The 63,911-nt window shown below is 43.3% G+C and overlaps 1 pseudogene; it reads left to right on the top strand.

The window, feature by feature from the left end:
• The first annotated feature begins 3,823 nt into the window (after nt 1–3,823).
• On the top strand, nt 3,824–54,046 carry LOC132388444 (lysozyme g-like; annotated as a pseudogene).
• The last annotated feature ends 9,865 nt before the right edge of the window (nt 54,047–63,911 follow it).

The raw sequence follows: 63,911 nt of genomic DNA, 5'->3' as shown, positions 1-63,911 counted from the left end.
CAGCACATTCAGAGTCACAGAGTTAATTAGTAACAAGTGCATTCGTCCCGACATCATTCTGCATGCTATTCCTGTCACGGTCCGGTCCGTTGACTCCTCATTTCATTTACTTTCTTTTTCCCCGTATTCCACCGGACTCTTTGATTAAGGCACCTGATACTCATCCGATCCGGCAGCATAAAACTCCGACTTACATCTACTTGGCGTCGGATCGTCACCTCAGCCAGGGCAGCAATGCACGTTCCGGGCCGCTGAAAATACTGAACTTCGGGAATCCTGTCATTTTCGTATCCAGCTGAGAATCGCTGGCCGTTTGCCGCTATTCCGGGCCAAGGTACGAGTTAGCAGTTGTTGGTTAGTTTTATAGTCTCTTGTCCAGCTGGGGATTTTTGCAGGCCGTTTGCTGCTAGTCCGATTCAAGATACGAATTGTCTGTCGTTGTTTTGTTTTGTCGTCTCGTGTTCAGCTGAGGATTCCAGGCCGTTTGCCGCTACTCCGAACCAGGATATATATCATCTGTCGTTGTTTTGTTTTTGTCGTCTCGTGTTCAGCTGAGGATTGCAGGCCGTTTGCCGCTACTCCGAGCCAGGATATATATCATCTGTCGTTGTTTAGTTTTGTCTGTGTCAAGTTCAAGTCCCGGCTCTGTGTCCAAGTTTGAGTCCTGGCTCTGTGACCGAGTCCGAGTAGAAGCTCCGTGTGAATGGCCCGTGTCTGGGATCAGGTCCAGGCTCTGTGTCCAAGTCCGAGACCAGGGCCCGTGTCTGAGTCCAAGTTCAGGCTCTGTGTCTGAGTCCAAGTTCAGGCTCCGTATCCGTGTCCAAGTCCAAGCTCCATGACGAAGATCGGGGTCCAGATAACTTTCGTTTATTGTCCAAATTCGCGTCCACGTAAGCATTCAATCCTCGCTCTGCGGTCTTCCATGCAACCATTAATAAACACGTCTGATATAATGCGATCTCCTTGCGCGTGCCCTGCACTTGGGTCCGCTTCCAGCTGTTCATTGCAACGAATAGTTGCTAAAGCACTTAGAGGCAATTGCGCAGCAACTGATCAGTAAACTTCTGTAGTTCGGCAGCATAACTTCTGAAATGTGGAATGAAAATAAACAAAATAAACATTTTTATTAATTTAAATAAATTACAGTGTAATAAAGTTCACAAATTGATCGAAAGAAGACGCACCGAGGCAGTGCGTTTCATGTTCTTTCAATATTTATATGAATACATTTCCCTCAGCAATTTTAAATTGCCCCCTTTACCGTGTACGCTGCTGTCTTATGTTTGCCGATTCTGTCACATATATTTCAATGGGCAGTAGACCACGCATTGATTTGAGTAATGTCCCACTCATAAATCATATGATATTCACTTCGATTTCCTAATGACAGATTCCGACTGATCTGTGATAGGACGGTTGTTAAATTACTTCAGTTTTAAAATTGCCACTGGTTTGCTCTGTCCAATTGGGAGCAAGAATGTGAGGGAAGCTCGTTTCACATTTAGAGTAAACCAAAGTTTCACTTTGCAACGCGCAGCCGATTGATGAACTCCGAAGAATTTGACGTTGCAGCAACGTCACGGCAACGTCACAGTGCAGCCGGGAAATTTCCGCTCGTCATGGACATGGTGGGTGGAAGAGCTTGTTCCTGTGTTGCAAGCATCGTGTCCTACATTACATTATACCCATCAGTGCATAAGAACGAGATGAATGGAGGAGATTGGACGGCAGACAATTAATAGACAGATATTGCAATGTGTTCACATCACCTGGACAAGATAGCTTCATGCAACACTAGAGCACAGGAACATGCCTTCCGATTCACTACTTCTGCTTTGAACACGATACCGAATGAGACTGAACGGATTACTGTACATGACCCATCTCCCTTCATTCAATGAATACTTGTGCTTTGAATGAATCTCCAGGTTATAACACAACAGCCGTCAAACCATTACCATCAGTCACCTTGTTGAAGAAAGCATTTGAGAATGCAAGAGAAACCACTGATGGATAAAAAAATGTGGAGGTTCACTTAAAGACATCCCCGGAAGAGAGCAGGAAGGCTGGAGAATTAGCCAAACTAGAATCAAGATGGGTGGTGAAATGGAATACAGATATAGAGGTAGGGATGACAGAGAAATCAGCAAACGGTACACAAATATACTGAGTAATGACAGAGCAACTGGACCCGGAGTTAACAAAGGTAATGTTAGGAGATAATTCTGAAGACGGTGGGAAATATAAGGGATACAGGCCCGGAATTGGATTATACTTGATAGTGGTAAATTCGAGGTGCGGAATTCTGAAAGAAAACAAATGATGGGTTAACAACATGACATTTTTGGACATCAAGGATCCGATAGAACTATGGAACAGTTGAAGAAACTGTGTTGGTGGCCAGAACTGTGAGCAGATATACATTATTGTAAGAATTGTTTGGTTTGTATCCAGTGAGAGCCCAGATAATTCGGGTAGAAAAGCAGTTTTAAGACACCTCCTGTAGAAGGACCATGTGTTAACTTGCATGTTAATTCTGTTGGATCTTGACCTCGATCCTCTGGAGGACTGAAATATATTTTCGAGATAGTAGATGTGTTCACCAAGTGGATAGCGGCTTTCCCAACCAGATAATGAAAACCGCTGACGTTACAGCCAGGATTTTGTTGGACAGAGTTTCTACCCGCTGTGTATTGCAATGCTCTCTAGGATCAGTCATGATCGCTACACCCACATGTGAAACTCTCTGGGTTAATAACACATGTTGGTATCCCTTACTGACCACAATAGAATGCAATTGCTGAACGGATGAAAAGAAAACACACACATTAAAGACAATGTTATCTGAAATGAAATGGTTAGAGTCCCTGTTTGGGCTAGATTTATCACAGACCGAGTATGATGGCATCGGAAAGGACAAATGCAAGAAGCAATTAATTGACTGTACTAAGGAGGCCCATTATGATGCCGCCCATAACATGTGACGGAAGAAACAACAGAACAAAGCTTGTTTCGAGGTGCGAACAGAACTGCGGGAATCGGAATTAGGACAGAAGGTTATGATCTCATTATATCAGCCCAGCCCGCTGACATCTTCACGATCTGTAGGGACGTACGACGTTGCTGACATAGTAAGTCCACCAGTATATTGAATCCAGACCGTTCCGAACACGTTGGGTTGGAAACATATTTAACCCATTCAAACCCCTTGGAGGTCGTCATTGTAGTCGAGTAGCTAATTTCCAGAAAGCTTGTTGTCAATTGGACCAGGATGAGATGATACTCTTAGATTTATGTTTCAGGTAATTGACGTTGATGTGGATACAAGGCGTTAAAGTTAGCTATAGTAGGACCATTCATAACGTCAGAATGTTTGGTATCAAGGGATATTTGGCTGGTGGATTCAGAACTGACGCCTCCTTAAGGCAATGGATAGTTGTGGATGGAGCGTTTTCTCCCTGGATGTCACTGGTCAGTGGAGTACTGCGGAGATCTGTTCTGAGACCCAAGGCTTTCTGTGTTTTTATGAATGATTTGGATAAGGAAGTGGAAGGGTGACTTATGGTATTTGCCGTGATGAGAAGGCTGGCGCAATTATGGAGAGTAGAGACGGTTGCCATCGATTTCCAACAGGTCAGTGACAGTCCGCAGAGCAGCGCTGAGAGGTTATAGGTGGAGTTAAACACGAAAAGGTACGAAATGATTCACTTTCGAAGGATAAATTGGAAGGCAAAGGTGATACTTTCTCGAGTCAATCGAGGGCCGCGCATTAGTTCGAGCTCCACAATGGAAACAGAGTGGCGAGATTTTCTCCAATAAGGAGATGGCCGCTCATCGCTACGAGTGCCACAAAAGGTAGGGAGTGCTGCACTGCAAGAGCAGAATGAGGTGTGATTGAAAGGTGAGCTTGAACAGATCCACTGTTCTGCACGTAATATAGTGCCGCTGAAAAGGCCATTTCCCTGAAAGTAAACCTGGAGAGAGAAAAAAATACAATATCGGGGCAAATAGTAGAACAGCCTGGGAACCTGCGGAAAGTTCACAGAATGTAATTATTACAGTTTTTCAAACAGAGAATGGATGGAAAAATAGTGGAGAGTGGTGGCAGATTTGACAATATATTTAACTTTCTCACGAATATGGGGTTGTCAAGGCTTTCACTGGTAGAGGTCAGGTTCCTCCCAAACGGCCCGTGTGTGCGTTGGAAAACACTGCTCTTCAACCTGTCCACAGTCCTCGCTAATTTCACGAAGACACGTTCCCTTATTGACCGCAGGGCTTTGGAATATCGCTGTGGATCTTTAAAAGCTTTGGGAGGAACATAAGTGCAGTCTTATTGTATTACATGTCAGCTGTCATTGTCAATTCCATCACTCAAACCGCCCGGAATGACTTGAATGAAAGAAAGAAAAGAATGAACGAATGTTCCCCTTCGATAATGTGTAATTTAAAAGCAAGGAAAAAATAAAAATATCCAATTTAAATAGTTGAAGCCAGGTATGATGGAAAATAACATGGAAAATTCACATCATATTTTGTTTTAAAACAAATGGATAGCGATATCCTTTGAGGAATCAATTTCATGACACGGTGACAGAGTGCGTATAAATAGTATAAGGTAAGTATTTGTGCAGTTGGTTGTTATTAATGTCTCTAACGTTATAGCCAAGCTAATTACCTCAGGGAACTGTTCTCACCTCAATAAATGTCTGCTAAACCGATCACCAGTCCATTTGAGCAGCTGAAACGTTCCATACAACCGAACGCCGCTTCTGACGGAATATGGGATATCCGGCGATTTACTACATCGCGGCCATTTTCTATCCCACACTTGTAGCGGTTGGTATCCCCGGTAAGATGCTGGAACTGGTTACTTTATGTACGGTACCGAAATCTTGCTGTTACTCTGCTAAGGTATCCGCACTATTACTAAGCACAGATGCTACCTTCGGCTGCAACGTGTTTCCGGAAAGGAGGATTTAAGAGGATTGTTACATCTTCATTTTCCGCACTTTGATCGAAGTTATTAATTTTCTTTTGTCAAACACGTTGTTTCCAATATTCACAATGTTTCATAATTTCACCTCGCTAGGCTTTCTGAAGTGATGCTGGTCTCTGCTTTTCTAGGTCCGAGCCTCTATCAGTGTAGGCAATTTGACCTTAAAACACCGTGGCAGCTTATTTAAATGACCGTCCATTTTATTTTCGACAATTAGGTTTGTTCTTCTGTACGTAAGTGAGAACTCGTGCTTTACATCTCATTGATTCCTCTTTGACACCGCTACAAATAATCCTGTCAGATCTTTCACCTCTAATAATGGAAATGGTGTTGTTTACTGTGGCGATGGACTGTTTTCCCGTAAGTGAGCCGTGGAACTCGGATGCCTCGCTTTAAGCTGTGGGAAGGTGACGAACCCACTGACAGTCACATCCGTCATTGTCCTCCAGCCGGGGTGCTGAGACCGAGAGCTCACACACTATATTCACCATTTTAACTTCCAAAGAAATCATATCCTGCGTAGCATTGGGATAAAAATGGGGGCATTCGGGGAACTGCTGCGGACGATATTTCTATTTTGTTTGCAAATTTCTTGAAGTTAACTTAATAGCGATTGTGATCCAGTCTCAGGGAAAATGCGGAAACTCCAAATGCATCACCCGTTACCTGGTTGCAATGGCAACAGCAGATCTGATGGTGGTGATTGTTGTAGCTTCAGTGGAACAGACATACAATATCTTCATTTAATCTATTTATATTTCTATTTTTTCAATTTCTGTTAGTTAATTTAACGGCGATTGTGATCCTATCTCGGGGAAAGTGCGGACTCTCCAAATGCATCACCCGTTACCTGGTTGGAATGGCAACAGCGGATCTGATGGTGGTTATCGTTTTTGCTTTAGTGGAACAGACCAACAGTATCTACATTTATTCCAAATCCCTGCTCATCACTCCTGTATGCGCTCTGATATTTGTAATTAGGGTGATAACGAGGGACTGTTCTGTTTGGTTTACGGTCAGTTTTACCTTCGATCGTTTTATCGCAATATGTTGTCAAAAGCTGCGGGAGAGATATTGCACTGAGAGAACCGCAACAGTGCTTATCGTGACGGTGGTTATAGTGAGCTTCGGGCGATGTTGCCCGTTATACTTTTCCATTGAACCTTACGTCATCATTGACAACACGCCGTGGCGGTGCACCACTACATATGAATACGTTACTTCACCCCTCTGGAGAGGATACGAATTACTGGAGAGTATTTTTACACCATTGCTACCAATCGGCTTAATCCTGGCGTTCAACGGGTTAACTGTAAGACATATCGTTGTGGCAAATAGAGTTCGCAGAAAGCTTCGGAACAGCAGCGACAATCAGAAAGATGCCGAGGTGAAAAAACGCAGAAAATCTATGATATTGTTATTTTCTATATCAGGTAATTTCATATTACTTTGGATGCCCTATGTAGCTTGTTCCCTGAAATGGCAAGTACAAAATTATTTTTACGAGGACAAATACTTGAGTTCCCCGATATACATCCTACAACAATTTGGGAACATGTTGCAAATTCTCAGCATGTGCACCAATACGTGTATCTATACACTGACACAAAGGAAATTCAGAGATGAGCTGAGGAATGGAATGAAGTATGTGTTTACATTAAATGGCCATCTGTGTAGATAACGCCCGTGTCTAATGGCAATTCAGCGGAGTTTTTCAAATAAAGCCGTTTTACAAGGAACAGATTTGGCAAGTATGTACTAAATTCAAACAACCATCCGCCTGGTCATCCGGGAATTACAGAATTGGTGGAAGATTGCTGACTTCATACTGTTCTGGTAGGTAGCGATACAAATGTTCACTGCTGCTGGCGTGCTTGTTACTTTGGTTCAAGTATAGTCCAAACTATCACAGGCACTCGACTGTCACAAGGGCAGGAATGGCTGCAGGACTTCCCGTGCTTTAGATGTTCAAAAATGGACAGGGTCGTGTAAAAGAGTGTAAATGGGAGTGCGATGGCAAATCAGGGATAGTATCGCAGATGCTGAAAGGGAGGAAAACGTATAGCATTCGTTTGTTAATAGACTGTGAGACAAACACTGAGACATAGAGTGCCATTTGGAGTGTTATATACAGCCTCCACCAGATTATCAATAAAAACGCAACAGCGAGGAACCGATCGGGAAGCGGGACCTGGCCATGTGCCCTGTTATTGGCACGGGCAACTTTACCTCCACGGGAGGTAAATAATGATGTGTGGCATAATTTCTCAGTTATGTCCAGGAAGGATTCATGTCACTATCAAGGCACACTAGCGGACAGTTCATACTGGATCTAATATTAGAAAATGAAACGGACCAGGCGACAGATCACTCCGCGGGTCAGCTTTTCAGAACGAAAGGGCAAAACTCCCCGACATTAGTGAGAACTAGTGAGCATGCAATACATTTAATTGGGGATTTGAGAATTATGATGCTACCCGGCACGAACTTGGGAAGGTAAATTAGGAAAAGATGTAAATTGGGAAATGCGCAACAGGTATCTGGATATTGTTGAGGGAACACTGACATGGGTTTCAGTATAGGCTTGTCTCTTTGACGTACGGAAAGGAAGGTAGGTAAAGTAACCGTGGGAAACAACAAAATTGGGATTATTGAAAGGAAAAAAGAAAGATATTTAAGAATTAGGAAGAAGGGATCTGATAGGGTTATGGCGAGTCACAATGCACACAAAGAAGAATTTACAAATGGACTTAGAAAAATTAGAAGATGTCTTCAAAAGGCCTTGGCGAGTTGTCCTGTGAAGAACAGGAGGAGAGTGTAGAGTGTGTGGGCAGATCAGAGAAAAGCTTGGGTCCGGAGTCCAAGGGGGCAGTGAAGCTCCTTACTGAATACATTGATGAGTGTGAACACAGCGAAAAAAGGCAGATACGCCAGATCATGTCGACGTTGAGAAGGAGGATGCGCTGGAAACCTGGAAATCATTATGGTAGATGAGATCCATATACCGGAAGGGATAAAGTCCAGGTAACTTTGAAACGCGAGCGATGATATTGCTGAGCTTTTGGACAGGATATTTGTGTCTTCTCTGCCCACTGAAGTAGAAGCAGAACTAGGTGACTAGGGGTGGAAAATGTTATCCATTTGTTGACTAAAGGTAATAGGGATAGTTCTTGGAATTTTAGACCAAGGAGTCTTATATCTGTGGTGGGTAAACTACGGGAGAAGATTATTGAAGGAGGAATTTATCAGTATTTGAAGAAACGTAGTCTGACTACGAAGAGACAACATGGCTTCTTGTCCTTTATGAGACAGATTGAGTTATTTGAAAAAGTGAAAATGAAACGAACAGATGAATCACAACAGTCAAAGGGTGTATTAATTTTGGTCAGGCGTTTTATCAGTTGAGTTCCTTAAAGCAGACTCATTCAGAAAGTCAGGAGGCTTGGAATCCGGGGAAACCTGGCTGCTTTGATTCAGAATTCGTTTACTCACAGAAGGCGGATGATGTAGTAGATAGAGTGAATTCCGGCTGGAAGGCAGCGGGCAGCAGTGTTCCGCAAGGAGTGTTGAAATTCCCGTACACTTTACAAATATGTTTGCAGTCTCCGTTACAGTGCTCCAAGAAATAGGGTTGATGGAAATAACAGATTTAATCTGACCACCCAACAGCAGCAGAGCAATTAATAGAATTAGATCTGACGACATAAGCAAATCGCTGAGCTATTGACTGCACCGTCACGTTAACTAAACTGACCTGCAATTTACGTATTACAGAGCAGATGCAATAATGACTTTAAAGCAATATTTTCCAATGGAGCCCTACAACTTAAAACCAGCATTTCAAAAAGTGTTCAGCTGCAGCTTCTGGTGCTTAGTAAAAGTACCGGCCAATTCGAAATTTCCAATTTAAGCACAAATTAATTTACCCGAATGCCAGTTTACCACTGAATCGTGGTTTTATCTTATTGGGTGTAGATTCGCTCATATTGCGATCCATCTAACCCTGAATCCACATGGCCGGTGTGGAATCGGTGTCTTCCTCTGAAATCAATAATAAATCAAACATAGAAAACTACACAAACTAAATTTCAGCGACGCCAAAGCAAATATACGGGCTCACGCTTGTCTTCCTTCAAAAGCATCGCAGGCAATTGGAGAATGCAGAATAAATTTCCTGAGCCTACATCTTCTAAAGCCACAACCATCCATTTTACTCAGTCGCCATGCTTCAGTGTGATCAAGGGCAGAAGGATAGTACAGTATCAACGACTTTCTAGATTGGTCAGTGCAGTGAGTCACTAAAGTTCTAACCCAGACATACAGTCAGACAGCCAGAGGAAACTACTGCACAGAAACAGGATCTCCAGCCCGTTAGGCCCGTGAAGAATTATGTAAACTGCCTACTCCCATCGATCAGCACCCGGACCATGGCAATGCATCTCTCTCGCTTCCATGTACTTATCCAATCATCTCTTAAACTTTGACATCGGAATCTCAATTACCCTTTGAGTTGACACCACTGTCTACACTCTGAGGACCCTCTGGGTGAAGAAATTTCTCCTCATGTTTCCCTTAAACATTTCAGATTTCACCCTTCACCCATGATTTCTTGTTGTATTCTCGCCCACCATCAGCGGAGAAAGCTTACTTGCATTTACACTCGCTATACGACTCATAATTTTGTATGTCTCCATCAAATCTTCCCGCATGGAAAAAATTGCTGACATATGTAATCTTTCGTTTTAATTCAAAACATCCAATTCCCGCAATAGCCGTGTAATATATTTATTTTTTATGTATTGTTCCAAACTTAGCTACATCTGTCCTGCAGGTACTTAAGCCACACCGCAACAATTTTCCAAATTAGGCTTCAATAAAGTCTTAAGCAACATCAGGATAACATCCCACCTCCTGTACTCAGTACTTTGGTCCATGAAGGCCAAAGTGCGGAAAACTATTTTTACTACCCTCTCTAACGGTGCCGCAACGGTCATTGAATTTCCGACGTGCCTTCTCAGATTCTTTATCCGATAGTACTCCTCGGTGCCCTATTTGTCATTGAGTCAGACCAACCTTGGCTGGTCCGGCCAAATTGCAGCATTTAAATATTTGCCTGTTTTAAATCCGATCTGCCAGTTCGGCAATTTGCTGATCAAGTTCACACAATTGTTATCCAGATCACTGATATAGATAACAAACAACAACGGACACGGCAACGATCCCTAGGGCACTACACTTGTCACAAATCCTCAGTCAGAGAGACAACCATCTATTATCACACTTTGGCTTCCCCAACATATCCAATGGCGAATCCAATTTACTACCACATCTGAAAGCCAAGCGACTGAACCTTGTCGAGCATTATCCCACAGGGGAACCCTACTAATTCCTGGCTGAAGACCCTGTAGACGGGATCCACGGCCTTGCCTTCAACACCACTCTGTAAGAATAGTTAGACTTGACTTACTACCTAGTGGCTCATACTGACTATCGCTAATGTTCTTGTTTGTTCAAGTACTTCACTTCCGACACCATGACCAGTGTAGTCTGAACACCGAGGACAAATCCTTATCCATATACATGACGAGTCCCTTCCAAGCAGAACTATCGATTTCATCCAGCGGTCGGCACTGACATTTATGGCCGATTGTTCTTAAATTCTCTTGCAATACTATCAAGCGCATTGAGAGTAGTCTGGAAAATGAAGGTGTCGTAACTTTAAATGATTAATCGATTAGACCTAAAGAGTAAGTGCACTGGATAGAGCACAGAACGTAGAATATTGCAGCTCTGTACAGCCGTTCGTCTCACGAGCTTCTGAAAGCCTTTCAACTAATTTCGGTTCAACCTAACACATCACTTCTTTATCTGAATAAGAATCGGAACCATATTTGATACCATAGGCCGACGTGGTGAAATTTGTTCACATCATGGTAGCACTACGATGAAATGCAGGAGAACGGAATATAGAGGAAAACAAAACAGAGTTGCAGGTGGCAGAGGGGAATTAACTGTTTCTGAATCGCTGAGCGTGAGCTTTCAGGCGTCTGTATCTCCTTCCCGATGCTAACACTGTGTAGAGGGCGTGCCCTGCTGAGGGGCAAATTTAGACATGGACGCCTCTGTTACAAGAATCATCCCATATAATAATGATCAGTGAGGTACAGATTAACTGTATTTACCGATGAGTTACATTGATTATTTCAACTAACACGCACGTAGATTCACACGTTATCTACCTGTGTGCACCCTGCCAGAACCCCTGACATTCCATGAACAGTCAATAAAGAAATAAATAAGTAAAACCCGGGGAAGGAGTCTACGCTGGTCAATCGTTCCTCGTGATCCCGATTTTAACTTTCCCGTGCGGTCCTGCTGACCAGCGTTTGTTGGTCTCTGGCTGCCGGAGAGTTATCGCCCCTGATTATTTGGAGATCCTGAGTTTTATACCGTTCCTCATCAAATGAAATATTGGATCTCCAACCACTTGGCTCAAGGTCACCTGACCTAGCTGGGTCACCTTCTTACTTGTCATTGTACAGGGCTACAATCACCATTGTTTCATAGCTCTGCCCACGCCTAGAGTATTTCTATCTTTTCATCCTGACAGGTCCAAACCCGTTAAATGAAGCAACCCAGTCAGAGTCTATCAAGACTATAGATTCCTTGTTTGGTAGGCCTGGCATTTTACATAAGAAGTAGCTACTCCCCTGAAAATGGTCTCAGGATTATTGCTCTGATTAGTTTGTCCCAGAGTCAAGATCAGTTCAGAGTCACAACCCTTCAAATAACAAATGGCGACCTGTTTGAGAATGGTCTCACGTTTAGCAGATCATTGCCTGAAGCTTCCTGTGTCCACATTCAGTTGCTCTGATTCGATTATTCCAGAGCAAGAATCAGTTCATTGTCCACAAAATCGGCGGAAACAGGTGTTTACAGAAATACGGAGTGATGTTGGGTTTGGAAGGGTTTTTACAGATGGCAAGGGGTATCAGGCCACTTCTCCACCAATGTGGAAATGTTGTTTACTTGTAGTATCAAATGGATTTTTTGTTTGTAACAGATTGAAACGTGTATGCTATCGGAGTGTTTTGCTGATTATGTCCGTGCAACATTATGCTAAGTGAGCCTGAGGACCTGACTGCACACAGTAGTCCCTACACTGTATTTCATCTGCCATTTTATTGCCTGCTCTCCAAACCTGTCTAAGCCCTTCTGCAGACACACTAGTTTTCTCTAAGCTGCCTGTTCGGCACCAACTTTCTGATCAACTGCAAAGCCGGTCAGCAACCCATCAATTCTGTCATCCATATCGTTGATTTTAACAAAAACAGAAGCGATCTCATTACCGACCCCAGTGAATCGCCAGTCGTTATCGGTAGCAAACAGAATAGGCTCGCTTTGTTCTAACTCCTTGCCTCCTTCCAGTAAACCAATCTGCGATCAATGCACCTTTCCAGTAATAACATGAACTGTGATCTTGTTAGGCAGTCTCATGTGCAGCACGTCTTTAAAATCCATCTGAATATCCAAGAGAACAACATCCACTGCCTCTCCTTTGGATTTGTCAGGCAATATACACGCTGATGAAAATCATGCTGATTTCGGCCTAATTTAGCATGCGCCAAGTACCCCGAAAAATTATCCTAAATGGAATCCAACCACTGAGGGTAGACGAACAGACCTATAATTTCTTTTCTTCTGCCCCTCTCTGCCTTATTAAAGAATGGTGTGAGATTTGCAACTTCCTATTTCCCCAGAAACATTTCAAAATCGAGACACTCTTGAAAGATCATTACTCATTCTTTAAGAGAAACATAAGGGGGAAATTCTTCACCCAGAGCCGGTGAGAATGTAGAATGGGCTGCCAGAGCATGTGGCAGAATCGATTTCAACATTTCAGAGAAGTTTGTAAGGGCAGATGGATGAATGGAAATGAATGGCAATGGTCCTGGCGGAGGATGCTGGAACCAGGCAGATTAATGGCTTGGCACAGACTAGACTGGCCGAACGGCATTTTCTTGAGTTATAATGTTCCATGACTCTAATGCCTTCACAAAAACTTCAATTACCTCTTTTGAACCCTGGGGTGTACATCAGCCTTCCGGGAGTCTTATCTACCTAACCAAACTCTCATTAGTAATGGCATCTATAGTCATTTGTGTCCATGATACTCTTGAATTATGGTTCTGGTTTAGAAAAAAAAACATTATAAGTCAGAGTAAAAGTGTAGGGGAGGAAGAATAACAAGGATGTACTTCATCGGTGAAACTGGGAGATGGTGGGTGTTAATTAATAAAAAAAAACCTGAGGATACATTTTTCTTAACGAAACCAGAATTCAGCAATGCATGTCTTCATGTGTAAAACTCATACGAAATACTCTCCAATAAACTTAAATAAGCACACAATCCAGAAAAATGAGGAAGTGGTCACGATGGAAGTTCAAGTGAATTACTCATGTCTCTGCATAGAATACTATCCCAGCGATTTGATCAGACACGTTCCTAGCAAACTGAGAAATTAGTGTGGTTCGCGATGGTTGTATCTCAATTTAAACCAGCACAAGCTAAGAAACAACGAAAATATAATAATAATTATCATAGGTCGACAAGCCCTCTATAGACACTCGATCACCCCATCCTCATCAAAGGGAAAAAATAATTAATTAGTAGAACTATATTCTAAAGATAGAAACATGAACTTTAAATAGGATAAGTGCAGAGCAAAATTATGGAAGTTAGAATAGAAATGGTAGAATATGAAACAGATCAGCAAGATACAATACAACTGTGGGATGAGTATGAAAGATAAGATCAAAAGACGTTGGAGCAGTGTTAGGTTACGGAGTCTGCTCCGCCAGTTCGTCATGGCTGATCCAATTCTTTTCTCAGCCCTAATCTCCGCTTTCTCCCTGTATCCCTTCGTGTCAGGAATCTATCAAACTCTGTTTCAAAGTCTTGACCTTCACGCTGCCTGTGGCAACGAATTCCACAGCTTCACCACACTCTGACTAATTTCATCAACGTTCCAATTGGACGGCGCTGTGTTCAGAAACTTTCTCCTCTGCTCCTAGACTCTCCCACTATAGGACGCATCTCCTCCACACCCAGCCATCGGGGACATTAGTCAGGGTTAAATTATATCACCTATCAAATTATGACCTCAGGATTGGAAAGCAAGGATCAGACATGGCTGTAAATTTACTAAGTAGCCGGGGACAGACTGAACAATGGAATTGGGAGAAATAGAAACGTCTGCAGAAGGTCTGCAGTAGTTTTAAAGGAAACCCCAAGCCATTGTAGATGTATGTGAAGAAAACGATGACTAGAGTGAGTGTAGGACCGGTCGGGATAGAAGATGAAACAAGCCTCTGAAGTCCAGGGAAGAAGGGCAGGTCCTGAATGAAGACTCTAGTTCAGTATTCACCAATGGGAGAGACATTTGTCAGGACAGCCTTAAACGGCCGGATGTGGGACAACATATAGAGGTTAAAAGAGAGGATGTGCTGGAACTTTTGAAAAGAAATCATTAGAACAGGTAAGTCCACGAATGTTTGGGAGAAACCCTGGGTGACTGCGGGAAACTGAGTACTACTTCAGTGACGGGCAAATTATCGGAGAATATTCTTAGAAAAAGGATTTACGAGAACCTGGAGAAACATTACCTGGTTTGAGAGAATCAGTATAGCTTTGTGAGGGGCAGATCATGTCTCAAGAGCCTGGTTCAATTCAGTGAGGGTGTGACGGTTATACTGACGGTTATCCATGGTAGGAGCTTTCGGAAGGCTTGGCATCCTAGGAAAGTCGTCTTGTGGATTCACAACTGACGCGCAAAAAGGAAGAGGGTAGTTGTGGATGGAGCGTTTTCTCCCTGGATATAGGTGAAGATTCTGCAGAGATCTGCGCTGAGACTGCCGGATTTCTGTGCTTTAAAAATGATGTGAATAAGGAAGTGGAAGGGTAAGTGAGTGAATTTGCAATGATGCGGAATTTGGTTGAAACATGGATAGTGTGGAAGGTTATCAAAGATTACACCAGTACAATGACTGGACGACGGAGAGCTGCTCTGAAAAGTTACAGATGGAGATCGACCATTACGATCGACGTTACGGAGTGATTCACTTTGGAGGGATGAATTTGAAGTCAGAGGTGATACTTCTTCGTGTCAAACGAGAGCCGTACATTAGTAACAGATCTACAATGGAATCAGAGCGGTGACACTTTCTACAATAAGCCGAGGCACGGTCGTCGGTACGAGTATCACAATAGGCACGGAGCGGTGCACTGCAGGAGCAGGAAGAAGTGTGATTGACAGGTGAGCTTTAACACTTCCGCTGTTCTAAACAGACTCATAGTGACGCTCGAAAGGCAATATAAATAACAGTAAATCAGGAGAAAAAAATTACAACTTTGTGGCAAATAGTACAACAACCTGGGAACCTGCGGATAGTTCACAGATTTCACTTGGTACGTCTGTTCAAACAGCGAATGGATGGAGAAAGAGCGGTAGAAATGTGACAGGTTTGAGAATAACCTTAAAGTTAAACAGACGGCATCTCCCGTCACGGGTATGGGGTGGTCAAGTCTTTCACTGGCAGGGGTCAGGTTCGTGTCAAACAGCACATATTGTTCTTCAAACTGTCAACAGCCCTCCCTAATTTTCCGAATACACGCTCCGTTTTTTTTTCTCGCAAGTCCCTGGAATATCGCTGTGGATCTTTTAATGTCTTTGGAGGAACGTAAGTGCAGTGTGTTTTATCGTAATGTATGTCAGCTGTCACTGTGATTTCCATCATTCCAAACGCCCGGAATGGCTGGAAGGCACGAAAGAAGTGATGAACGATTGTTCCGCTTTAATAAAAGAGTGTTCTCTATTCCCCAGCCAGGACAAACTCCTTCCTTCAATTTCAGAAGCGAATGTGCTCAGTCAAATCTTACAAAATAAATCGACTACATGATGAATGCCTACTTTAAAAGCAACACAGATATAAAAATGTCCTATTTCAATATCTGAAGCCAGGTATCATGAAAAATAACATGAAAATACGCACATTATAAATTGTTCTAAAGTAAATAGATTTCAGTATCCCTTGAGGAGCAAAATTCACGATACTGCGAGAGAGTGAGTATAAATAGTTTAACGTAAGTGTTTGTGTAGTTGGTTGTTTACTAATACCCCTGACGTGATAGCCACGCTGATTACCTCAGTGGAATTGTTCTCACCTCAACAAAATTCTGCGAAACCGATCCCCAGACCATCTGAGCAGCTGAAACTTTCCATACAACTGAACGCTGCTTCTGACGGAATATGGGATATCCGGCGATTTACTAAATCCCGGCTACTTTCTATCCCACACTTGGTGTCCCTGGTAAAATGCCAGAGCTGGTTACTTTATGTATGGTGTCGTCGTTACTACGCTGCGGTATCCGCACTGTTACTAAGCACAAATGCTACCGTCGGCTGAAACGTGTTTCCGGAATTGAGTATTCCAGCATCTGATTGTTTTATTTTCATTTTCGTACTTTGATCGAAGTGATTTTTTGTTTGTCAATTACGTTCGTGCCGTTATTGAAATTGTTTCATAATTTCACCTGGCTAGGCTTTCTGAACTGACGCTGGTCTCTGCTTTTCTAGGTCCGAGTTTCTCTCAGTGTAGACTCTTCGACCGTATAACAACGTGGCAGATTATTTAAATGATGGTCCGGTCTGTTTTCGACACGTAGTTCTATACTTACATGAGTCAGGATAAAATGTGTTTTGTATCTTTTGATTCCACTTTTCACCGCTGCAAACAATCCCGTCAGTATTACACCTTTAATAATTGAAATGGTCTTTACGTGAGTCGTGGAACAGATTATTTTCTCTGAACTGTGGGAAGGTCGCCAATGCACTGACATTCACATGCGTCATTGTCGTGCAGCCGGAGTGCAGCGATGGAGACCGCACACTTTGGACTCCCACTATCCTCTTCCAAACAGAGCATATCCATGGAGGTTTTCAGAGAGTTGCTGCTGACAATATTTCTATTTGCTTCCCAATTTCTTGAGGTTAATTTACCTGCAATTGTGATCCTATCTCGGGGAAAATGCGGACTCTCCAAATGCATCACCCGTTACCTGGTTGGAATGGCCTCAGCGGATCTGATGGTGGTTATCGTTGTTGCTTTAGTGGAACAGACCAACAATATCTACATGTATTCAAGATCCCTGCTTATCACTCCTGTATGCGCTCTAACACCTGTATTTGGGAGGGTAGCGACGGACTGTTCTGTTTGTTTCACGGTCAGTTTTACTTTCGATCGCTTCATCGCAATATGTTGTTGAAAGCTGCGGGAACGATACTGCACTGAGAGAACAGCAACGGCAGTTATCGTGACCCTGGTTATAGTGAGCTGCGGGAGATGTGTCCCGTTATACTTTGCCATTGAACCTTACGTCATCATTGACGACACGCCGTGGCGGCGCACCGCCATATCTGAATACGCTACTTCACCGATGTGGAGAGGAAACGCAATACTGGACAGTATTTTAGCATCATTGCTACCAATTGGCTTAATCCTGGTGTTTAATGTTTAATGTAAGGTTTATCTCTGTGGCAAATAGAGTCCGCAGAAGGCTTTGGCACAGCAGCGACAATCAGAAAGATGCCGAGGTGGAAAACCTCAGAAAATCGATGATTTTGTTGTTTTCTATATCAGCAAATTTTATATTATTTTGGATGCCTTATGTAGTTCATTCCCTGAAATAGCAAGTGCAAAACTATTTTTACAAGGACATATATTTGCGTTCTCCGGTATACATCCTACAACAATGTGCGAACATGTTGCAAGTTATCAGTACCAATACTAGCATCTATGCACTGACAAAGAGGAAATTCAGGGAAGAGCTGAGGAAAAGAATGACGTATGTGTTTCCATTAAATGGTCATCTGTGTAGATAACGCCCGCGTCTAATGATAATACCGCTGAGGTTTCAAATAAAGCTGTATTACAATGAACAGGATCGGCAAATACGTCTTGAATTCAAACAGTCATATGCCTGGTCGTCCGGAAAATGCAGAATTGGCGGACGATTCTTGACTTCATACAGTTCAGGTCGCTAACAATACAAACGTTTAGTGCTGCTGGCGTGATTGTTACTTTGGTTGAAGTTTGTTCCAAACTAACACAAACACCCGACTGTCACAAGAGCAGGGATGGCTTCAGGACTTTCTGTGTTTAAGGGTCGGGCAAAAGGTAGAGGGAGTGCGATGGCAAACCAGGGATAGTATCGCAGATGCAGAAAGGGAGGACAACGTGGAGCGTTCGTTTATTAATGGAATGCGAGACGAACACCGAAGCATGAAGGGCGCGAACTCACTATGTGGAGTATTCTGTCAAGCCGTCCACCAGTTTAACAAAATAAAAAATGCAACAGGAACAGTGGGAACCGATCGGGAAGCGGAACCTGGACATGTGCCATGCTAGTAGAACGGAGAACTAAAACTTCCCTTATATTCATTGCATCTCCTCATGGTAAGAGGTTTAGGTATGGCATAATTGCTCAGTTGTGTCCAAGAATGATTCATATCAGTATCAGAAGGCAGGCGGGCTAGCGAACAGTCCGTACTGTATCTAATATTAGAAAAGGAAACCTGTCAAGTGACAGATCTCTCCACTGGTCAGCAGTTCAGAACGATGGGGTAGAAATCGCCGAGATTTTCCTTGCACAGGGATAGGAGCAGGGTGCATGGAAGTGGGGGTCTGCAATGTATGTTGATACCTGGCAGCAACCTAGGAACGTAAATACGGAAATGACGTACTCAGGGAAAGGGGAAAGAGATATGTGGAGATTGTTTAGGGAGCACTGACATGGGGCTCAGTAAGGGCTTGCCTCATTGACGCAGGGAAAGGATGACAGTGTAAAGTAACCCTGGCTGACAAGAATATTGGAACAGCTCGCCAAGAGGAAGAAAAAAACGATATTTGAGGTTTAGGACGAAAGGATCGGGTAGCGTTATAGCGAGTCAAGGTGCAGACAGGAAATAATTTAACAATGGAATTAGAAGAGGTAGAATGGGACTTGAGAATGTCTTGACGAGTTGCACTAAGGTAAGTGATGAACAAGAGGACGACGAGGGAGAGTGTGGGAAAGGAGTAGTGAAAGGAGTAAAAAGGAGTAAATAGTGGAGGAGTAAAGGCGGCAGTGAAGCTCCTCACTGAAAATATTGATGAATGTGAACACAGCTTCAGAAGGCAGATATGCACGGAAACGCCGACGCTAAGATAGAAGATGCGCTGGAAACTTGGAAAAATTATGATAGAAGATTTCCCGTTGCCGTAAGGGATATAGTCCAGGTGAATTGGGAAAGTGAGCGAAGACATTGCTGAGCTTTTGGGCAGTGTATTTGCGTCTTCGCGGGCCACGGAAGTAGAACTGGAAGAGTGGAGGTTGGCAAATGTCATTCCTTTGTTCAAGACAGATAATAGGGATACTCCTTGGAATTATAGACCAGTGGGTCGTATGTCTGTAGAGTGTAAACTATTGGAGAAGATTATCAGAGAGGACATTCATGAGTATTTGGAGAAACGTAGTCTGGCTACCGACAGTCATCACGGCGTGTTCTCCTTTATAACCAGATTGAAATATTTGAACAAGTGGAAATAAAAGAAACAGATGAATCTGAACAGTCTACTTGTGTGCATTAATTTTGGTCAGGCGTTTGATCAGTTCCCCATAGTAGATTAATTCAGAAATTTAGGAGACATGGGATCTACGGAAATCAAGCTGCGTTGACTTAGGATTGGCTTACTATCAGAAGGCAGATGATAAGAAAATATTTTAGGCAGCACTTGCATAGGGTTCTGGAGAAGTGAAGGAAACATGTTATACTAGATGATATGGGTCATCTAGTCTAAAGAAAACAATAAGCTAACAAGGTTTAGAAAGCTAAGATCGGACACGGCTGTAGAGTTACAAGGCTGCCAGGGACGAACTGAAGAATGGAATTAGGAGAACTTGAAACCTCTGCAGAAGGCCTAAATTAGGATTAAGGAAAACCCCACGACATTCTAGTGAGAGTAGGACCGGTCAGGGATAGAGATGAAACATACGGCTTTTTTTTTTTTTTGGTGCAGGTGCGACAGGTTCTTAAGGAGGACATTACTTCAAATTTCACCAGTAGATGAGATCCTGATGTTAGTGGAGACAGTTTCAAATGGGCGTATGTGCAACAACAGGACGAGGCTAAAAAAAGATGTGGATGTACAAGTTCTTTTGAACATACAGATAAGTAAGTCCTTATGGGAGGTTGCGAGAAACAGGTTACTGTGGGAAGTGGATGAGGATATTGCTGCGCCCTTGGTAATTACCTCTGAGTTATTACTGCCGAACATGTAGTATCAGGGGACCTACTTCAGTGTTGGGCAAATTATTGGAGAACATTTTTAGAAACCGAATTTGCGAGGTTTGTGAGAACCGGATTTGAGTGAGTCAGAATGGCTTTGGGAGAGGCAGGTCATAGCTCACTGCCTGGTTCAATTCTGTGAGGATGTGACAATGCACAATGTTAAAGGTAGAAAAGTTGATCTGGTATAAATAGATCTTAATAAGGCATTTGATACGGTTAACCACGGTAAGACCGTTCATAGCGTCAGAAGGCTTGTAATCCAGGGAGAGCTGATTGGTGGCTTCAGGACTGACGCCCACAGGAGGCAGACTGTAGTTGCGGATGGAGCGTTTTCTCCCTGGATGTCGGTGACCGGTGGAGTCCTGCAGAGATCAGTTTGAGACCGCTGGCTTTCAGTGTTTTTATGAATGATTTGGATGAGGAGGCAGAAGCGTGGTTTATTGTATTTGCAATGATGTGGAGGTTGGTGCTATAATGAATAGTATAGAACGTTGTCACGGATTACAACAGGACAGTGACAAGACACAGAGCACTGAGAAGTTACAGTGGAGTTCAACCCGAAAGGTACGAAGTGATTCTCTTTGACAGAATGGATTTGAAGGCAGAGGCATTACTTGATCGAGTCAACTGGGAGCCGCACATGAGTACGAGTTCAACAATGGAAACAGAGTGATGAGACTCTCTCCAATAAGGCGAGGGACGCGCATCAATACTAGACCACAATAGGCACGGAGTGGTACACTGCAAGAGCAGAAGGCAGTGTGATTGACAGGTGAGTTTGACCACATCCGCTGCTCTGCACATACTTAGAGTGATAACTGTCTTATGGAAACAGGTTGAGTGAACTCGGCCTTTACTCCTTGGAGCGACAGAAAATGAGATGTGACCAGATAGAGGTGTATAAGATGATGAGATGCATTGATCGTGCGGATAGTCGCTTTTCCCCAGGGCTGAAATGTCTGCCACAAGAGTGCATAGGTTTAACGTGCTTGGAACTAGGTACAATGGAGATGTCAGGGGTTATTTTTTACAGAGAGCGGTGAGTGCGTGGAATGGGCTGCCGGCAACAATGGTAGAAGCTGATACCATAGGGTATTTTAAATCTTTTGGAAAGGTACATGGGAGCTTAGAAAAATAGACGGCTATGCGTAACCCTAGTAATTTCTAAAGTACGGACATATTCGGCACAATCTTGTGGGCCGAAGGGACTGTATTGTGCTGTAGGCTTTCTATGTTTCCATGTTTCTATGAAAGACAATATACCTGAAAGCAATTCAGGGGAAAAAAAGACAACTTCGTGGCAAATATTAGAACAGCCTGAAAAACTGAGGCATGCTCACAGATTTTGCTCGTTACTTTTGTTCAAACAGAGAATGGATGCGAAATGGTGGTGGAATTGTGGCAGGTTTGAGAATGTCTTTAAAGTTAGGTAGACTGCATGGCACGTCACGGGTGTGGAGTGGTCAAGACATTGACCGGCAGAGGCCAGGTCCCTGCCAAACGCACCATGTGTGCGCTGGAAAACATTGTTCTTCAAGCTGTTCACAGTCTTCGCTAATTTCCCGAGGGCACGTTCCCTTTTTGACCACAGGTCTCTGGAATATCGCTGTAGATCTTTGAGATTGGTGGGAGGAATATATTGCAGTCTATTTTATTGTAACACATGATAGCTGTCACTGTGATTTGCATCACTCAAACCGGCCGAGATGATTGGAACGAAGGGAAAAAAAAGAATGAACGAATGTTCCCCTTTAATAAAGAAGTGTTCTCCATTCCCTCGCCAGGACAAACTCCTCCCCTCAATTTCAGAAGCGAATGTTCTCCGTCAAAAGTTACAAAATAAATCGACTTCAAGATGAAAGCCCACTTTAAAAGCAACAGAGATATAAAAATTATCCTATTTAAATAGCTGAAGCCAGGTTTCACGGAAAATAACATGGAAAATTCACATCATATTTTGTTTAAAAGTACATGGATTGTAATATCCCTTGAGGAGTCAAACTAATCACACGGTACCAGAGCGAGTATAAATAGTTTACCGTAAGAGTTTGTGCAGTTGGTTGTCACTAATTCCCCTGACGTGATAGCCACGCTGATTACCTCAGTGGAATTACTCTCTCCTCAATAAAAATCTGCGAAACCGATCCCCAGTCCATCTGAGCAGCTGAAACGTTCCGTACAACTGAAATCTGCTTCTGACGGAATATGGGATATCCGGCGATTTATTACATCGCGGCCGTTTACTATCCCACACTGGTAGCGGTTGGTGTCCCCGGTAAGATGCCGGATCTGGTTACTTTATGTATGGTGATGTCGATTTGCTGTTTCTCTGATGCGGTATCCGCACTGTTACTAAGCACAGATGCCACCATCGTCTGAAACGAGTTTCTGGAATGGAGGATTCAGGCATCTGATGGTTTTACTTCCATTTTCTATACTTCGATCGTAGTATATTCTTCTTTTGTCAATTAAGTTAGTGCCGGTGTTGTCGCTGTTTCATAATTTCACTTCGCTAGGCTTTCTGAAGTGATGCTGGTCTCTGCTTTTCTAGGGCCGAGTCTCTATCAGTGCAGACACCTCGACCTTATAACAACGTGGCGGCATATTTCCGACACTGAGATCTGTTCTGCTGTATGTCAGTAAATGGGAGCTCGTGCTTTGTATCTCCTTGATGCCACTTTGTCACCGCTACAAATAATCCCGTCAGATCTTTCACCTCTAATAAAGCAAATGCTGTTGTTTACTGTGGCTACCGATTGTTTTACCGTACGTGAGTCGTGGATCTCCGTTGCCTCGCTTTAAACTGTCGGAAGGTGACGAACTCGCTGACACTCACATCCGTCATTCTCCTCCAGCCGGAGCGCAGCGACCGAGACCGCACACACTGGATTCCCGCTTTCCACTTCCAAACCAACCACACACTGCAAAGCATCTGAAGAATGGGAGCATTCGGAGAACTGCTGCTGACCATATTTCTATTTTATTCCTAATTTCTTGCAGTTAATTTAACGGCAATTGTGATCCTATCTCGGGGAAAATGCGGACTCTCCAAATGCATCAGCCATTACCTGGTTGGAATGGCGACAGCGGATCTGATGGTGGTTATCATTGTTGCTTTGGTGGAACAGACCAACAATATCTACATTTATTCCAGATCCCTGCTCATTACTCCTGTCTGCGCTCTGACACTTGTACTTAGGGTCTTAACAACAGACTGTTCTGTTTGGTTCACGGTCAGTTTTACCTTCGATCGCTTCATCGCAATATGTTGCCGAAAGCTGCGGGAACGATATTGCACCGAGAGAACAGCTACGGCGGTTATCCTGACCGTGGTTATAGTGAGCTGCGGGAGAAGTGTCCCGTTATACTTTGCCCTTCAACCTTACGTTATACTTGACAACACGCCGTGGCGGTGCACCGGCTCATATGAATACGTTACTTTACCCGTGTGGAGGGGATACGAATTACTGGACAGTATTTTAACACCATTGCTTCCAATCGGCTTAATTCTAGTGTTTAACGTGTTAACGGTAAGACATATTGTTGTGGTAAACAAAGTCCGCAGAAGGCTTCGGCACAGCAGCGACAATCAGAAAGATGCCGAGGTGGAAAAACGCAGAAAATCGATGATTTTGTTGTTTCCTATATCAGCTAATTTCATATTATTTTGGATGCCCTATGTAGCCCACTCTCTGAAATGGCAGGCGCAAAACTATTTTTACCTGGACAGATATTTAAATTCCCCGGTATACATCCTACAACAATTTGGGTTCATGTTGCAAATGCTTAGCGTGTGCACCAATACTTGTATCTATACACTGACACAAAGGAAATTCAGGGAAGAGCTAAGGAATGGAATGATGTATGTGTTTACATTAAAGGGGCATCTGTGTAGATAACGCCCGCGTCTAATGATAATCCAGCGAAGTTTTCAAATAAAGCAGTTTTACAATTTTTACAAGGTTTGGCAAATAAGTCAAAAGTTCAAGCAATCAAATACCTGGTCATCTGGAAGTTGCAGAATTGGCGGAAGATTGCTGACTTTATACGGTACAGGTGGGTAGCAATACAAACGTTCAATGCTGCTGGCGTGATTGTAACAATGGTTGAAGTATGTTCCAAACTATCACAGACACTCGACTGTCACAAGCGCAGGGATATCTGCAGGAATTTCGGTGTTCTAGATTTTGAAAATGGACAGAGTAGGGTAACACAGTGTAAAGGGGGTGAGATGGCAAATCAGGAATAGTATCGCAGATGCAGAAAGGGCGAACTTGGAGCGTTGGTTTGTTAATGGGCTGTGAGACGAACAGAGGAACATGAAGGGCGAGGTTACCCCACTTGAGGTATTCTATACAGCCGCCCACCAGATTAACAAAAATAAAATGGCAACGGGAACAGTGAGGAATTCATCGGGAAGCGGAACTTGGACATCGGCTATGTTATTGGCACTGGTAACTGAAACTTCCATAGTATTCTTTGGCACCTCCTCAGGGAAAAACGTTTAGGTATGGCATAATTGCACAGATATGACCATGAAGGATTCATTTCACTTCATGAAAACAGGCGGACTCGCGAACAGTCCACACAGGACCTAATATTAGAAAAGGAAACGAATCGGCTGATAGATATCTCCGCGGGTCAGCATTTCAGAACGACAGGGCAGTACTCCGTGACATTCACTTTGCGCAGGGATAGAACAAGAGACCATGGGATGTATTTAATTGGGGGACTGCGATGTGTGCTGCTACGTGGTAGGAACTTGGGAACGTACACTGGGAAATGATGTACTCAGGGAAATGCACGACAGATACATGGAGATTGTTCAGGGAGCACTGACATGGGGTTCAATATAGGCTCTCTCATTGACGCAGGGAAAGAATGATAGCGTAAGCTAACCCTGGGTGACAGGAAAGTTGGAACAACTCATCAAGAGGAAGTAAAATAGGTACTTAAGGTTTTGGAGAAAGTATCAGGCAGGGTTACAGCGCGTCACAATGTAGACAGGAAAGTATTTAATAATGGACTTAGAAGAGTTAGAAGTCCTTGGAGAGTTGCACTGTGAAGAACAGTAGGAGGCTGGAGAGAGTGTGGGCAGATCAGAGATAAAGGAGGAAAACTTGTGTCTGGAGTCCAAGGAGACAGTGAAGCTCCTCACTGAATACAACGAAGAATGTGAACACAGCGGAAAAAAGGCAGATACGCCAGATGATGCCGACGCTCGAAAGAGGATGCGATGGATACTTGGAAAACTTTATGAAGATAATTCCCCCGTGCCGGAAGGGATATAGTCCAGGTCCTTTGCGAAGGCGAGCGAAGATATTGCTGAGCTTTTGGACAGGATATTTGTGTCTTTGCTGGCCGCGGAAGAATGACTAGTTGATTGGAGGGAGGTTGGCAAATGTTATTCATCTGTTGAAGAAGGATAATAGGTATATTTGTTGGAGTTATAGACAAGTGAGTCTGACGTCAGTAGTGGGTAAACAATTGGAGAAGATTATTGTAGACGGAATTTATGAGTATTTGGAGAAACGTTGTCTGGCTACTTGGAGTCAACGTGGCGTTTTGAAGGGCATGTCGTGCTTTATGGGCGAGATTGAGCAATTTGTAAAAGCTTCAAATAAAACAAACAGAAGAATCAGGACAGTGGATCTTGGTTGATTAATTTTGGTCAGGCGTTTGATGAGTTTCCCGCATTCAGAGAGTCAGGAGGCATGGGATCGAGGGGAAACTGGCTGCGTTGATTCAGAACTGGCTTACTCACAGATAATGTAGCAGATAAAGTGAATTCTGGCTGGGAAAACTATCCAGCACATTGTGTGTGATGATTGGATATCCAGGATCTGTCGACTTTTTTTCGTCTTTGTGCATCAGCAAATTGGCTATTCGGTCTTTTCTAAAGCGATGTTGTTCTGTATATTGTATCTCTGTTCGCATATGTATTTCCGTGTCCGTGTTTTTGTGTCTGGGAGTGGGAGGGAGTGGGTAAGTGTGTGTGTGTGTGTGTGTGTATGTGTGTGTGTGTGTGTGTGTGTGTGTGTGTGTGTGTGTGTGTGTGTGTGTGGGTGTGTGTGTGTGTGTGTGTGTGTGTGAGAGAGAGAGAGAGAGAGGAGAAAATACTAATTTGTGCACTGAGGGACAGTTCGAAATGGGAAACCGCAGGGGCAAGAGTTGGGGGTCGCTGGATTGGTGTTGGTGAACACCGTATACATATGTATAATTAGACAGCAAAGACCTGAACTTTGTAAATATGGCTGCTCCGTGACTAAACTCAGTCTTTGTTATCAGAGCTCCGGCATTATTTCCAACAGATGAATCGCTGTTGATGTGATGTCAAAGAATTTTGATACATTTATCTTTACTCGGCCCAACGTTTACATCGGAGTAATCGGTGTTGAACTGAAGTGCTTGTTCAAGTAACTGTAACTAAGACAATTAGTCAGAGGTATAAACATATCTCTGGAGACCCATCCTTTGTATAAATCAGGGACGTTTGAATGCATCAGGTCTGTGTGTACAGGTGTAACAAAGTTCATACATTCTCACTGAAATGGTGTATCCGCTCATCGGGCGAATACAAGAATTTTACTATCCTTTTATTTCGGTCTTTGGAATTCTCGGTAAGCCACAGTGGCAACTGTCTTTGGTGACAACTGAAAGTTAATTCCAATGTTTCTGTCGCTGTTTTCCACTGTCACTTGTCCACTCCCACTGGTTCGCATTTCAGGAATGGAATGGAAACATGGGAATGTGGATTCTGGGATCTAGATGGAAGACAAACTGATGCAGGATTTTAGCGATTTGACTAGCATCAGTGGAATTCAATAGATTAGGTAGAGTTTTCCAGCTGTTTGTGTTCAATAATGTGATCCTGGGGTGCCTGTGCTTTTGGCCTTCTATGAGCTGCACTGTATTGGGGAATAATCTGTATACGCAGCCCGCGGAGATTATCCCAATTTATTGCCTGTATTTGTATTTGAGCGATTATCTGTGTTAGGTGTAGCAATCAAACCAACAATTGGTTGTAACAATTTAGCTAATGTGAGGGGTTCCATGTTGCAGCATGAAACTTTTGTGGATTTTTAGTAAATGTGGGCGCTGTGACTGAATGTGAAGCAGTTGATGGAAAGCACAATGAAGTCGTTGCTGAGTCAATTTTCAGAACCGAAGTGTGGCTTCATCGTTGTCAATACTGTGAAATGTCTATTACGTCCACGTCAGACGGAGCTGCAGCTGCTGCTTACGGTACCGAGATTGCTGCAGGCAGGAGAATCTCCGCCTACCCCCGTTTCTCTGGGATGCATTCCATGGGAGCTGCCATGTCTTTCTGTGAGGTTATGTCAGATTGCGCAGTATTTGTTGGAATCAGTCAATGTTCGGTTGTGAAGTCTGTCAAGAGGCAATTGCTGGATTAGAAAACAAACATGCGGAATGCTGGAAGCACTTAATCCCAATTAGCTTTCATTGAAAGACTAACCAGATAATATTCAAATCAGGGGGCTCTCTGAGAACAGTACTGAAGAGAGACACGTGAACTATTTGTCTACATAATCAGTTTTGCCTGGAAGAGTGTTTCAAACATTTCCTGTTTCTGTTCCGTCCCTCGGTGTTCTATCGCTGAAAGGGAGCACCATGGAAGTTTATGATTTTCTAATGGAAGATTCCCGTCATTACCAGCCGGATTTATCAATTCCATCTACAGGAGGCGGGAAGACGCCCGCAGAAAATATTCCAACTACTATTGAATCTGTGAAGGTAGTTACCCAGTTACAGTTTTCGCTCCCAATTCACGTTTCAGTCATTAGTAAGGAATCATTGACAGATCATATTTACTTTAGTTTACGATATAAACTCATTTTGCTACGCCGCCTGTGCGCCCTCGCGACTCTTCCACCTCTAAATGCAACAATAACGTGAAAACATTACAGTGTCCCCTCAAACAGCTGGATTGGCGTCCGCTCAGTATTTTCTCAACTTGCTGTCTCCTGCCTCTCTTCCAGCGAACTTGCTGGCGATTGTGATCCTGCTCCGGGGAAAGTGCGGTCTGTCCAAATGTGTCACTCTCTACCTATTGGGAATGGCAGCAGTCGATCTCCTGGTAGTTCTCTCTGATGTGGACCTTTTCGATTTACTTTCGTAGATCATCCCTGCGCATCACTCCTGTGTGCAGACTCAATAGGTGGCTGGTTTATGTGAGCACTGCGACCTCTGTCTGGCTGACTGTTGCTTTCACCGTCGATCGATTTGTGGCTTTTTGCTGTGAGAAGCTGAAAGCAAAATACTGCACCGAGAGAACGTCGGCTGTGGTTATCGGGACAGTGAGTGTGCTGGCCTGTTTGGAGAGTGTCCCTTGGGGACTTGTACCGGAGCCGTTGGTAATAATTGACGGTGTTCCCTGGGATTGTGTTTATACACCGAGCTTCCAAAAGTCTCCCGCATGGGCGGCTTTTGAGATGTTTCACCGCATTTTAACCCCTTGTGTCCCATTCTTTCTGATTTTGCAGCTCAATATTCAGACTGTCAGGCGGATTCCAGCGGCCAGTCGAACCCGAGGGGGGTTCCGGGGACAAAAGAGTGGAGAGAACGACAAGGAACGGGAGATGGCGAACCGACACAAATCCATCGTTTTGCTCTTCAGCATAAGGGGTAGTTTCATACTGTCGTGGGTAACTCAGTTGGTATTTTATATCTCTCAACGCATTCCAAAGAGTTGTATTTACTCTGTCACGGATCCCCGTTCCATCACAGGAGACACGTCAGGGATGCTGCAGGCTCTCAGTTTCTGCACAAACAAGTGTATTTACGCCCTGACTCAGAACAAATTCCGAGCGGAACTAAAGAATGCGGTGCAATACCCGCTTAATCTTATTTTGAAACTCATTAAACGTTATAACTGAATGATATAAAGCATGATAATGCAGCTGCCTTCATTCTTCCTATTCTGTGCCCCCGCTTGCGGGTAAATGGAACCAATGTGATGGGGAAACAATGTGGAACCAACAGTTACAACGCGAACGGAAGAAAATGTGCAGACACTAGAACTACAAACAACGCACATAAATCAGAGTCCTGATGAAGGGTTTCGGCCCCAAATGTCGATTGTTCACTCTTTTCCATAGAAATGCCATTTGCACCTCCCCTCCCGCTCTTATTCAATCGAAGTTTCAGGCGAACCTGTAATCCCTGTTTCCCGGTTTTGACAACACTGTCTGATACAGAGTATATTTTCGCCTCTAGCAAAGACACCTGCTCCCGGCACAACACGTCTTTATGTCAAACTTTTATTTTATTCTCCTTCTCTCGGCCACCTTCAACTATCTTTCAGCAGGAGTAATTTAATTGACCTTCCCTTCTGAACAGCTGGCACCGTACAGTAAGAATGCAGATTTTTACTCCAGCCGCTGCCATACTGGTAGGGTGCATACCCTGACAATATCTATCATGGTATCATAAGGACCAAGGGGACCGGTCTTTGAAACAGATGGACACACACTGTGGAATTGAAACTGCTTTACAAATGAAGCAAAATGCCATTACTTTTATTTGACGCTGTAGATTGAGAGAGAAAGAGAGAATGTGACATCGGAGGGTGAGTGCGAGAGAGGGGGCGCAAGAGAGAGAGACAGAGAGGCATCGCGAGAGATAGGGCGTGCGAGAGCGCGAGAACGAGGCAGGTAGAGAGAATAAAATCAGAATTAAGTTGTTAAGTGGATATTGTGATATTCTCAGACGTGTTGATAGGATGGAGGAGGTGATTTGAGGTCAAAGAGCATTAAGGTGGCTAAATACTTCAGGGGATGTAGTTCATGAGGGGACACAGACCACATGAAGGCAAACATGTACTTAATATTGTGATCATTGCGAGCACACACAAATGCTGCGAGATCTGTCCCTGTGCTGTGCTTCCACTGTTAGCGTTGGGAAATAACTCGCACGGTACCATAAGGGCACTGGCATTTACAACTGATGTTAGCATTCTGTAAGACAAAGGCCTTTACCACAGTTGGACAGAGAACGACCTGCCTAGCCATGGAACAGTACTGGAAGCGCTGAGATTCTTATTATATGCTGACACTTAACTGGATTTTTCCTGTGTGACCAGAGACTGATACAAACTCTGCAATGAAAAGAAATTTAAATATAATACAAACCATACTCTGTTCGGCACTCTATCACGAGCCATTAGAGCTGACTAAACATAGAAGCAAAATGGAAAAACACGTACCCACAAGCTCAGCCCTGCACTTTGGGGCCACTGATTACCAGTACCATCGAGTGGCTGTGCAGAGAAGGGCTGGAAAGACTGCACATTGCACTGTCAAGACACAGCCCAAAACAGACTCTACTCAGCCCGCTGTATACACCAGCCACCTGCAAAACTGGAAGAACACAGACGGCAATCTTGCTCTGGACTGCATGGACACTGCTCAGTTTAGCTCTGGCACTGCAGGCAGGGAAAAACAAAATAATAAATCAAACACAAATGCAGCTGCAACTCAGTTTGTTGAGGAAGGGGACGATGCTACTCTGGTTTAAACATGCCCTGCATACGAGCCTGTCCAAGAACAGTCAACACTTGACCGCCTTGAAAATGTGCGCTACAACATCTAGAGTTCCAGTACTGGGGCACAGTTCTATGAAACTCTTAAAACTGTGCAGTGAAGTCACTGAACTGTGCACACCCAATAATGTACTCCGCCCGGAATGCAAGTAGTACTGCACTGCACTCCACCGGGAATACAGATAGTGCAGATAGTGCAGTATAGTACATTACACTGATAGAGTACACTATTACAGCCCCGGCACTGCACTCCGCCGGGAATACAGATTGTGCAGTACAGTACTTTACACTGGTAGAGTACACTAGTACAGCCCCGGCACTGTACTCCGCCGGGAATACAGATAGTACAGTATAGTACATTACCCTGGTAGAGTACACTAGTACAGCCCCGGCACTGTACTCCACCGGGAATACGGATAGTACAGTATAGTACATTACACTAGTAAAGTACACTAGCACAGCCCCAGCACTGTACTCCGCCGGGAATACAGATAGTACAGTACAGTACATTACACTGGTAGAGCCCCAACAGTTCAAGGGCAGGTACTGGTGCAACACTGACACAGAACTTCAATTCATGGATACTATTCGTTTCCTCCCTCCCACTGCACATTATTCAAGACATACCAGAAAGTTGACAAAGGGGAACATTGGAAGTTGTGTGCTTCAATTTCCAAAGGTTTTTGAAATGCCATCATAAGAGCGAGAAACGGAAATGTTGGCACGCTAGGGAAGTTTGAAAAAGCAGCAGAGTATCTCGTGGCTATATTTCTCCCAATATTGACAGGGATTCTTAGTGTATATGCTTAGCGGAGCAAAATTTATTGCAAGTATCCTGGAAAATTTGCAGGTATTTACAGCCAATGCTACCTCAGTTAAGGCGAATAATGAAATCCGCGAACACGTCATGACCCTGAGCAGGACCAGAGTAGTTGGGAGCCCGGAAGCGATATATTGCAGTGATTGACTGGGTGAAGGACAAGACTTGTAACTTTCACGAACCCTGATTTATTACAGAATTCGGGGCTGTAGTTGACAAAGAGGGTATCAAGCACAGCACATCAGCAATATTGTACGAGTTAGTTACTTGATAACTGCAAACATGCAGTTGCAATTAAAGTTATCGAGGGTTTCGGGAGATGGGAAAAGTGGTCATGAGAAGCATCTTGAAGACAAGATGAGACAATGGCCGAGAGATCGTCTAGACACCTCATGAGCTTAAGAGGCATTACGGGATTAAAAGGTGCTGCTAAAGATTAGCGTGACAATCTTATTTGGAACGAAGGGAAATGGAAAAAAAATAGTGAATATATAGGGAATGTATACCTTCAATTTCTATTTTGTAGAAACTGATGGGTGACGTAATTAAGGAAATGAGTGATGTCTTGGACCACATATGAGTTACAGGGAGGAGCTGTTAGCACCTTACAATGTATTAAGTTAGATAAATCTCCAGGGCCTGGCAAATAGGACTTGGTGGGAAATTAAAGAACATCTTACAGAGACACCCTTCGAAATGCTGGCTTCGGATCTGAGATTTCGGACAATTGTAGAGTGCTTAGCTTGATTCCACTGTTTAAAAAGAGTAGCAAAAACAAGCAAAAATACTATCATCCTGACATCAATGGTGAGTAAATTGCCGGATCGGGTTTTATGGGATAGGTTTCACCAACATTTCGAGAGACAGTGTCAGATTTGGAACAGTCTGTAAGACTGTGTGCGAAAGTCATGTCAGACAAATGCCTTAGATTTCTTAAAGGGCGTAACAGACAGACCGTCAGACATACTTTATTGATCCCGAGGGAAATTGGGTTTCGTTATAGTCGCAACAACCAAGAATAGTGTCGAAATACAGCAATATAAAACTATACATAATTAAATAATACAAGTAAATTATGCCAAGTGGAAATTAGTCCAAGATCAGTCTATTGGTTCAGGGTGTCTGACTCTCCGAGGGAGGAGTTGTAAAGTTTGATGGCCACAGGCAGGAGTGACTTCCTATGAGGCTCAGTGTTACATCTTGATGGAATGCGTCTCTGGCTGAATGTACTCCTGTGCCTAACCAGTAAATTATGGAGTTGATGGGAGTCATTTTGCAAGATGACGTAACTTGGACAGCATCCTCCAAACATCCTCGGGGTGTAATTGAAGATTGCCTTATGGAAGTTCTCTGTATGTATCAAAAGTCCGTCGTGGCAGATTAGTCTAAAAGATTAGATTTCGTGGGATCGAGGAAGTGGGAGCTGATAGGATTTAACTCAGTGGTAGAAAGCAGAGGATACTTGAAAGTTGTTTCTCAGAGAGGAGGCTTGAATTTGATGATGTGTCGCAGGGGTTAGTTCTGGGACGTTTGTGCTTTGAACTTTATATGAATGATTTGGATGTGAATACATGAGGCAAAATTAGTTGGCAAATGATACTAAAGTTGGTGGTGTTGTAGTTTGTCTAGCTGACAATGAAGAATTACAAGAAGTTCATCTGGAAATGTGGGGTGAGCTTTGGCAAATGTCCTTCAATCAGATAAATGTGAAGCAATGCACATTGTGAAACCAGACTAGTGTAGGATTTATAGAGAGAAGGCTGGATCCCTGGGGTGTGCTATCGATCAGAGGCGCCGAGGAGCGCAAGTACATCGCTTAGAGAAAGCAGCGACGCAGATAGAATTAATCATGAAAAACTACATCATTCAGGGAACTGAGTGAGTATGGGCATTAGGAAACACACACAAAATGCTGAAGGGCCGCAGCAGGCCAGGGAACATCTATGAAAAATAGTGCAGTCAATGTTTCAGGTGAGACGCTTCGTCAGCACGGCAGAGGAAGACAGACTCTGTGACGCGTGGCCAAGTGGTTAAGACTTTGATCTGAACGTCGTTAGATCGAGCCTCAGTCGAGGGAGCATGTGCGTCCTTGAGCAGGGCACTTAAACACACACTGTCCCTGCACGTTGATAGCCCGGTAGCGGCGGTTGGTGCACTATGGACAAGACAGGACAGAAGCTGAGGTGCCTGCAGTCCTGATGAAGGATCTCGGCCCGAAATGTCAACTTTACTCATTTCCATGGATGATCCCTAGTCTGCTGAATTTCTCCAGCAGATTGTGGCGTTGTTTGTTTTCCAGCAACTGCAGATTTCCATTTGTTTGTGATAGGAATTAGGAAGTTTTGTTGTTTTTAAGCAACACGTGTGTGAGGCGACGCTTTGAATATTCTGTAAGAATTAGATCATTCTGTTGTAGGAAGATCTGTATTAAATTATAAAAGGGTGGAGCAAGGATTTACCAAGATGTTGCTGGACATGGTGGACTTGAATTAAAGGAGTGTTGCAAATTCCAGTGTGTATAGATAATTGAGGAGTGATCTGATAAAAGTATATTAGACCATGAGTGGCTTGGATAAGCTGAATGCATAGTTGTTTCTCCAGGAAGGAGGTGATTAAAAAGAACACAGATGAGAGATATTTAAAGTTTCAGGAGGCGAGAGGTTGAATTGAGCTGCCTCTGTGTATAAGGAATGAAGAAGATTTTTTAAAAATGTATTTTGGAGAGGGTGATGTATCAGTACATAGATAGTACCACTGGGTATTGGAAATGCTGGTGGGTAACGTGTCAGTGGACGAGAACTTTAGGACTTCTCAGCACAGACGTTAATATATTTTAACTCAGTTCTGGGACAGAGAGATGGATAGTCTGGAAATTAATGCCCATTAAATTATCCTCGACAAGATCTGATAAGTGTGGATGGAGGGAAGTTACAGTGTCTTGAAATTGTACTCACGTATTTCTTATTTTCCACAGAATAACCCAAAACACGGGAAACTGTAAAACATTAGAACTAAAACTCAAAAACTGAAATGTGATAGTTCAGAATTATTTATTGACCCTTGCAGCTATTACAGCCAGAAGAATTTTTAGATAAGTTTCTATTAACTTTACACAACTGAATGAAGCAAGACTTGCCCCATTCCGCCTTTCAGAGTTGCCCAAACTGCGCCAGGTTAGTTGGCAGCGTCAGTGGACAGCAATTCTGAGGTCTTTAGAGAGATTTCATTGACTTAAGTTCGGAACTCTTACTGGGCCATTGAAGGACAGAGTAACTCACCTATAAATTCATGTCTTTTTGTCTCCCGCCGTACTTAAAGAGCAGAGAGACATTTGCAATCTTCCATTCTGCTAGAAAAATTTCAGAATTTGGTGATATTTTGAATGGTCGTTACTAATGACTTTAGCATCTCCTGAGCTATCTCTTTCCGAACGCTAGGGTCTGGTCCATATAGCCCGGGTGACCTATCTACCGTCAACCCTTTCATCATCCCAAGCACCTTTGCATTAGTAAGAGCAATTGCACTCACGCCTGCCCTATGCACTTTGGACTTTTAAGCAGACTGTTGGTGCCTTTCAGAGTCAAGGTCAACGCACAATATTGAATTCGTCCGCCAGTTTTTGAAGTGCATTACACCCACGCCGTGGTCATTTTACAGTGTGCCTATATCCATATTTGTCTCTCTTACACTGCATATTGGATAGAGACTTTTAGTTTATTATTTCATGTACGTAAGTAGTGCTCTTTACTGCGTGTTATTTCTGTTGCATTCCACATTAAAATGACTGAGATCATATCGAAGTGGCATGGCCCAGGACTGAGAACGAGAAAGTATCCGAGATTTGGATGATTTAAGTGTCGTGTCAGATTAAAAATGTGGTGTCATGGATGCCTGGAGTTTCCCGTTGAAGGGGAAGGAGAGGGCATTGTCACGTCCCGATCGTCAATTTCCTATTGTTCTCCTAATTTCCTTTCATTGTGCCACGGTTCCGACCGTTAATTTCCCATTAACTTCTAATTCTCTTTGTTGAAAGAGAACACACCTGATTTCCATCCAGACCTGAAGCATAAGGATCCCGGCGTTACAACCACTTGGTTACAGCCAGATCCTTGGTTTTTGCTTGTGTTCTAATTCACGATTCCCGGCTGCTCAAGACCATGTGTTGTAAGGTTTGCTCCAGTTTCAAGGTTTACCTGTGAAACTCCGTCTGTCTGTGTCAAGGCTCCGTGTCAAGATCCCCCCTGTTTGCTGTTTAACGTTCACGTCCGCATAAGCATCCTAACTCAATCTCCGTGCCTGTGTTCGCTTCATTCGCTCGTTGCAACACATGGGTTTATAGGATTAGGAAGACAGAGTCTGCTTTTGGATCAAATTAAGAAACTACAATAATAAACAGAGGCTGGCCGGAGTTATATACACATTTCTCAGTCGTAACGAGGATGTGGGCTATAGATTGCAGCAGGGGAGAGACAGGGAATGTTAAAAGGCCAAAGTTATGGTAGCCATAAAAGTTTCAATGGTCAGGACGTTTGGGAAAATTGGGTTGGTTTTGGATCCCAAAGGATGGAACTTGTAGGGTTTCTGCACGACGACATTTAGAGCAGCTTGTGATTGAGCACACTACAGTAAGTGCAAGCTGTATTTGTTGATGTATAATCAGTCTGTGATCAGAATTCACGCTGGGGTTTGGGAGGTAGAATGTACAATCATATGAGTATGACAGTGCAGTACCACATAGGTAGGAGTGTGCAACTGGCCAAAGTTGATTAGAAGGGGGCATTAGCACGGACGATGACAGATCAGCAATGCCGCATTAGGGTTAGGGTTAGGGTGTCTCTGGGAGTAAATCAGAAGGCAAAAGATAGATAAATGCCAAAGGTGAAGCAATAGTGTAAATGGAGGATGAAGCAGAAAACCAACATAACTTATTCAATAACTGAATAATTTGTAGGAAATTAAAGGTTTAAAAATAAGAACTAAAAGCAATAAAAGAACAATAAGAAAAGGTGTAATAAAAAGTTACAATAGCTAATGAAATAAAAGACAATATCAAAAGCGTTTTTGGGTGTGCGGGGACTAAAATAAAAACAACAGTAGAACATGATTCTGAAAAGTTCGTAATTAAGAAAGTCCGACAAATTTATTAAGCATTTGTTGATCGTCATTGCGAAATGCACCATCACTCTGACAGAATTTTGATGTCGAGGGCACAAGTGAGAGTCGTTGCCAATACTGGGAAGAAGGTGGTTGGTCGCCGATAGGTCTGGAATTGTCTGAAATGATTGTGGAGGCATTAGTAATCGATAATTTTCAATAGTTATGAGCTTCTTGAATGCTATCAGGGAAATGTACACTTGCAAATGCCACTCCGCACTTTAAGAAGGGAGTGAGGCAAAAGACAGGAAATTATAGGCAACAGGAAACACAGATGGAGCACAAAGGCCAATTCATTTCTCTCACGCAGGTGTCACGTGTTCAAAGCCACAGATGCAAATTCATCCACAGACAAAAGTCAGAGGTCTTCCTGGAATCGGGCGGTGAAGTCGGACAGGGAGAAAGAGAGAGAGAGAGGATGATAAACAGAAAGGGGTAGCGGTTTGCCAAAGAGATGCCCGGCTCTTTGTGAGGGTGAAAATTCAGTTTGTCTGCAAAACAGTCCAAGTTATTTGCACTTGCTTCTGTGGCTATTACAATTCTAATACTGACATCCGTCTGGTTAATTCTGCCCTGTTCTGTGCTTCTATTTGCCACCAAATGCGAACAGACTGAGAACAGAGAGGTTTTCTCATTATCAAACAGGTAACATCTGGTGAAAGGTCACAGGCTGGAAAAAAAGGTATTGCTGGAATGTTACGTGTTGTGGGGGGGACGGGAAGAACGAGGAAGTGGAGGACTGTAGAGCTGAGAGAGGAGGAGAAAGAGTCACAGAGTCCGACAACACAGAAAAAGGGCGTGCGGGATTTGAATTTGCAAGTGGATTGGGAAACTCAGGCTGTTACTGGATCCGAAAAGAAGGAAATATTAGAATGCCTATGAGATGTTTTTTTACAGCAACTTGTGGTTGCATCAGTGATGATAATATGAACTGATTATGCATCTGTGTCTTTTTTTTTCACTACGGACGACAATATGTCGGAAATGCAACCAAGTAGGAGGGCAGAGTCGGTGTCGGTGTCTCAAATATATATGTATAATTTTGCCGATTAATATTGTCCATAAATTTGCCATATAGCCAGATAACCATATTACGATTACAGCACGGAAACTGGCCATCTCGACCCTTCTAGTCCATGCCGAACGCTTACTCTCACCTAGCCCCACCGACCTGTACTCAGCCCATAACCCTCAATTCCTTTCCTGTGTACATACCTATCCAATTTTACTTTAAATAACAATATCGAAACTAGAGCTACAACTTCTGCTGGAAGCTCGTTCCACACTGCTCCCTTGTGTTACTCCTAAACGTTTGCTCCCAAACTCTGAACTTATGTCTACTTGTTTGAATCTCCCCTCCCCTCAATTGAAAAAAAGCCTATCCACGTCAACTCTATCTATCCCTCTAATAATTATAAATACCTCTATCAAGTCCCCCCTCAACCTTCTGCGCTCCAAAGAATAAAGACCTAACTTGTTCAGCCTTTCTCTGAAATTTTTGGCAGAAGTTCAGATGGTGATGAGAAGATGTACAGGAGTGAGATAGATCAGCTTGTAGTGTGTAGTCAAAATAAAAAAAGTTTGTAATTAATGTCAGTAAGACCAAGGCATTGACTGTAGACTTCAGGAAGGAGAGGTCCGGGGAATTCATACCAGCCTCCGTTAAGGGATCAGCAGAGGAAACAATGAGCAGTTTCAAATACCTGGGTGTCAACATCGGCGAAGACCAACCCTGGACCCATCATTAATTCCGAAGAAGGCAGGCAGTTGCTATATTTCATTCGGAGTCCGAGCAGTCTGGATATGACACAAAGGACTTTGGCAAATTTCGGATAGGTGTACCGCAGGGAGCAATCAAACTGGTTGCATCACTCTCTGCTATTGGGTGAAGGTGCCACTGTTCAGGATCACAAAAAGCCACGGAAAGTGGCAGACTCATCCAGCTTTCTGCCTCCTCAACAGCAACGACATCTCAAATAGGCGATGTTTAGGAAGGCAGCATGCAGCATTAAAGACCCTTTGCCCAGAGCATGCCCGCTTCTCATTGCAACCGTCAGGAGGAGATACAGGAGCTTGTGGCCACGCACTCATTGTCTCAGCAACAGCTTCTTCCTCACCGCCCAGCACCGTCAGGCATTACTGAATTATAAAGGATTTGTATTGATCTGTCAACAGTTATTGTATTCCGGAATGGTCCTGGAGGTCTGAAAATTGTAAACATCGCTCCACTCTTTAAGAAGGGAGAGTGGCAGAACACAGACAGGTAGCATGACGTCAGCTGTAGGTAAGACATTGGAATTTATTATTAACAATGAGATTTTGGGGAGCTCGAAGACACATGATAAAATAAACCGTAGTCCACATGGTTTCCATGAGGGGAAATCATTCTTGACGAAATTGTTCGAATTATTTGCGGAAATAACAGGCAGGAAAGGAGTCAGTAAATGTTAATTGAAAGAACTTTTAATAGGTCTTCTAAATTATTTCGTAGCTGACGCTAGAACCGGAACAAGCGTGATAGGGGATTGGCTGATTGGAAAGAAACAATGAGTAGGTACAAAGTCGACATTACTGGTTGGCTACCGGTGACTAGTGTTGTTCGTTCAGCAGTTGCTGTTGGTTGGGGCCACTTCTTTTCACATTATATTCTGTCAATGATTTACATGGCAGAATAGACAGTTTTGTGCCAAGTGTGTGGATGATAAGTGGAGGTGTTGGTAGTTGTGGGAAAGTTATATATCTGATAAAAACTTAGAAATATTAGGAGTATGGGCATTAGGTTTCCCCCATCTTTTTTTCTCTATGCATGGAAGATACTCAGGAGGCCCAGTTTTCTTCTTTGCTATCCTTTCGTTCTTCATACAGCTGCAGAATTCTTTGGGATTACATTTCTCGTAGTCTACCAGAACAAACTCATGCGTTCTTTTAGCACTTTTGATTTCCTCCTTAAGTGCTCTCTGGCATTCCCTTTACTCAGGTACCTAAAGTTCCTTCCATCCCCTACTTATTGTGCACCGCTTTCCTCCTCGGACCGAGGAGCTGAATATCTCTTGTAATGTTTCCAAAATCTATTATGTTTGCTGTTTTTATTCTGACAGGATCACACACACTCTGTTCTCTCAAAATTTCATCTTTGAAAGCCTCCACATGCAAATCATACTTTTTGCCAGAAAATAACCTGTACCAATCGGCACTTGCCACATCGTTTCTGATAATGTGAAGATTAGCCTTTCTGCAATTTAAAACGACAACCGAGGAGCAGAACAATGTGCACCTTAATTGCCTTTAAACTGAAGACTCGAACTTCAAGGCGAGTAGTTCTGGGTAAGATTCCAGCTAGTTCTTTGCAAACTTTCTGCTGTGGGTAGAGTTTCGAACTAGCAAACTCGTTCCCGTAATCAAACATGACCTGCAGCGTCTCATTCCCCAACAGGAGATCAAGTATCGCACACCCTTGCTCTGTCATGTCGGAAACAGTGTATCCCTGGAACATTGAGCCGATAGTGGAGTATCAGTTTCTCCTGCAACCATGTCTCAATAGAGTCATGTTTCCACATGGTGACCACACCAGTCTCTCTGCCAATATGTCTTGCATTGAAATACACATTGAAACATACAGAACTCAGAATATTCGTCTCGCTGGGCTCGATTTTTGCAGTTCTATCTCTGTATGCAGGCATTACAACATCATTCCACGCAAACAATCTACGATCTGTTCCATCACTCATGTTTTCAACTCACACCCGCAACTCCAGTTTAAAATCAAGACTCCCTTGCAGTGGAATGACAAAATCTTCACCAATTCTTTCCTAACTCCAGCACTGGGCCACACACAGAATGGCGAGTTCGCTTAAACATAATGTTATATATCCGTTACAAGTGCTTATTTATGCACAATCCAAAATCTCCTCAGGAACTATGGCATACGGAACGTCCCGACCGCCTCCACTTGCTCCTTTAGATATCCCTCTCCTACTATGCAATCCAATGTCTCTTCGGGAACTGTGGCGAACAGATTTGTTCAGAGCAGCAAAGGAAGCTGGATTCCTCATGATTAATTTGCCAGTTAAATAAGCTGTACGGAAAGCAAATGCAATATTTGCATTTAATTTGACAGGAGTAGAATATCAAAGGAAGGATGTAATGCTGAGGCTTTGTGTGACATTTGTTTGATTACATTCGCAATATTGCAGGTAGTTTGGGGACCCTGATCCAAGAAAGGATATGCTGATATTGGAAAGGGTCCAGAGAAGGTTCATGGGAATGATTTCGTTAATGAAATGGAGAAGCTTTTGATAGCTCTGGATCTGTCCTCACTGGAGTTTGTGAAAATGATTGGGTTTGGAGTGGATGTATCATATAATGGGGGTCACTAGAATCAGATGGTCCTCCGAATAGAAGAATATCCCTTTAGAACAGTGATCAGAAATGCTAAATAATTGGTTATATTTACAGCAGAGATTAATATGTTATTGATTTTTAATGGTATTGAAGGTTACCGGGAGAGGCATGCATTATGGCACAGCAGACAAGATGGCCCCGAATGGTCTAATTCAGCTACTATGTTTTACCGAAAAACTGTCATGTCCCCATTAGTGTAAGAGCCAAAGGTAACAAGATCACGGAACACGAGATGTTGAGGGAAATTTTGAGGGTTGGGTAAAATGAAGAAAGGAGATGTTTCACAGGCAGAGTGAGCTAAATACAGTAAGTATGAAAAGTGTCAGAATGTTTAACAAGGACATTTGAATGACAGGGATGGATGTCATGAAATATCACTGTTAGAATTGGTGAAGGTAAAACCAAGGGTGTTTTCAAATCAGATTTGGGGAAAGTTCTAGCCAGCGACAGCGGATTGTCCATTAGTGAGGTGTCAATCTGTGCATGTAGCATGATACTCTCGTAGATGATTTGGAACGTCAACAGAGGAGCAGAACAATGTGCACCTTAATTGCCTTTAAACTGAAGACTGGAACTTCGAGGCGACAGATTCTGGGTTAGAATCCAGCTAGTTCTTTGCAAACTTTCTGCTGTGGGTAGAGCTTCGAACTAGCAAACTCGTTCCCGTAATCTAACATGACCTGCAGCGTCCCATTCCCCAACAGGAGATCAAGGTTCGCACACCCTTGCTCTGTCATGTCGGAAACAGTGTATCCCTGGAACATTGAGCCGATAGTGGAGTATCAGTTCCTCCTGCAACCATGTCTCAATAGAGTCATGATTCACATGGTGACCACACCAGTCTCTCTGCCAATACTCCTTGCATTGCAATACACATTGAAACACACACAACTCAGAATATTCGTCTCGCTGGGCTCAACTTTTCAGTTCTGACTCTGTTTGCAGGCATCACAACATCATTCCCCGCAACCACTCTACGATCGGTTCCATCACTCATGTTTTCAACTCACACCCGCAACTCCAGTTTAAAATCAAAGCTCCCTTGCATCGGGATGACAAAATCTTCACCCCTTCTCTCCTAACTCCAGCACGGGGCCACACACAGTTCGCTTAAACATAATGTTATATATCGTTTGCAAGTGCCTATTTATGCACAATACAAAATCTCCTCAGGAACTATGTCATGCGGAACGTCCCGAGCGACTCCACTTGCTCCTTTAGATATCCTTCTCCTACTATGCAATCCAATGTCTCTTCAGGAACTGTGGCGAACAGATTTGTCCAGGGCCGCAAAGGAAGCTGGATTCCTCATGATTATCTTGCCAGTTAAATAAGTTGTAAGGAAAGCAAATGCAATATTTACATTTTATTCGAGAGGAGTAGAAAATCAAAGGAAGGATGTAATGATGAGGCTTTATGTGACGTGTGTTCGATTACATTCGCAATATTGCAGGTAGTTTGGGGACCCTGATCTGAGAAAGGATCTGCTGATATGGGAAAGGGTCCAGAGAATGTTCATTAGAATGATTTCGTTAATGGAAGGGAGGAGCTTTTGATAGCTCTGGATCTGTCGTCACTGGAGCTTGTAAAAATTGGGGATCTCATTAAAGCCAGTTGCATTATAAACAGAGACTGAGTGGATGTGGAGGCGATGTATCATACAATCGGGGTCACTAAAATCAGACGGTCCTCAGAATAGAAGAACATCGCTTTAGAACAGTGATCAGAAATTTCTTTAGCCAGAGAGTGGTGAATTTGTGGAATTCGTTGCCCTTTGTAGCTATGAAGGCTAAGTCATTGGGTATATTTACAGCAGAGATTAATAGGTTATTGATCTGTAAGGGTATTGAAGGTTAACGGGAGAAGGCATGCATTATGGCAGAGCAGAGTCGATGGCCCGAATGGTCTAATTCAGCCACCATGCTTTACCGAAAAATAACACAGGCCATAACTGTCATGTCCCCATTAGTGCAAGAGCCAAAGGTAACAAGATCAAGGAACACGTGATGTTGAGGGAAATTTTGAGGGTTGGGTAAACTGAAGAAAGGAGATATTTCACAGGCAGAGTGAGATAAATACAGTAAGTATGAAAAGTATCAGAATGGTTAACAAGGACATTTGAGTGACAAGGATGGATGTCATGAAATATCACTGTTAGAATTGGTGAAGGTAAAACCAAGGGTGTTTTCAAAGCAGATTTGGGGAAGATTGTAGCCAGCGATAGCAGAGTGTCCATTAGTGAGGTGTCAATCTGTGCATGTAGCATGAAACTCTCATAGATGAACATGTCATCGATGTACACAAAGTGAACGGACATGATTGTTTAAACTCCCAACTGCGGGTTGGGAGGGTTTGGATATTGTTTGTCCAATGTGGTCAGGAAAGTTTTCTTCATCAATATGAAGAACTTCCAACTCGACAGAACGTGATGCTTGATCTCCTCTTTGGGAATGAGACAGACCAGACGGCAGAATTTTGTCTCTGGGTGAATCCAGTGATCACATTTCCATTAGTTTCAAGACAGCTACGTAGGAGGATAAGACCTGTCCTCAGATTGAATTTCTAAACTGGACAAAATATACATTTGATTGAATCAGAAGGGATCTGCTGGATGTGGATTCGGTTAAGTAAGAGACACTTGGCAATAGGAGGATATCAGAAGTGGAATATTGAGTGTATGTTCATCTGAGAATAATAGGGAAAGCTAACAGGTTCAGGGAACTTCTGTATCGAAAGATCCTCAGCACCTGTTAAAGAAAAGGGAGACACAAGTCAGGTCTAAGCAGATCGATTCTAAGCAGTTCGGAGTTCAAAATTCAAAGTTCATAATAAATATCCTGCATGTCACCATATAAAACACAGAGATTAATTTTCTTCTGGACTCACACAGTAAATAGAAAAAAAAAAGCGCAATAGAACCCTGATTGATTATTTTGTGGATGTGACTAAACACATTCAGAGAGGTTGATCAGTAGATGTAGTGTATTGATTTCAGCAGGACTTTCATAAGGTGCCCCATGCAAAGCTTATTGAAAAAGTAAGGAGGCATGTTTTCCAAGGGGACATTGTTTTGTGGATTCAGAAGGCAAAGTGTGGTTGCAGACGGATCATATTCTATATGGTGGTCGATCACCAGTGGTGTGCCTCAGCGATCTATTCTAGGAACCCTACTCTTTGTGTTTTCATAAATGATCTGGAAGAGGAAGAGGAGGGATAGGTTAATAAATTGGCTGATGTCACAAAGGTTGTGAGTGTTGTGGATGGTGTGGAGGGCTGTCAGTAGTTACAGCGGTAAATCAAGAAGATGACACACTAGGCTGAAAAGTGGTAGATGGAATTCCAACCAGGTAAGTATGAGGTGGCTGACTTTTGTAGCTCAATTATGATCGTAGATTATAGTATTAATGATGAGGCTTTTGGCACTGTGGAGGATCAGAGGGATCTTGAGGTTGGAATCCATAGGACAGTCAAAGCTGTTGTTCAGCTTAACTCAGTGCTTAAGAAGTCATTGGCCTTCATCAACCCTGGGATTGAATTTAAGTGCCGAGACGTAATGTTAATTCTATATAGGACCATGGTGAGACACAACTTGGAATATTGTGCTTAGTTCTGGTCACCTCACTACAGGAAGGATGTTGCACCGATAGGGACGGTGCAGACAACACACACCAAATGTGCTGCTGGAACACAGCAGGCCAGGCAGCATCTATAATGAGAAGCACTGTCGACGTTTCGGCCAGAGACCCTTCGTCAGGACTAACTGAAAGGAAAGATAGTAAGAGATTTGAACGTAGTAAGGGAAGGGGGGACAGCGAAATGATAGGAGAAGACCGGAGGGGTGGGATGAAGCTAAGAGCTGGAAAGATGATTGGCGAAATAGATACAGAGCTGGAGAAGAGGAAGGATCATGGGACGGGAGGCCTCTGGAGAAAGAAAGAGGGGGAAGCACCAGAGGGAGATGGATAACAGGCACAGTGATAGGCAGAAAGAGAGGGAAAAAGGGGGGAATCTAAAAATATCAGGGATGGGGTAAGAAGGCGAGGAGGGGCATTAACGGAAGTTAGAGAAGTGAATGTTCATGCCATCAGGTTCGAGGCTACACAGCCGGTATATAAGATGTTGATCCTCCAACCTGAATTTGGATTCATTTTAACAGTAGAGGAGGCCATGTATAGACATATCAGACTGGGAATGGGACGTGGAATTAAAAAGTGTGTCCACTGGGGGATCCTGCTTTCTCTGGCGGACCGAGCGTTGGTGCTCAGCGAAACGGACTCCCAGTCTGCGTCGGTTCTCACCAATATATAATAGGCCACACTGGGAGCACCGGACGCAGGATACCACACCAGCCGACTCAGAGGTGAAGTGTGGCCTCACCTGGAAGGACTGTCTGGGGCCGTGAATGGTGGTGAGGGAGGAAGAGTATGTGCAGGTGTAGCACTTGTTCCGTTTACAAGGATAAGTCCCAGAAAGGAGATCGCTGGGAAGGGATGGGGGGGACGAGTGGACAAGGGAGTCGCTTAGGGAGCGATCCCTGCAGAAAGCAGAAAGTGTATGGGAGGGAAAGATGTGCTTGGTAGAGGGATCCTGTTGGAGGTGGCGGATGTTACGGAGAATTATACGTTGGACCTGGAGGCTGGTGGGGTGGTAGCTGAGGACAAGGGCAGCCCTATCCAGAGTGGGGTGCCGGGTGGAAGGGGTGAGAGCAGATGTGTGGGAAATGAGGAAGATGCTTTTGAGAGCAGATTTGATGGTGGAGGAAGGGAAGCCCCTTTAATTAAAAAAAGAAGACATCTCCTTCGTCCTGGAATGAAAAGCCTCATCCTGAGTGCAAATGCGGCGTAGACGGAGGAATTGTGAGAAGGGGATAGTATTTTTGCAAGAGACAGGCTGGGAAGAGCTGTGATAGTCTGTAGGTTTATAGTAGATATCAGTAGATAAGCCGTCTCCAGAGATGGAGACAGAAAGATGAAGTAGTGGGAGGGACGTGTCGGAAATGGACCAGGTAAATTTGAGGCCAGGGTGAAAGTTGGAGGCAAAGTTAATGAAGTCAATCTCAACATGCGTGCAGGAGGCAGCGGCAATGTAGTCGTCGATGTAGTGAAGGAAAAGAGGAGGACGGATATCGTATAGACTTGGAACATGGACTGTTCCACAAAGCTGACAAAAAGCCAGGCATAACTAGGACCCATGCGGGTACCCATGGCTACACCCTTGGTTTGGAGGAAGCGTGAGGAGCCAAAGGAGAAATTGTTGAGAGTAAGAACTAATTCCGCTAGACGAGAAGAGAGTTGGTAGAGGGGAATTGGTTAGGTCTGGAATCCAAAAGGAAGTGAAGAGCTTCGAGACCGTCCAGGTGGGGGCGGAGGTGTATCGCGACTGGACGGCCATGGTGAAAATAAGGTGGTGGGGGCCAGGGAACTTAAAATCAGGGAAGGGTGCAGAGGCGATTTACAAGGATGTTGCCTGGATTGGGGAGCATGCCTTTCGAGAATAGGTTGAACGAATGTAAACTTTACTCCTTGGAGCAACGGAGGGTAGATATGTATAAGATGAAGAGAGGCATTGATCGTGTGGATAGTCAGATTTATTTTTAATATTTTGATTTTTTTCCCCAGAGGTGAAATGGTAATCACGAGAGGGCATAGTTTTATGGTGCTTCTGGATAGGTACAGACTAGATGTCAGGGGTATTTTTTTTACGCAGTGAGTGGTGTGCATGGAATGGGCTGTTGGCGATGGGGGTAGAGGCAGATACGATAGGGTCTTTTAAAAGACTCCTGGATAGGTGTATGAAGTTTAGAAAAATAGAGGGCTATGTGTAACACTAGGTAATTTTTATTTTCAAGACATGTTTAGCACAGCAGTGTGGGCCCAAAGGTCTGTATTATGCATTTTGTTTTCTGTGTCTTTATGTTTCTATGTAAATTCAGTACAGTACGACTCCCAATAGGATGAGCAAACAACCATTGTGGAAGTGACAATAAAACATGCAAATGCACAAAGAGAAAAATCAAGTAACAATAATAATAATAATAATAACAACAATAATAATAACAACAACAATAATAATAATAATAATAATAATAATAATAATAATAATAATAATAATAATAATAATAATAATAATAATAATAATAATAATAATAATAATAATAATAATAATAATAATAATAATAATAATAATAATAATCACATAACAAAGTAATCAGTATTGAGATCATGAGATGAAAAGTTCAGTGACGTGTCGAGTAGATTTATAGCCTCTAGGTCAAGAGCCTATTAGTTGAGGGGTAATAAGCTTTCCTGAACATGATGGTGAGTACTTAGGATCCTGTACCTTCTTGTTAATGGCAGTAGTGAGCAGCAACCATGGCCTGGATGCTGGAGGGCCTTGATAACGGATGCTGCTTCCTGTGACAACGCTCCATAGAGACGTGCTCAATGCTTGTGAGGGTCCTACTCGTAATAAACTGGGCCGCGTCGGCTGCAGTATTTTAGGCATTGTTGTATCCATCCTAGGCAAAGATGCTAACAGTCAGTGTACTCTCAATCACATTTTTCAGCCCAATTCTCCTGGTGTACCAGATCCGCTGCAAACAATGATATTCTTGTACCCACACACGGCACCACCAAACTGGATTTATTACACAAATTTGCTGCTCAAGTTAACCACATTGTGTTTGACATTGTTTACCTGGACTTTAATAAGTCTTTATGCAAGCTACCACATGGAAGATTGGTCAGAAGTTTAATTCGCTAGGCATTCAGGATGAAGGAGTCCATTCGATTCAACAAAGGCTGGGTGGGACAAGCCAGAGAGAGGTAGTAGGTAGGCAGCTCACAAACTATAGGCCTGTGGCTAGTGGTATCAACGGAGATCAGTGCTGTGTCCGTTGGTTGTCATCTATAACAAGAATTCGGATGATAACTTAGTACAATAGATCAGCAAATTTGCCGATGACTACAAGATTGTGAGTGGAATGGAGAGCGAGGAAGTAGATTAATGTGAAACGTTTAAGGATAACATGAGGGCTCCTGCACTGAGGGGGTCTACTAATACAGTCAGTCGTATCTGCACCATGGATTGAAAAGGGCTAGATCGAATTCATTGCTGGTGAATGTAAGGTGTTGCAATTTATTGGACAAAACACGGTAAGACTGTGAATGTTAGGCGTTTCTGCAATATACAGAACCACATTCCCTTGAAATCAGCGTCACAGGTAGATGAAGTTGTAAAGAGAGCTTTACGTACATGGTCCTTTATAAATCACGGCATTGAGTGCAGGAGTTGGGATGTATGTTGAAATTGTAAAATATGTCAGTGAAACTAATGCGTGAAGTTCGGGTTCACCTACCGATAATGAAGATATCCATAAGCTTGGAAGAATGCAGACAAAATATACAGGAGGCTTGTCCGTACTTGACGACCTGAGCTGCAGGGACTGTTTGCCCAGATTAGGAATGTATTCACTGGTGTGTTCAGTGGAAAGTATAAGACGAATTAAGAGGAATCAGAGGTGAAACTTTCCTATGAGTGGAGCAAGCTACTAACGGAAGTCGTACATGTACGTTCAATAATGACATTGGGGAAAGCTTGGCCAGTTGGATGAGATGAGCGATATTGGGTCAATGAGGTATGGAGGGCTTAACCATATCAGCCGAACATAACAGAGTAAATGTTCTCTTCCTGCCCCACACTGTCTAACTGAAGAGATAATCACTGGTGAGAGAAATTTATTTTCCCGTCCATCGTGAATATGACGTCGTTCATTCTGAGTCTGTGACCCATGGTAATAGAATCTCATTCAACGGAATGATCCTCCCAGCAATCGCGCTGAATTACCTGAAATAATTGATCAATTCTGCTCATAATTCCAGAGAAAACAGTCCGAGCTTATTCACTTTCCCCTTACACATACAGCCTACCATCTCTTGAAGCATTCAAGTCAGTGTGAGGAAAAGTCCCTTTACTCTCTCTGTTGCGGGGATAACTTTCCTGAGGAACTGTAACTAGAAATGAAAAAAAAAACTTTTAATGTGCATTCAAGCAGAGGGATCCCTTTAGTGAGGCATCAATGGCTTAATGGTCAGCCCACCGTCGCAGAAAAAATGTCCTGCTCCTGTCCTGCAGCTTTGTATGGTTTAACTAAAGAAGGGATCACTGACTGAGGACATAATTTTCCCACGCATTCCTGATTGTTCCTTCAATCTGGAACCATGACACACGGTAATTTAATTCTCATTCAGGGGAGAAATCCTTCCTGCAATTGATCTGAGTGGTCAGAAAGAATCCAGTATTTCTCCTCACAATTCCAGGGAATACAGATTCACTCTCCCCACAAGCAGCAAGCGGGCCATCCCGGGACTTAGACCTGTCAGTGTAAGCAATAGTCTCGCACCCTCTCTTTAATCGGTAGGACTTTCCGAAGGAAATGTGACAAGACCTGGAACTAATATTCAAGATTAATTCTCACCACAACTTGTAGGACACGTCCCACTAAGGCAGCTCTATACCTCTTCTGCAATACTCCTGCATCACAGCACAAGGTACTGCTTTTTGCTTCCTAATTATTTGCGGTACCTATATGTTAACGCTTAGTGACATGTTGAGAAGGACCGTGAGGTCCCTCTGAACCATTCAATCTGTTCCCATATATATATATATATGGATTTTTTAGTTTGTTCCACTAGGAATGGATGGCCTCAGATCTCCCACTTCCGTCCACCACTTCTTCATTCCATCACTTCTGTCTGCATCACCAAACCATGGCTGCACCCTTCTCACCATTAACCCAGCCATTCAGATCTGTGCAACAGCGACATGGATATAATAAAGTTGGTCCTCACATTGAAAACTTCAATGTAGACTGTGAACAGTTGGGGTCTCACACAGAATCCCTGAGTCACCTAAATGTTTCAAAGTGGTCCATTTATTTCCTCTACCTGACATTGACCTGCTGACTAATTCTCACCAAAACATATTATCAAGAATCCCACGTGCTTATCCAAACCCTTTTTAAGTTCATCCAATACCACATTCATCAGTTCCCAATTTTCCATCTGTCTGTCCAATCCTGAGCCCACACTGACTCTGCTAGCCCAGTGGGTGAGGATCTGGGACTTGGTTTGTATCTCTACCTGTTGGATACTTGTACAGAATTCAATGTAAATATCGACCAAGTAAATATTGACGGTTCAGTGTAAACCTTTGTATTAGTAATCAGTGTCTCGGTCTTGGGTTCAGTGTGGGACTGAGTCTTAATTTCTCTGTTGTCTGAAACTGTGGAACTGATGACCTGTCGGTTTCTCTGTGCTCTGTAATACAGCTTGTGTGTGAGAGCGGAGCGGCTGCTTTGGTTCCTCGGCAGGAGGGAATATCGGTGTTGATTGAATTTTTCCCTGTGAGTAGGAAAAGGAAACAGGGTCTGTCAGGGAGACGGTTGCCAAAATCGGCTGTTGCACCCTGTACCATTGTCAATCTGTCGGTATGACTCTCTCTTTCTTTGGTACATATATAACATTGCATGTGACGCTTGTCTTTCTTTCCTTCACTTTCAGCTACCCTGCGTTATTGACCATCCTATCTAAATCTCCCAACTTAGAGACAAAACTTTTATATTCTATATTTAATATTTCCTTTGCACATCGAAGCATTTCTTCGTAATTTTCGTTTGAGCTCTAACAGCTTTGAGATGCTCTAAAACGCCTCCTACATGAGCAACATCTCAAAATGTTTGAGGAACATTGTTTGAGGTGCTTTGTCAACACATTGTGTGTGGTGCCATGGATTTCCAGAATCTGCTAGTCATCTCCTGTTTTGTACATCAGCATCGTGGTCGTGAGAACACTGCCATCACGTGTGTGTGTGTGTGTGTGTGTGTGTGTGTGTGTGTGTGTGTGTGTGTGTGTGTGTGTGTGTGTGTATTTCTGTCTGTCTGAGTGTGTGGGGAGTGGAGGAGGATGAATCTGAAAATAGAAAACCACAGGGACGGAAGTTAGGGATCGGACGTTTCGTTGAACTGTGCTTACAAGTGGATAATTAGTCATCAAAACACTGAAATCTGTAAATGTGGCTGTTTCGGGTCTTTGTCATTAGAGCTCTGACATTCTTTTCACTGGATGAGTCACCGCTGAGGTAATGCGTAGGAATTTATAAGTACTAATCTTCATTCGGTCCAATATTTACATCTTTTCTCCAGAGAAAATAAGTTGAAATGCCATGTTTGTTTAAGTGACTGTGGCCATTCAGTCAGCGCAGTAACGTAACTCTGGAGACTGATGCTTTGTATAAATCAGCGCCGTTCCGAATACATTAGCTAAGAGTTTCTGACGAAGCTGTGAATTCAGGAGCAAAACAATTGGCGGATTAACACCGAAATGGCGTATCCTGTCCTCGGATAGGAGAAGTTTACTATCCTTTTAATTCAGTCTTTGGAATTCCCGGTAATCCGCCGTATCAGCTGCCGTTGGTGGGAATTGAATTTGAATATCAATGTAGTGATTGTTTCTGTCGCTGGTTTCCATTGCCAGATATCCAGTCCAATTATTCGGCATTCTAGGGATGGAATTGAAACCAGCGACTGTGGATTCTGATACCTGGCTCCAAAAATAAACCACTGTAAGAATTCAGCGAATCCGCCAACATCGGAAGACCTCAGTGGGACAGGCAGATATCTTCCAGCGGTTTGTGTTCAATAATGTGATGTTCGGGTCTCTGTGCTTCTGGTCTCGAAGCAGTTACCCTACACTTGAAAATATTGTGTTTATACTGCCGCGGAGGTGATACTAATTGATTGTCTGCAGTGGTATGTGAGCGGTTGTGTGAGGTACGAGTAAAGGTAACGATTCAGCAAATGTGAGGGGCTTCATGTTGCACCATAAAACTTGAGGATTTTTAGTAATTGTGTGCGGTGTTTCAGAAAATGAGGGAGTTGTTGGATAACGCAATGACGTCGTTGCTGATCAATCAACAAAACCGAAGTGGTCATTCATAACTATCAATACTGTGAAATGTATTCTATTGTCCACATCTGACACCGCTACAGACAACTGACTGCGCCACTGACTCTGCTACTGGTCGTTGAATTCCTCTCCCCGGCCTTCCCTGTGATGGATAATCAGTTGGAGGCTTCAGGTAACAACACACACAAAAGTTCTGTCGACGTTTCGGGCCATCTTCTCCCTATAGATGCTGCCTGGCCTGCTGCGTTCCACTAGCATTTTGTGTGTGTTCCTTGAAATTCCAGCATCTGCAGATTTCCTAGTTTTTGAGTATATCTGTGTGGCTGTATAAGACTAGGCTGTGACTGCTGCCTCAGTCAAAGATCTGCTGTAACGTCAGCGAGGTGGAAAATGTTGGGACAGGAAACAAACACGGTAAATGCTGGAAGCACAAAACCCCGAACGGCATGCAGAGAAAGAGAAAGCAGCAGTATAGAAAACTGCATGTGTAGTTGTGCTTGAGCGCGACTGGTAGATGTTGGGACTTTGGCTTCTGAGGCCTTACTCGAGAGGCAGATTTAATTACCCCACGCATCTGTGCGAGCTTGTAAAGGTGTCATCATCCAACATTTTATCAGAACTCCGTTCAACCTTCTGTATCTACCGATAACAGAACTATCTCAAGATTTTGTAGGTACGGAGACATTACAAGGGTTGACAAAACAGGCGCGTCCCAGGTCACTGCAAAACAGGACGGCCGAGGGTTCAGTGGTGGTGCGGATTCTCAAAAGATGATGGAGACTGATCTTCAGAGGGCAAATCGTTGCAAGTCTTCGATATACCAAGTTGTTCATGCCAACCAAATCGATCCAGCCCCCACTGGTGCTATAGCATCTCTTGAATCTCGAGTAGGCAATGTCTTGGTAAATGGGAATGCATTTGGTCTCATGCTGGCATTCACTTCGTGGATCTTATGACAACAGAGAACATCTTACGCAAGGAACAGAGACATGAGATAGGAATGTTTGAAGCCTTTAAACAAAAGTTTCCAACCTGGAACAAAGAGCAGCACCTTAAAGATGCGCTTGCTGCTTACAATATGGGTCAGATGATGTCCATGACTACCATAATGTAGGATGCTTATACAACAGGCCGTGACGACTCTAACAATGAGAAAGAGATGGTCGTGTCATTTTTAGGCTCTCTGAAACAGACCAAAGAAAATACATGTTATCATCTTTCCCACATGTTTTATTTTATCTAGATGAGTGGTTCCAGGATTTGCTGTTTCTGTTGTGTCCTGTTCTGTGGCTGACAGAGAGTCGATTGGAAGTTGATAAGTGTCTAATGCAAGAATCCTGGAATCAGCGTCGAGTTTTATTCATTTCATTCATTTCAGACACGGATGACGCCGACAGAAAATGTTCCAATCATTAATTGACTCTGCGGTTACCTAGTTTTATCTTGTGGTTGCCTTTTCACACTTTGGTCATCAGAAGGGAATCCGAGTTCGAGTCATTTGACTTTATTTTAATGAGTAAACTCCGCCAAATCTTGACTCTCTCTTCACCCTTCTACCGCTAGATGTAATAAAACAGTGGAAATATTTCATGATCCCCGAAAACTGCTGCATTGGGTTCTGTTCAATATTTTCTCAGTTTGCTCATTGCCGTCTCTCTTCCAGCGGACCTGGTGGCGACCGTAAGCTACGGAAACAACCGGATCCCTACCCAGCTCGGCGTGGCTGACGGCCACCCAGCTGGCCCGGGAAACAGCTGAATCCACACTGCAATGGCAGCACCCGCAAGGCTTCCAGCAGCCATGTTTCTCCAACGCAGCCCCAAGGATGACAAGAGTCCGTTCCAATCTTCCACCAGCCATCGGTGACATGAGAATCTTGACAGGACGACCCCCCAACCACACTCAGTACCAGAGCCACTTATATTCCCAGTTCCACCATGAGCCTCAGGTGTTTCTGGTTAAGTACAGCCGAAGCAAGAGACCGCCGGAGAACCCAGAGTCTGGAGACAGTGGACCAGACCACAGACTTCCGACAGGGCCATAACAAAGGCCTTATCATGCCCCCTTCGAGCTCTCCTAAGTCCTTTCTTTAGCTCCTTCCTGGCTACCCTATATTTCTCATTAGCCCCTCTTATTTCCTGTTTCTTATTTCTAACATATGCTTTCTTTTTCGTCCTGACGAGCTGCCTCTTCATCTCACCATCATCAAGGTGAGATTCCTTTTCATCTCACCTTCTCCCGGCCTAATTTGAATCTTGAAGGGAAACCTGTCACTCCTTTGTCCCGATTCTGGCAGAACTGCCTCATATGGAGTATACTTTCGTCCGCATCACCATTCCTGGTCCCATCATTATCCGTCATTTCCTTTACGCTCCTTTTCTCCTCTGTCTCTACGTGTGGCTTTTCCTTCTGTTTTCCCGTTTGAGGTAACTTCCAGTATCAGAAATTTAGCCCTCAGTGGAAGATTTGGGGGGAGGGAATCTGGAGTTGGTTCGGTGGAAGAGCAGATGTTGTGAACTCAAGAAATGGGAACTGACATGGTCTAATCATAGACAAAGTGCTGGAGAAAGTTTTTAGCTCAGGCAGCAGGACTGGAGGGTGATAGAGAAAAAGATCCAATTCAGCTGCAGTGTCTCTTCCCAAAACGTCCGTAGTTTACTCTTTACTCTGGCCTTCAGAGCTCCTCCAGCATTTTGGATTTGCAGAACCTGCAGATTTTCTCTTGTTTATGATTGGTCTACACCTGGACAATTTCAACGAGATATTCTGACTGACCCTGGACAAAGAACAAGCGAATAATGGTTGAAAAGGACATTGCTATAGAAACAGACAGTTGATAATTAATGGAGGAAAGGCTCAATTTATTTTGTATTTCAAACAACTGGGAAATTGGACGGTCTCTAAACAAACACGAATGGGGATATTATTATTTACAAGATTAGAAAGCTGATGGGTGTAGCAGTAGTTTGCGTTTAGATATTACATGCTCGAGATGAAGCTGAATTGACGAATCAATCTGAATCCTTCGGTAGTTGGGTCGGTGAATTTAATTAATGTTAATCGTGAGCGGGTAATTTCATAATGTAAGCGTTAAGTATAACCTTGGTTGAGACGGATAATGGGTAGCAGGGATAATCCTGGGAATTGTGAAACAGTGACTCCTGGCATTAATGGAGGCTCAAACTTTGAAATGGGTTTCCTTGCGGGAGGATTGACAAATATTTGGAGAAGCAGCATTCGAGACAGTCAAATCACTTTGTTAGGGGAAGGTCATGAATTGCGCACCTGAATAAATTTATGTTATTATTTATTGTAATGCCGGTACTGTTTTGTGCACTTTATGAAGTCCAATGCAGATCTGTAGTCCAGTATGACTTTCTCTGTGTTTGTTTTTTTTTCTAATTACGTAGTTCAGTCTAGTTTTGTGTACTGTGTCATGTAAACCATGGTCCTGAAAAACGTTGTCTCATTTTAACTATGCACTGTACTAGGAGTTATGTTCGAAATGACAATAAATGTTGACTTGACTTGACTTGACTTGACGTGAAAGGGTGACAAAACAAGCTAATGTGGTTAGAGTGGTGGACGTTCAGTGCATGGAATTGAGTGAGGCGTTTTACAGGAGCCGCCACAATAGACACACCCAAACGTCGGGAGTCATGGGACTCATGGAAACTCAGCTGCCAGGATTTTGAATAATCTTCCCTTGTGAATATGGGACTGGCAGTAGATGGGACATTTTCAAGTGATCGGTTATGTACCCCGTCCTTTTTTTTTGATATTTTAAGTGACTTGAAAGAGGAAGTGGATACGTTAGTTGGTAACTTACAATTTGAAGCTCCAAAATGCGTAACGTTTAGAATCAAAGCATTCAAGCTCGGGGCAATGGAAGTCGGAGTTCAAATCCGATGTTTTCTGACAGGAGTTTGGACGTCCTCCCCGTGATACTAATGGGCTTTCTCCCAAGTTAAACCAAGAAAAAGAGAAACAACACTTAGCGATCAGGCTAGGGTAAAATTGATGTGCTGGGCAGTGCGGCTCATTGTTATCTGCTTCATCTCTAAATGCATAAATAACACCTGTGTGGTGTTTCATCATGTTATTACAATGGGACATCGACACGGTGTAGAGTTGGGTTGTCATGTGACGGACGGAGTTCCATCAGTATGAGCTGATACATAATTAAAATTTAAGCTGGATTACAGAGCACAAATGCCAGATTTTATCGCAGTGAGGAGGAACGGGGGAGTCGTGCCTGTAGATCCCTCAAAATGTCTGAATAAATTAATTTACTGGTTAAGAAGGCTGATGGCTTAAGTACTTGCAACTCCGGATTAGTGATCTCACACTTACCTCCGGCGTCACAGACCTACAAGAAAATAGATGCTAAGGAAATACAGGCAAATATGTGGTTAACGATTTGGGCAGGCGGGCATCGAGCTCTCAACCAGGTTTAGTGCGATTGGTGTAAGGAGCATAGTTTTTAAACCTGTACTGAGAGGGTGTTTATATTCTAACCTGCACGCTTGATGAAAAAGTGTGGAATTTCTTCTCTTTCTCCGTGTTCACCGCGATCGCCGTATTCGTACCTGATGTCTGCTGTAACATGGATCTTTCCACTTCTATTTTCCACAAAAAGCTTTTTATCTCTCTATTCTACTCTGTACAAGAACTGATAACCTACCTTCAGCAATCATCCCTCGGGTCTGAGTCCCGTTATCATCATACCTCAACATGCTATCCACGGCTTTCGGTCACGCTCTTGGGGTCTTCCGCATTTATTCAGAGGAATATAGTCGACCTCTCTGACGAGGCACTTCCATTACAAAATTGACACTGTACCTTCTGCACCCCGCGTGCATTGAGACCAGAGGACAACCAACATATTCCCAACTGCCTGCCTTTGTTCCGACGCCTCTGGCAGAGAAATTACCCTGAATGTTCATCTCAATAGCAAAGTCTGAAGGAACTTTTTTTCCTTTCTGTATGAGTCTCTGATTAAACTTTCCCTGTACTGTATTTGCCGACAGTGTCTTGTACATTTGTTTACGTACAGGACACCGAGGCGGTTGTTTTTCATCTCTTGAATGTTGTATTAAAGTGGATAATTTTCCAGGGACAGGCGTGATACACTGCAGCTTACTGAGAGGCATCACATTAGATTACTGCGGACAGAACCAATATATTTGTGTTCTCCATAGCCACAAAGAAGGGACCAGGAAAGCAATGATAAATGATACTCTATTATTCGTGAAAGGGGAAGGATATGGATAATCCAGGAAAATATTGACTTCTCAATCTCATTTCAAGGGGAGGAGATTACTGGAGAGTATTTTTAGGCCTATTTTTCCAAGTTTTGCTAAAACTTTTCATATCCTGCCACGCTCTCCACCCATGTTTTGAATCTAAGTGTCATCTGTTTACCATATCACTATGTTACAATTGAAATCCAAATGTTTATATGTCCTGACCATTAGAAAGTTATTAAAAAAGTTGGGGGTGCACATGTATGTCAGGTTGTTGGTGGTTTGGGGAGCACTGTGTTTTGCTGGCTGTAATCAGATTTGCGGTGTTCACAGATTTTGTCATCTTTATCAGCAGTCGGAGTGATTCTTGTTTTCGGATAATCTAGTGTGCATGTGGTTTTCAAGTTGTACATAGATATGGGGGTACATACAGATTGGGAGTGGCGCAAGGGTTTCGGAGTTCGCATGTATTTGGGGTGTCTGCAGGTTTGGAGGTGTGACGAATCTATGTTCTTTCATTTATAGATTCGTTAGTAATAAATTTAATTTGAGCTTGATTTCTATTTATGTGTTTTATTTCCGGTATACGCAGCAAGAGTCTTACACTGGGATGCATGTGGGGTTTGATACACACATGGATATTGTGCTGCCTTCTGATCTGAGGACGTGCGCATGTTTCAGGATGTGCATGGTTTTGGGAATACTCACAGATGCGTACGTTCTCGAATATGGGGTGTGAACGGAATTTGGGTTAGACAACGATTTGGGTGTTTTCGGCGGATCTGGAGTTCCACACGAATTTTGGGCTGCCTGCGAATGTTAGTGACGGGACATTTATTTTCTGAACTGTTTAACATGGTTCTTGCTCCTGGATAAGCAAAAGTGCATGTGAGGTTGTCAGCGAGTATGGGCAGTGCACTGGATTGGGATTCCTTAGAATTAGGGTAGAATTAGTGTAATATTGGGGTCCACACTGCTTTGCAGGAGAACATGAATTCGGGGAGGTGTTATGGAATTTGGGGTTGCACACGGATTTGCGGTTACATCTAGAGTTTTCGAAAAGTGTATTCTGAATGTGGGATGAAAATCGATTTGCATGCGCACTAAATTGAGGATTGCGCAAATTCAGGGCGGGTTCAGCACATGTTCATTTTCGCGGTTTCGGGAGTGAACATGGAATAGGGGATGTGCGCAGTTTCAGGGCTGTGGAACAAATATGAGTCTGCCGGCAAACATGTTCTCGGGGATTTAGGGTTTTATTGACAATTATTGCGGCGTACACTGATATTTAGAGGTGTGGGGGTGGACGGGGAATTGCGATTGCTCCCAGATTTGACGTTCCCGAACGATGTGGGATGCGTGCGAACTTTTAATGCCAAAATAGCCAGTTTCTGATAGGTTTGAAATGATTCCTGCTATTATGTATGTGGGGTATTCGCGTGTTTTGGGTGCAAACTAATTTTTGATGTGCTTAGATTGAGGGATGGGTGATGTGCACTGAATTTCGAACATGGGCATCAACAGGCATGTGGGGATGCATATAGATTTGTGTGAATTTGCGGATCAGGATTTGCGCACGAATGAATGATTGCGTTCGGAGTCGATACTGCCATGTTCTGATGTGCATGTGGGGAGGGGGTCAAGAGTTTGGGGTGCTCAAGAGTTTTGTGAGCGATATGGGTTGCATATGGTCTTGGATCTGGGGATGCGCTCCGATTTAGGGGTTACACATGGAATTAGCGGTCTGCTGGGATATGGGGTGCACACCTATTTGGGGATAGCATATTTAGGGGTGTGTTGGCGAATATGGGAATCGACACGTTTTTGTGGGTGCATATCGGGGTTTTGCCTGTGTCGGCGTATTTGGTGACGTGCGCACGGACTTTTTGGGATGCGTGTGGGTTTTTAATGTGAAAGCAGACATTTTGTGCTTAGAATGATTATTCCTCAAGTATAATATAAGCTTGTGGGGTTGCCAGCGGGTTTGGGGTGCACATGCATTTTGGGGTGCGCTCTTATTTGGTAATGGCGCAGATTTGGGATTACAAACAAATTTTAGTGATGTGAACGAATGTATATTTGAATATGGCAGTGCACATCGATTTGGGGCACACACTGATTTTGGTATGTAGCCATCTGCAAAAGGATTTCGGGGCGTATGCGGTATTTTAATCTTTAATGCAGATGCAAATATTTTCTAAATTGTATGAAATAATTCTTGCTTTATTTGTCAGTCTGTTATGGGTGCGGACATATTTAGGGATTGTGCAGATTTAGTGTTGTTTTGACAAACATGGGGTGCACACTGGTTTAGGTGTGTGTAAGGCGATGAGGCGATTCTTACGGATTTCGGGTTCTACGGGTTGGTCTACGGGTTTGGAGGTGTGACGTATCTGAATATGGATAAATTTCATATAATACATAATAAATAATTTTATTACTTTCATAATAAATACACTTTGATCTTTCCGCAGTATTCTTGTTAAATTATGGTGGCAGCAGTTATTGGTGAAGTGCTTAAAATAATTGCAGCTCTGAGATAATCAATTATGCAGCGGTGCTGTCAGACGGTTTGAGGATCGCACTGCTTTGGGGATTGCGCAGATTTAGGGCAGTGTCGGTAAAACTGCGATGCACATTCATTTGCCCATGTGAATAGATTTAGGATGAACGGGTTCAAGATGCGAATTAATTTGTTTTGGCTTATATTCTGATGTTCACTGATTTAGCGGTTCTCAGAGATCTGTGGTATCTGCGGATTTGGAGCTATTTTGTATTTGAAGAGAGTTTCATTTACAAATACTTATATTATAAATGCAGCTTTAACTGGAGACAGTATTCGTATTATTTTGTGGTGGAGGCAGCCATTTTTAGAACTTTTTGAAATTATTCATTCTCTGGAATGCTCTGCTGTACATCTGGGGGTGTCAGCGAGTCTGGAGGGCTCATCGATTTGGGGGTGCGCACTTAGGATGTGCGCCGATTTATGAGTAAACATGGATTTGGGACTTCACACGGATTAATGGACAAAGACAGATTTGAGTGTCTCGAAGGGTCGGGGGCTGCACGCGAATTTGGTGTGCATGGCGATTTCGTGTGTCAGGGATTTTTTGCGACAATTTATCAATAAAAGCATTTTCACTGTTGTACTTTGCTTTGATGATTGTTTAAGTTTGATTTTGTCAACTGTTCGATTTTTTTTCTTGCTCAAAGATTACCTTAAATTCTTGTGGGATTGTCAGCGAGTTTGTGGGCGCACACGGATTTGTGGCTGTCGATGGATGTGGATGCATGACAAATCAAATTTACAGAACCCTGAACTAAATGTACGTTAAACTTTGTTCTTGCTATTACTTAAGTATCAGCCAGCTAGTTTGTGAACTGTTGGAGGTGATCCTTGCTCTGGAATAAATTAATGTTCATGCGATGTGTCATTGGAACTGTGGTGGTACGCACAGATTTAGGAGAGTTTCGGCCAGTATGAGCATACAAGGATTTTTTGGGTGCGTGTGGATTTGGGAACGCACCCGGATTTGACGGTTTTGACTTTGGGAGTTGTGCAGATTTATTAACGTATCGGTAAATATGGGTGCACAGAGATTTAGGCTTGGTGAGGGTTTCGGCTGCACGCAGACATGGGTTTGCTTGAGGATTTGGGGATATGGTCAAATTTATGTGTGTCTCGGCGCGTACTGGTACTCATGTACTTATGGGTGCCGATTGGTTTGGTTTTCTGACGAATTTCGAAGTCGATTATCGAACATTTAATCGTAATTGTACCTTAAACTCAGAACATGGTTCTCGCTATTTCTTTAAGGACAATGCTGCTAATGTGTGCACGTTTTGAAATGGTTGTTCGTTTGGAAAGACCTAATGTGCATATGTGGGTGTCAGTAGATTTGTCGATGTGCACGTCTTCGAGTGTTCATAGATTTGGGGATGCGGTGGATGTTGGGTCGTGAAGAATGTCAAGGTTGTTTCATTAATAGGTGCTTTATTAATAAGGGCACTTTCTCTGGGATAAAATAAAGTGTATGTGGAGGTGTTGGCAGGTTGGGAGTGCACAGCGACGAAGTGTGCATACTGATATGTGCGTGCATGTAGAGTTGCGCGATTTGCTAGATTTGGGTTAATTACACATATCAAGTTTATTGCGTTTACTGATACAGTCATAAATAATACATTTTAGCGTTAAACTTCGTTGTTGCTATTTTTACGGTGCATTAAGCCATCTTGTGCAAAGTTTGAAATGATTCTTGCTCTGGGAGAAACGATGGTACATGTAGGGACGCACTCATATTTGAGGATACACAACGATTTGTGGATGTGCATGGCGAGTATGGATACACAGGGAGTTGGTGGTGTCGGTGGATTAGGGTGTGTGACGAATCACAATGTTGTTTCGGTTATAAATAATTTGAGAATAAATGTACACCGAACTATGAACTTTATTCACCTTTTTCAAGGAGAATTGTGAAAAGTTTAAAACGACTCCTGCTTTTGAATAATCTAGTGTGCAGGTGGGTTTGTCAACGTGTCTGGGGTACACATGGATTTTGGGGTGCGCCCTTATTTCTTATGTGCCCAGATTTTGGGGGTGCACACGGATTTGATTATTCGCGCATATTTAGGCGTATGTCTTCGAATATGGAGGTGCATTCGGATTTTGGGTTACATCAGATTTAGGCGTGTCGGCCGATTTGTTGTAGACGAATTTTGGGATGTGTGAGAATTTTTCATGTGGAAATAGCACTTTGTGAACTGCTTGAAATGATTTCTGCTCTGTGTAAAATCTGTTATGCATGTTGGCGTGTCAGAGTGTTTGTGCATCGATTGGGGATTGCGCAGATTTAGTGCGCTCTCAGCAAATATGGGGATGCACTCCTGTTTGAGGATGCGAACAGATTTAGTGATGTAACCGCCAGTATTGAGGTACATATTGATTTGGGAATACTTATTTATTTAGGATCATGTCGGCCAATGGGTGACTGTTTACGGATATCAGGCTTCTCACTGAGATTTGGTGCCTGCGGATTTAAAGTTGTGACGTATCTGAATTTTACTTCATTTACAAATACTTTTAGAATCAATGCAAAAATTTCCACATTATTCTTGTTACTTTAAGGTGGAGGTAGACATTTTCTGAACGGTTTACAATATGTTTTGTTCTGGAATAATGTACGGTGCATGTGGGGATGCTAGCATTCTTTAGGATACGCACTGAATTGGGAATTGCGTAGAGCTAAGATAAAGTCGGTAACTGTAGTGTACACACTGTTTTATGGGCTGCGCATTGAATTCGGCATGCGTGAATATTTAGGGTTGTGTACTGGAATACGGGGGTGAATACGGATTTGGGGGTGTATCTGGATTTGGTGATGTGCGACGTTTTAGGGCGTGTTGTCTTTTATCCGGATGCTTACGGATTTGGAAATACAGCAAGATTTGGGTTTGACAGCTCACATGCCTTTCCAATCAAATTTTGGATTGCGTGCGTATTTTTAATGAAGCTACAGCCATTTTCTGAAATTTGTTGAAATGATTCCTCCTCTGATATAATTTATTTTGCATGAGGGATGAGAGCGGGTCTGCAGTGTACACAAATTTGTGGATTGCACAGATTTAGTGCAGTGTCGGCTATTATAGAGGTACACACCGATTTGGGAGCGCCTATTGATTTAGGGTTGTCTCGCTCAATATAGGGAGGTTTACGGAATTCGGGGATCCCATAGATTTGTGGTGCCTGCGGATTTGCAGTTGTAAGGTATTTCAAGGTTGCATCATTTATAGATACTCCCATTATCAAAACACTTTGAATTTCAACGGTACTCTTGTGCCTTTATTGTGGAGACAGCCATTTTGGGAAGTTCGAAAAGATTCCTCCTCTGGGATACTATACTGCGAAAGTAGGGATGTCAACGTGTTTGTGCTGTACATGGATTTGTGACTGCGCATTTACTTCGGGATATGCGCAGATTTGGGCGTATTCTTGGATTTGGGGATGCACACGGGTTAGTAGATATGCACAGCTTTGGGTGTCTCCGCAGATATAGGATTGCATACGAATTTGGGTGTATATGCGGATTTGTGGCGTCTTTGTATTAGGAAATGTGACGAACATCAAGGTACACACATGTTTGCGGTATCTGCAGTTCTGAATGTATGACGAATTTCGAGGTTGTTTCATTGAAGCAGACGTCCTCTGAAGTGATTCTTGCTCACGGATAATGTAACATGCATAGGGAGGTGTCAGAGGGCGGACGGATTTCTGGATGGGTGTCGATGTAGGGGAGAACACGGATTTGTGCCGCTCACAGTCTTTGGGGCGTGCTGTCGAATATTGTGTTGGGTTCCGATTGAGGTGCACACGGATTGGG

The sequence above is a fragment of the Hypanus sabinus genome, unplaced genomic scaffold, assembly GCF_030144855.1.
Source record: "Hypanus sabinus isolate sHypSab1 unplaced genomic scaffold, sHypSab1.hap1 scaffold_325, whole genome shotgun sequence".
In the NCBI taxonomy this organism is placed as follows: domain Eukaryota; kingdom Metazoa; phylum Chordata; class Chondrichthyes; order Myliobatiformes; family Dasyatidae; genus Hypanus; species Hypanus sabinus.
The sequence above is the reverse complement of the archived record's forward strand: the minus strand, read 5'-3'. Positions and strand labels throughout refer to the sequence as shown.